This window comes from Blastomyces dermatitidis, assembly GCF_000003525.1.
Source record: "Blastomyces dermatitidis ER-3 genomic scaffold supercont1.12, whole genome shotgun sequence".
NCBI lineage: Eukaryota > Fungi > Ascomycota > Eurotiomycetes > Onygenales > Ajellomycetaceae > Blastomyces > Blastomyces dermatitidis.
In genome coordinates this window covers 1,940,002-2,011,187 of record NW_025544785.1, presented here as the reverse complement: position 1 = coordinate 2,011,187, position 71,186 = coordinate 1,940,002, and the positions used below count along the sequence as shown (strand labels likewise).

General features: G+C 36.6%; 11 protein-coding genes across 13 annotated transcripts; 10 read left to right on the top strand and 1 right to left on the bottom strand.

Annotated features, from left to right (window-relative positions):
• Window positions 1–646: 646 nt before the first annotated feature.
• Window positions 647–2,471, top strand: BDCG_08960 (uncharacterized protein). Its single transcript, XM_045424734.1, has 2 exons — window positions 647–1,074; window positions 1,182–2,471. The coding sequence occupies exons 1-2, from the start codon at window positions 966–968 to the stop codon at window positions 1,640–1,642; spliced, it is 570 nt and encodes a 189-aa protein (XP_045273386.1). The 5' UTR covers window positions 647–965; the 3' UTR covers window positions 1,643–2,471.
• Window positions 2,472–16,412: 13,941 nt separating this feature from the next.
• On the top strand, window positions 16,413–16,622 carry BDCG_08959 (uncharacterized protein; the record flags this gene model as incomplete). The annotated part of the gene is made up of 1 exon (XM_045424733.1): window positions 16,413–16,622. One exon carries the CDS (start codon window positions 16,413–16,415, stop codon window positions 16,620–16,622), a length of 210 nt encoding a protein of 69 aa, XP_045273385.1.
• Window positions 16,623–18,019: 1,397 nt separating this feature from the next.
• Window positions 18,020–26,488, top strand: BDCG_17891 (proteasome activator subunit 4; the record flags this gene model as incomplete). Its single annotated transcript, XM_045426937.1, has 6 exons — window positions 18,020–18,401; window positions 18,505–19,123; window positions 19,192–19,570; window positions 20,360–20,901; window positions 20,960–26,360; window positions 26,426–26,488. The coding sequence occupies 6 exons, from the start codon at window positions 18,020–18,022 to the stop codon at window positions 26,486–26,488; spliced, it is 7,386 nt and encodes a 2,461-aa protein (XP_045282747.1).
• A 486-nt stretch (window positions 26,489–26,974) lies between these two features.
• BDCG_08956 (V-type proton ATPase subunit A) lies at window positions 26,975–30,435 on the top strand. Its single transcript, XM_045424732.1, has 5 exons — window positions 26,975–27,238; window positions 27,310–27,388; window positions 27,452–27,687; window positions 27,753–29,547; window positions 29,624–30,435. The coding sequence occupies exons 1-5, from the start codon at window positions 27,110–27,112 to the stop codon at window positions 29,962–29,964; spliced, it is 2,580 nt and encodes an 859-aa protein (XP_045273384.1). The 5' UTR covers window positions 26,975–27,109; the 3' UTR covers window positions 29,965–30,435.
• A 441-nt stretch (window positions 30,436–30,876) lies between these two features.
• Window positions 30,877–31,411, top strand: BDCG_17890 (uncharacterized protein; the record flags this gene model as incomplete). The annotated part of the gene is made up of 2 exons (XM_045426936.1): window positions 30,877–31,080; window positions 31,136–31,411. 2 exons carry the CDS (start codon window positions 30,877–30,879, stop codon window positions 31,409–31,411), a joined length of 480 nt encoding a protein of 159 aa, XP_045282746.1.
• Window positions 31,412–31,483: 72 nt separating this feature from the next.
• Window positions 31,484–31,765, top strand: BDCG_17889 (uncharacterized protein; the record flags this gene model as incomplete). Its single annotated transcript, XM_045426935.1, has 1 exon — window positions 31,484–31,765. One exon carries the CDS (start codon window positions 31,484–31,486, stop codon window positions 31,763–31,765), a length of 282 nt encoding a protein of 93 aa, XP_045282745.1.
• Window positions 31,766–32,220: 455 nt separating this feature from the next.
• BDCG_08954 (2-deoxy-D-gluconate 3-dehydrogenase) lies at window positions 32,221–33,257 on the top strand (the record flags this gene model as incomplete). Its single annotated transcript, XM_045424731.1, has 4 exons — window positions 32,221–32,343; window positions 32,425–32,873; window positions 32,993–33,164; window positions 33,231–33,257. 4 exons carry the CDS (start codon window positions 32,221–32,223, stop codon window positions 33,255–33,257), a joined length of 771 nt encoding a protein of 256 aa, XP_045273383.1.
• Window positions 33,258–33,967: 710 nt separating this feature from the next.
• On the top strand, window positions 33,968–39,549 carry BDCG_08953 (uncharacterized protein). The gene is made up of 3 exons (XM_045424730.1): window positions 33,968–35,149; window positions 35,268–35,680; window positions 35,804–39,549. Exons 1-3 carry the CDS (start codon window positions 35,142–35,144, stop codon window positions 39,235–39,237), a joined length of 3,855 nt encoding a protein of 1,284 aa, XP_045273382.1. The 5' UTR covers window positions 33,968–35,141; the 3' UTR covers window positions 39,238–39,549.
• Window positions 39,550–39,553: 4 nt separating this feature from the next.
• On the top strand, window positions 39,554–43,481 carry BDCG_08952 (Aha1 family protein). Its single transcript, XM_045424729.1, has 5 exons — window positions 39,554–39,754; window positions 40,008–40,358; window positions 40,434–40,516; window positions 40,610–41,265; window positions 41,491–43,481. The coding sequence occupies exons 2-5, from the start codon at window positions 40,136–40,138 to the stop codon at window positions 41,507–41,509; spliced, it is 981 nt and encodes a 326-aa protein (XP_045273381.1). The 5' UTR covers window positions 39,554–39,754; window positions 40,008–40,135; the 3' UTR covers window positions 41,510–43,481.
• Window positions 41,574–45,036, bottom strand: BDCG_08951 (alpha-amylase A type-3). Of its 3 annotated transcripts, none has more exons than XM_045424726.1 (9): window positions 44,255–45,036; window positions 44,132–44,170; window positions 43,959–44,074; window positions 43,762–43,870; window positions 43,476–43,704; window positions 43,242–43,404; window positions 43,034–43,180; window positions 42,718–42,958; window positions 41,574–42,584 (listed from the first exon to the last, which is right to left on the bottom strand). In XM_045424726.1, exons 1-9 carry the CDS (start codon window positions 44,417–44,419, stop codon window positions 42,303–42,305), a joined length of 1,491 nt encoding a protein of 496 aa, XP_045282742.1. In that variant the 5' UTR covers window positions 44,420–45,036; the 3' UTR covers window positions 41,574–42,302. The 3 variants fall into 3 exon arrangements, with proteins under 3 accessions (XP_045282742.1, XP_045282743.1, XP_045282744.1); XM_045424727.1 differs by having other exon boundaries at window positions 43,260–43,404; XM_045424728.1 differs by having other exon boundaries at window positions 41,574–42,958.
• Window positions 45,037–49,106: 4,070 nt separating this feature from the next.
• BDCG_17888 (uncharacterized protein) lies at window positions 49,107–49,357 on the top strand (the record flags this gene model as incomplete). Its single annotated transcript, XM_045426934.1, has 1 exon — window positions 49,107–49,357. A coding segment is annotated over one exon (249 nt), but the record flags the coding sequence as incomplete, so codon positions are not given.
• Window positions 49,358–71,186: the final 21,829 nt, after the last annotated feature.

The window sequence follows — 71,186 nt, the reverse complement described above, 5'->3', positions numbered from 1 at the left end:
CGCCTTTGTTTCAATTGGCCTTTATTTCATTCTAGCTTTCGTTTTGTTTTCCATTTCGTGCAACCTTCCAAAGTGCGTTTTTCTGAGGTTTAGCTTTGTAGCTTCTTTAGAAACATCCCCGAAGTACTTCTTTAGCGATTAGCTGAGTCGCTTCTATCGCCAACTAATTTCATTTCTAGTAAACTGGGGAATTGAAACGCCAAAGCTTATTCCGGTGAGCAAGGGGGTATGACAGGATTTTAAAAAGGAAGAAGGACATGAAACACAATAGGGAACTGGATAATGGTATGACACGGGGTAACCAAGTTTAGGTATGTATCAAGCAAACAAAATATACACAGTTGATGGTATTTTATAGCAAGCAAAAGAACAGAGCCGGGATATCAGCGGCAAGCCCGATCCCCCGGGAGCGAATGCCATGGAACCCTGGAAATCAAACAATGACAAAAACAGACCAACAGACCAACTGACCATGGCACATGCGATGAACTAAATGCTCACAACTATTCTTCTGACTGGGAGAACCATTCGATCTCCCGCAGCGCTCCGCCAATCCAAGCTGCGTTGTTGCCGGCTACACGGCTACCAAGGTTTTGGCCGGCAAATTGTTGGAACTTGATGTCATAGTCATGGGGTTGGGAAACAACCCAACATAACAGGCAAAGAATGAAAAACAACTCTTTGAGGGCAGGATAAGTTATATCAAAGAACCTGTGGCCTACAAAGAAAAGAGGAAAAGAAGAAGGAAATAACCGGAGAAAAATCACATCAGTTTCTCTAAAGCTGACTTCGGATGTGGTCCCACAAATCCTCAATGGTTGGATAAGGAAGCCAGCTACACCTATTTTTCCATGTAAAATTCATCGGGGCGGGCTCTTCATAAATAGCCACATTACTCGAGGCAACAGGTGCGGGCTGTTGCAAATTTTGTCGATCTGTTGGGAGGGGAGAAAACGCACATCGCGATGCCTACTACACATTACATATACTTCCCCTTAAGTTCCGGCACGCTCTCTGTCAAGGAGCTTGACCAGGCCAAAATGCGGTGTTTATCTGGTGCCTTCATTGCGAAGGGTATGTATACCGTGTACATAGGTTTTCTATACACCAGCGCCACCACCGACAGTTCATGCATATCGAGCACCAGCTACAATTAACTAACTGGGAAATCCCAACGGCAGGCGAACAGAGAGGCCAGAATCAAGAAACGGACTGTATCCTCTGCTTCGAGACCCTCCACCGCGACATGCGATTTCGAGAACTACCCTGCCACCACATCTTCCACAAGCCATGCATCGACGCCTGGTTATCAAAACGCGATGCAAGCTGCCCCTTGTGTCGGCAGACATTCTACCACCTGAAGCGGCCGCAAAGTCTCACTGCACCACCCCCGTATCACCTTTCTCCCTCGCTTGGCTTTACCGTGCCAAGTCCTCTTCGCAGCGAACACTCATTACCATCGTCCCCCCCCCCCTCGTCACCGTCGGAGCAGGAAACGACCCGACAAGCGACTGCGCATTGTAGGGGTCCATGGGAGGTATTCAAGTGGTGGAGGAGACACCGACAACGACGGCGGAGGGTGGAGTATTTGAGGGATGGGATTCGGACACCAACGCAACAACAACCAGGCGCCCTTGCTTAATAGTAAGGGTAATATCATAAAAAAAAAGGGCGTTGGATGCTTGTTTTGCTCTTTTCTTAGGGAGGGTCCCTAAGGCTAATTAAACAACGACCGGTAAAATGTCCTATGAGGGATCTCCTTTTGGATTGGCTTGAAGCACTTAGTGTGGTTCATTTCGGGCGAGGGCTGCGAATCTCTGAAGGGATTTTTTTCCCTCCTGTTTAATTTTAATTTTTTATTTCGACAACCGTTCCGTCAAAATCCAGGGACGACACAGGTGCGTGAGGTAGCGGGTGCTGGGCGCCTTTTATAAAGGGTGGTGGAAACTAAACTGAGGAACCAAACTGACTCATTGGGTGATAAAGTTTTGGCGCTAAATATCTTCCACGGCCGGCTATTTATAGCCCTCCATGTCAAAAAATAGGTCACTTTGCGTCGTTCATTAATTCGTGCGCTTCTTCATGAGAGGCCTTAATCTACGGTGTGTAACATCATCGCTCGCCTAAGTTAAGTGGGGACATCTGGCCGTGACTGTATGTAATTCCATTTTATGAGATTGCGCTCTTCAGAGGAACAGTGGAAAACAGCATGTGGGCCATTCTCCTCGCCAGGATCGCCACCTCATACTCCATCCTTAAGAAAAGAGTTGGGTGGAAGACGGAAAAGACGCGCAAACTCGCTTTATTATTTAAAATGTTGTACAAATGGCATGATTCACGCATGAGCGGTAGGCCTAGCAATCTAGATCATTATTTGTACTAAGTAGCTTTGGGTGGAAGACGGAATCCAAAAATTTACCCACTAGCACATGTATAAGGGCATAGGGCATGGTCAGGTGACCCACACAAGCCTCGCCACCCCATATCCACCCGCTCATCTCTAGCTTAGATAGCTTCTTCTTCTATTATTATTATTATTATTATTCTTCCATTATACTCATATGCAAGCGGAGCTTATGATGAGTCCTTGCGTGATGTTAAATACAGGTCAAGTGTTGGTTATACAGGAGGAAATACAGGTGTTGAGACCACGCCAAGATAACAAGAACATAGGAAAATACAAAGGAATGACAATTAGATACATGTGATAATAACTTCCCAGCCCAGGAACATAGAGCAATTCATTGGAGCGATTTGTACACCTCTGTATTTATTAGAAACCTGAGGTGCTTGAGTTCCGGATTTAATGTATCCCCTGCGGGTTTCGAAACCCACGCGCCTTGGTTTCCCACGCCAAGGTGCTAACTACCGGGTGGCCGCATTAACCATTCAGCCAAGCTTCTTCTTCTTCTTCTTCTTTAAGATTCAGTTTCAATATGATTTAGTATACTGCTGCTATTCACTCTGATAAAGTTAGTCTTTATTCTGTAATATTACTGAATCTTCTCATCTTACTATTAGTTACAGATCTGCAGTATTTTTTTTTCTATATTTTTATACATAGTATTCTGCAGTTAGAAAAATAACACTCAGTTAAATTATATAAATTCAAGCTCTTACAGATTAAGTCAATGAATTAATCACTCAGAATTATTAAATAACTAATATTAATACACAACTCACTCAATGTTTAAAAACTCTGAAAGTTACTTATATGAAAGATACTAGACTAGTCACTGAGACTATAAATTTCATATTTAATTTTATTTGATTACTTCTGTTGCTCTTCAGTGTTATCAGAATGAGAGTAAGTAAGAATGTAAGATGAATATAAGAAATTATCTGATAACTAAATAGCAGCATTTCTGACAGTGCTTTCGTGGCTGATAGAATGTGATGAGCAGATTCTCAATTGATAAATGATCAAAGCGTGCGTCACTCAACTCAAGAGAAGATTCTTCTTTTAAAGTCATGAAATGAAAAAGAGCTGCTGTGACAGAATGACAAAAGTGTTAAGAGTTCCGCGGTTGATCGGCCCTTCTATCAGCAGTGCACTGATGATGATTGAGCTCTTTTATCTCAGTAGTCTACAGATTATAAGCCTGGTGAGTGTGAGCCCTGCTGTGATCAACATATATAAGTTCAATTTCAGAATGAACTTAAAAATTTCTAATAAATACTCTGAATATTTTAACAGTATTAAAAGATATTCTAGAAGTGTGCTCTAAAAGTTCTATAAGCTCTAGAACTAACTGAGTTCATTATTAAAAAGAAGTCATTGTGAGAAGATTACTAAAGAGAGTTACTGAGAGAAAGTATTATACTCTGTAATAGCTAATCTGAGAAAAGATGTTAAGAGTTCTGCAGTTAATCAGCTTTTCTATTAGCAGTGTACTGATAATAATTAAGCTCTTTTATCTCAGTAGTCTACAGATTATAAGACTGTTAAGTGTGAACTCTGTTATAATTAATATATATAAGTTCAATTTCAGAATAAACTTAAAAATTTCTAATAAATACTCTGAACATTTTAACAGTATTAAGAGATATTCTAGAAGTGTGTTTTAGAAGTCTTATAAGCTCTAGAACTAAGTAATTCAGTTCATTATTAAAAAGAAGTTATTATAAGAAGATTACTGAAGAAAGTTACTGAGAGAAAGTACTATACTCTGTAGTAACTGATCTGAGAAGAGATGTTAAGAGTCTCACAGTTAATCAGCTCTTCTACTAGTAGTATACTGATAATAATTAAGCTCTTTTATCTCAGTAGTCTACAGATTATAAGACTGTTAAGTATGAGTCTCACTGTAATTAACATGTATAAGTTCAATCTTAGAATAAACTTAAAAATTTTTAATAAATACTCTGAATATTTTAACAGTGTTAAGAGATATCTTAGAAGTGTACTTTAAAAGTCTCTTTAAGCTCTAGAACTGAGTAATTCAGTTTATTATTAAAAAGAAGTTATTATGAGAAGATTACTGAAGAGAGTTACTGAGAGAAAGTACTATACTCTGTAATAGCTAATCTAAGAGAAGATGTTAAGAGTTCTGTAATTAATTAACTCTTCTATCAGCAGTGTACTGATAATGATTGAGCTCTTTTATCTCAGTAGTCTATAAATTATGAGACTGTTAATGTGGCGGGCTGCGCCTGATCAATTATATAGACTATTCCGTTACACTCCACAGATTCTACATACGCTCCGATCCTCGGTCATTCTCAATTGCCACCCCGATCAATTATATAGACTATTTCATTACACTTCACAGATTTCACATACACTCAGATTCTCAGCCATTCTTGATTGCAGATTCTCGGCCATTCTCAATTGCAGATTCTCGGCCATTCTCGATTGCCGATCCTCGGCTGCTATGAATGTGTATATGTTCTTCCGCCCCGAAGCTCCACCGCGTACACCACCACATACACATATAAATATCCACCTTGATCACTGATTCTCGCACTTTCTCTTTCTTTCCTTCTTCAGTGTTTTTATCTTTGTTATATAAGACCTATCTATTATACCGATCTATTCGGCGTAGGCTTCTTACATGATAAAAACACTGAAGAAGGAAAGAAAGAGAAAGTATGAGAATCAGCAATTGAGGTGAATATTTATATGTGTATGTGATGGTGTACGCGGTGGAGCTTCAGAGTGGAAGAACATATACACATTTATAGCAGCTGAGGATCAGTAATCAAGAATGACTGAGAATCTGTAATTGAGAATGACTGAGAATTGATAATTGAGAATGACTGAGAATCTGCAATTGAGAATGACTGAGAATCTGAGTGTACATGAAATCTGTGAAATGTAACAGAATAGTCTATATAATTGATTGAGATAATGATTGAGAATGACTAAGAATTGAAGTGTATATAGAATCTGTGAAGTGTAATAGAATAGTTTATATAATTAATCAGATGCAGCTTATCATATTAGTCTCTTCTTTTTAGAAGCAGTTCTCATTGATTAAAAGCTGCTGTTTCAGATAATACAGAACTCAGAGTTCAGATCAGTTAAGAAGAGATTAGATTAATAATAGTACAGTGATTTAGTGTATAGTTTTTAATAAGAGAATATACTGAAGATTATAATATCTTATAACTGAAGATTTTATCATTATATAGTAACTTCTCTTTAAATTATTATTATTCAATCTCTTCAAGCTTCTGTTTATAAATTTAAATAGAAGTTAATCTTTTCTCTGTTTTATCTGAGTATTCTTATAGTTATCTTCTGAATCTTTCTCTAATATAATATGACTGATGTGAATAGATACTGATTCATTCTTTAATCTTTCTTTTAAGTATGAAGATACATAGATTGATCAGCAGTTAAAAGTAATATATTCTGATTAGTTACAATTAATGTATACTTTATATTAATGTTAATCAGTGACTTCTTCAGAAGTGATTTCAGAGACTCAGAAGCCTGTTTAAACAGTGAAAACTCTTGCTTATACATAGACATTGTCTTGAAACAGAATATCAAGATATTTCATAATATTATCAGATATTTATAACACTGATTTGCATGCTTTTATTCATGAATAAAACTTCTATTTCACACAATCTTTCAATTATTCATTAATATATCAATCTTGATTAGTTAATGAACTGATGAAATCTTCATCTATACTCAGTTTTATAAGTATTTTCATTCTTCATGATGAGTAGAGAGTGAGATCAGAAGTATTAAAATATACAGAAGTATCTAAGCATTCTTTCAGTGCTTTTGTATTCAATTCTGTAGATGTTAAGATTGTATAAGTTTCTTGTTATAATAATCATTGAATCTCTTTATATTAATATTGTTGAGTTGTATACATATCTTCTATCTATTACTGTTGTAATTCTAACATTGCTCAGAGTCACTGTGACACTGCATCTATACTTATATTTAAGAGTTTCATATTCTCATTAGATATGATTATATTAATTGTTGAATGTATAATCATATTCTTATATATCTAAGTGTCAGAACTCTCAGATCTTTTACTGATATTCTCTTATAAGATCTTACTCTCTTTATAAGATCTTATTATAAGATCAGAGTAACTGATGAGTAAGCTTCTATCTGAGAACTATCTGAGAACTCAGTGTTCACTTAACTGTGTGACTGTTTCTCTTTCTTATATGTTATTACACATTCAGATATCTCTTGATAAATAATCATTTCTAATGAGAAGATGATGCTGAATAATTGTTTTCTCTTACTTTGATAATGAGTGTTTTTATCTTTGTTATATAAGATCTATCAATATTATACTGATCTATTCAGTGTAGATCTCTTATACTATAAAAACGCTCATTGTCTTCTTATTAGAAAACAATTATTCAGCATTATCTTCTCATTAGAAATGATTATTTATCAAGAGATATCTGAATGTGTAATAACATGTAAGAAAGAGAAACAGTTACACAGTTAAGCAGACACTGAGTTCTCAGATAGTTCTTAAATAGAAGCTTACTTATCAGTTACTCTAGTCTTATAACAAGATCTTATGAAGAGAGTAAGATCTTATAAGAGAATATCAGTGAAAGATCTGAGAGTTCTGACACTCAGATGTATGAGAATATAATTATACATCTGATAATCAATATAATCATGTCTAATGAGAATATGAAACTCTTGAACATGAGTATAGACACAGTGTCATAGTGGCTCTGAGCAATGTTGAAATTATAACAGTAATAGATAGCAGATATGCATGCAACTCAATAACACTAATATGAAGAGATTCAATAATTATTATAATAAGAAACTCATGCAATTTCAACATCTATAGAATTAAATATAAAAGCACTGAAAGAATGCTTAGATACTTCTATATATTTCAATACTTCTGATCTCACTCTCTACTTATTATAAAGAATGAAAATGCTTATAAAACTGAGTATAGATGAAGATTTCATCAGTTTATTAATCAATCAAAATTGATATATCAATGAATAATTGAAAGATTATATAAAACAGAAGTTTTATTCATGAATGAAAGCATGTGAATTAGTATTATAAATATCTGATAATATCATGAAATATCTTGATATTCTGTTCTGAGATAATGTCTATATATAAGTAAGAGTTTCTGCTGTTTGAACAGGCTTCTGAGTTTCTGAGATCACTCTCAAAGAAGTCACTGATTGATATCAATGTAAAGTATATATTAATTGTAACTGATCAGAATATATTACTTTCAACATGTCAATTAATCTATATATCTTCACACTTAAGAGAAAGATCAAAGAATGAATCAGTGTCTATCTATATCAGTCATATTATATTAGAGAAAGATTCAGAAGATAACTATAAGAATACTCAGATGAAATAGAGAAAAGATTAGCTTCTATTCAAATTTATAAACAGAAGCTTTGAAGAAATTGAATAATAATAATTTAAAGAGAAGTTACTATACAATGATAAAATCTTCAGTTATAAGATATTATAATCTTTAGTGTATTATCTTATTAAAAACTATACACTGAACTGTTATACTGTTACTAATCTGATCTCTTCTCAACTGATCTGAACTCTGAGTTCTATATTATCTGAAACAGCAGCTCTTGACTGATGAGAACTGCTTCTGAAAAGAGAGAACTAATATGATAGACTACATCTGATCAATTATATAAACTATTTCATTACACTTCACAGATTCTATATATACTCTGATTCTCAGTCATTCTCAATTATCACTCTGATTAATTATATAGACTATTCTGTTACACTTCACAGATTTCATATACACTCAGATTCTCAGTCATTCTCAATTGCAGATTCTTGATTATTCTCAATTACTGATTCTTAGTTATTCTTGATTGCAGATTCTCAGTCATTCTCAATTGCTGATTCTCAGCTGCTATGAACATGTATATGTTCTTTCACCCCGAAGCTTCACTGTGTACGCCACTACATACACATATAAATATTCATCTTAATTACTGATTCTCGCACTTTCTCTTTCTTTTCTTCTTCAGTGTTTTTATCTTTGTTATATAAGACCTATCTATTATACTGATCTATTCAGCGTAGGTCTCTTACAGTTAAGTATGAGTTCTACTATAATTAATATGCATGAGTTCAATTTCAGAATGAACTTAAAAATTTCTAATAAATACTCTGAATATTTTAACAGTGTTAAGAGATATTCTAGAAGTGTGTTCTAGAAGTTCTGTAAACTCTAGAACTGAGTGATTCAGTTCATTATTAAAAAGAAGTCATTATAAGAAGACTACTGAAGAGAGTTACTAAGAGAAAGTACTGTACTCTGTAATAGCTAGACTGACTGTGTAACTGTGTCTGAAATCAGAATCAGATTTTTTAATAGTTTCATTATCAATTCAACTGATCTCATTACACAGTTTTAGCATTAGATAGTAATCTTATACTGTTTCAGTGAAACTTACTATCTACTCTTATCACATTTTTCAAATGAGATCATGATTTTCACTTCTCAATTTAAATTATTTTTATTGCTTTAAATGACTTTAAATCTTATTTAAGTATTATCAAAAAGCATTACTTTTTAAAAAATTAAAAATAGTCTAAAAAAACCTTAAAATATCTAAAAATAGTAACTTTATGTCAAGAATGAAACTAAATGAGATCAAATAGAACCACTTTCTTATTTTTTTCAAGTCATGATTTCATTTTAAGATCTGATATATAGTCACTTTACATGTTTTTTTAATAGCCAGTCTCAGCGGGATTGTAAGAAATCCCGCTCCTCGCGGATTCTTTACCTCTATTTCTATCTCTCGCGTAACCAATAGGGCTAGCGGCTCTTGGCTACACACAACTATATAGACTGGAGTTTGCGAATACTATTTACAACTCAGCTTGAATACTATTATATATTTAATCTCTACATTTTATCTTTCTACTGTGAACACTTCTAGTAGTTAACAGTACATATCATATCAAGCTGCAAATACCTGAATAATTGCCTGTGAGTACTTATTCTTACATTTCAAGCTCAGTCAGTCAGCAACTGTCTATTATAACTGAAAGAACTAGAAACTTATATACTTCAATCTCTATGAACTCTACTGCAGACACTCAGAAGCAGCTATCTGAATCATGAATAATTTCTGTGAAAGAAGTCTCAGAGAACTTATCAATCACTTATAAGATATCATTCTCTGCATCTGTGACAGAGAAACTCTCTGAACTCATGAATAAATTAATCTCAGTGAAGAATATTCTTAAGCATCTCTCACAGAATCAAGCTATTTTTCTACAAGAAATGCTTACTGTCTGCAAACACTCTCAAACTGAGTTTCTAGACATGATCTTCAGAGATATCTGTAAACTGAAAAGAAACTTTCTCAAGCTGTGATCACTTAAGATCATCTATTAAATCACAATCTATAAAAGCTTTTACAAGTTTGTATTTAAAATTGACTTATAAGTCTGACTATGTGATATGAAAGATGAAGAAGCTGTCATCTATATAATAATAGATCTCTATTACACTGAAGTCAAGAACTGACTGAATTATCTAGAAAATGATTATAAGAGATTCTGATAATCTGTTCTCAAGACCTATCTAGAGAATAAGTTAAGAGACTTCACAAGCTAAATAGAGAATATCTGAGCTGTGATTATCAATATTAGAAAAAGAGATAAGAAATTTGATGAAGACTACTTACAGTGCTTTATAAAATTATGATATAAATTAAGATCTGTGAAAACAGGGCTCTGAAATAAGACCTGAATAATGATATTTATAAAGAAGTTGAATAAAGACATGTAAAATAAGCTCATTGAGTAAGACTCTAAGTTCTTGACTCTGAAGAAACTAATGACTCTTATTCATCACTTACAGATCACTGTGAGAGTCACAGATCTGTAAAGAGTGAACTATTAACTAGCTCTGCAAGAATCAGAACAACAGAGAACAGATTTATTAGAAAAAGATAATAAGATATAGAGAGATTTGCATCTGACTACTGAGCAGAGAGAAAGAGCTTTATAAGCTTCTGTGAACAGAGTGTATAACAGAGAGATTAAGAAAAAGAGACTCTGCTTTATCTATTCTAAATCAGAACATCTCTATACAAACTATCTGAACAAATTAAAATAGAAATTTAAAGAGTCACAGACAGAGTCAGTAACAGCCTTCTTAAGAGTCTTAAAGCTGACATCTGAATCTGTTGCTTTCTCAATGAAAATACTTGCTTATAAAGAGAGACTGTGCTGCAGTGCTGCTGTTCTACAAGTATAAAAAGTATTAATAAACTCAGAATCTCAGATCACTGTGATGTCTCTGAAGCTTATAAAGTGAATGAGCTGAAAGATGAAGACTGAGAATCTGCTCTTATAATAAGCAGAGTATGAGAACTCAGATCTGAGAGCTGAGAGACTTACAAAAATTATCTTTGAATTGTAAGATCTCTCTGAAATCTGAAGAAGATTTGTAGAAACTGTGATTATTACAGATATCACAGATGACATGTATTTAAGACTTGTATAACTTTAAAGACACAATTCACACATAGCTGTCTGCAAGTCAGGTTTATACTTTTAATCAGTGTTGACAGACTCACTCACAGAGATAGAAACAGTTAATGCTGCAGAGTTAATTAGAGGAGATAAGCTCATCTATATAATAACTTTATAAGTGTCTGAGAATCTCATGATCATGAAAACTGAGCTTCAGATATCAGAGAAATACTGAGATCTTACAGAGATATTCAGCTCAGTTAAGACAGCTGAGCTTTCTTCTCACTGTAAGAAGAATCTGATAATAGATTTGATAGAAGAGTAGAAACTCTTCTGAGAATCAATCTATAAGCTCTTTTATTATAAGACAGAGATCTTATAGATCTATGTGAAGAAGAATCTGAAGAATAACTTCATTCAATCTTTACAGACCTTTGTAAGAGTCTCTGTGATATTTGTAAAGAAGAAGAATGAAGATCTCAGATTATATATAGACTACTGTAATCTGAACTTTAAGATAATAAAAAACTGCTATTCTCTATCTCTGATTGAGAATGTGATTAACTGTCTTATGAGAGCTATCATATTCATATAACTGAATATGATTAATATATATACACAGCTGTGAATATAATCTGAAGATGAATGAAAGACTGTCTTTAGAACTACACTGAAATTATTTGAATATCTAGTGATGTCTTTTGATCTGACTAATATCTCTGCAGTATTTCAGTCTTTTATCAATAAAACACTTCATGTATATCTGAATGTCTTTATAGTAATATATCTAAATAATGTGATGATGTACTTTATGAAGAAGAAAGAACACACTGAGCATGTGTGAAGTATATTGAAGATCTTAGATGAGACAGAACTGTATATTAAGCTCACAAAGTACAACTTCAGTGCTTATCAGATTAATTTTCTAGAATATGTAATCACTGTAGATAATATTTAGATGAAATCTTCATAAGTTAAGACTATTCTATTATGACTGAAGTTAACTAGTATTCATGAGATTCAGATCTTTCTAAGCTTTGTGAATTTCTATAGACAGTTTATCTTTGTATTTATAAGAATCTTCTTAGTTCTTACAGACATGCTGAAGAATGAAAATAAGAAGAAGTTATTCTGTAAACAGAGAATGAAAAGATTGTTAAGAAGAGAGAACTATGAGAACTTTCTTATCTTAGAAGCTTACAGAGTCTTTATAAGATTGAAACAGATATTTACAGATATAGTGATGCTGTTTCACTTTGATCTCTTACTCTTAATCAGATTGAAGACAGATATCTTCTTCTTTATAATTTCAGAAATAGTCTTATAACTACAGTCAAATGAGAACTGAGTTTCAGTGATCTTTTTCTTATGAAAGATGCAACCTGCAGAGATTAACTATGACATTTATAATCAGAAGTTTCTCATAATAGTGAAATTCTTTCATCACTGATATTACTACTTTGAGAGTCTTGTAATAGTAATTACTGTTAGAACTGATTATAACAGCTTATAACAGTTTACTTCAATCAAGAAACTCTTGCAGCAGTAGATTCACTGAGCTCAGAGACTGAGTGAGTTCTGATTCAAGATAGAATATATTAAGAAAACTAAGAACTTAGTGAACAGATTCTCTTACAGATCAGACTATATTAAGAAGACTAGAATAACAGACACAGAGAGATTAGAGAAGACAGAAAAGCTTCACAGAATGCTTAGACTGAGTGTTATAAAGAGATTGACTGAAGAGTCTCTCAATTCTCTGTAAGAGAAGAGAGAAAAGAGAGAGAAGAAGCCTGTACAACTACTCTCTATAATACTGAGAGTTAACACTCTGAGAATCTCTGCAAGAATTCTTGAAGAGAGTATCTATAATCTGAAGAGTTTGTGAGCTTTGAGAAGTGCTGCAGAAGATCTGATATAAGAAGAAATAGAGTATAAGTCTTTATAAGATCTTCTATTCAGATTGTCTGAACTGTAACTGAAGAATGAATATACTCAGTATATTCAGAAACTGCTTACAGCAGGAATCAATTCTACAGAAATAAAGAATTAAAGAGACTTAAATAGTCTCTTATAAAAAGAGAACTGAATTTATATACCTGTGAATAAGTTTCTATATATAGAACTTATTAAAAGATATTATAACTCTTCTCTAGCAGATCATTTTACAGATACTAAAACTCATAAGTTACTTATAAGAAAATACTTCTGATCAAAGATACAAGAACTTGTGAAGAAGATAGTAAATTCTTATACTATTTATCAGAATTTATAAGTAGTGCAGTTCAGATTATATAAAAAACTTACTTCTCTACTCATTCTATAGAAATCTTGAGAACAGTTAGAAATGAATATTCTTATAAGCCTCTCTGAAAGTAAGAATATATATAATGCCTGCTTTGACAGTGTGCTGATAATAGTGAATCACTTCATTAAGATGACACACTTTATACTCACTTATAAGAACTTGAAGTTAAAGAATTTAACTCATATCTTCATCTGTGATGTGATCTGATTATATGAATTATCTGTGAATATTGTCTTAGATAGAGAATTAATCTTCATAGAAGAGTTCTAGTCTGATCTGATGACTATACTGAAGATCTTATAAGATCTAAGCACAGCTTTTTATCAATAGACAGATGATCAGACAGAATATCTGATAAGTATATTAAAACAGTATCTGCAGTGCTTTGTCAATTACAATCAGAATGACTGAGTGCATTAATTATTACTTACAGAGTTTATATACAATAACTCAAAGTATGTCAGTATAGATAAAACTCTCTTTGAGATACTTACTGAGACTTATTCACAGATGATCTTGATGAATCTGTAAGAGTATACTATAAAGTGTGATAATGTCTGTGAACAGGCTGAGAGAATTCAGAAGATTCAGAAGAAAGTCTGTAAATTCTTGAGAAAGACTTAAGAGTATTAGAAGAGATACTATAACTTCAAGTATATTATGAAGAGTTTTAAAGAAGATAATAGAGTCTGACTAAGTCTAGAAAATATTATTATACAGAGATCTAGTAAGAAACTGAATCTCTTATAGATAGAGTTTTATAAGATTATGAAAAAAGTTAGTTTATAGTTCTACAGATTAAAACTGTCATCTGAGTTATAGATATATAATATTTTTCATATCTCTTTACTCTGTAAATATAAGGAATTTTTAGAAGAGAATTCTGTGACTTATCACTCTGTTTATAAAGTACTAGAGAGTGAAAGAGAATATCAGATCAAAGAGATTATTAACTCAGAGAAGTGAGATCATGAGCTCTGATTTAAAATTCAGTGATAAGAGTATTCTGATAAGATAAATAAGTTTACTTAAGAATTATCTGAACAGATAAGATATCTGCAGAAGCTGAGATATGACTTTCATACTGTAAATTCTGATAAGTCAGAATAATACAGTCTTTACTAAGAATCTGATTATAATAAAGATATTAATACTATTATTTATAAACTCTAGTCTATAAGATAATGAGTTTCTACTGAGATGAACAGTCTACAGTGTATATAAGAAAAGAAGAAAATATATTCTTATTAAAGCTAAAAAATAAGAAAATAAACAGAACTGTGAATATAATTTAGAGATTAATAAAGAAAAAATAAAGAAAACTCACACTTATATTATTAATACTTATAACACTTAATTCTTTCATAACTATCAATTTCTCTCTTTAAAGAAGCAGAGAGTATCATATCTATGATACAGATAATTATTACATTTGATACAAAGACTGTTAGAAATGCACAGACTTCAGAGAAGCTAAATATCAGAATACACACAGTTGCAGCAGAGTCTTGAAGACTGATCATCTATATATATAATCAGATATCTCTTATAAAGCTATATTTACTCTCTCAGTTATGCTGAAGTATTCAGCTTAGAAATAATAAGAATGCAGAGAGAGAGCTTATCTATTCAGATTAACTTCTATTATGAATTCATAATATTTACATTGTCTTAATTACTTAGATTTTACAGATATCTGAGAACTCATCTCTCATTGATAATGAAATTGTGAAAATGTACTGCAGTGTGAGAATCATTGATAGAGAATCTAGATATATTTACATATATCTGATCAGAGATTATGCAGATAGAGAGAGAGTGATTATAGATCTGCAGAGCTGTAGAAGACACTGATAACACTAAGAGCTTTATAAGAACTATCAGCTAGAATCTGTAAGAAATTATTTATAAGAAGACTTACAGCAAAGAAAAGAACTGCACTACTTAAAGTCAGAGACTGATTTAAAAGAGATAGAGAATTGACTGCTGATCTGAAAATCAGATGCAGTGACAGAGTTAAGAGAGATAAAGATATAATTATAAACAGCAGTGTCTCTGCTTTATCAGCTGATAAAAAGTGATTAAAGAAGTTGCAGAAACACTTACAAGAAGCTCAGTAGTAATCAGATATTATTTATAAAGAGATTAAAATTGAAAAAATTTTTATTCTTAAGAAGTTCTTGAATTAATATATGAATATTATTAGAAACACTCTCTCTCTATTATCTGAATAAAAATACTTCACAGATGAATGAGAATACTTACAGTTTATAAAAATAAGAGTTATTATAGAAAAAGAGAAAAGAAGATAAGATTTTACAGATAGATCTGAGATATTTATACTACTCTAGAGAGATTTACTTACACTATAAGTGATTCTATAAAACAGTCAGATTACTCTAGTAAATAAGAGTAATTATAAATTACAGATCTGAATCTTTCTATATAACTATAAAGAGTAATTACAGATTGTAGATATCTTGATTCTACAATTCTATAGAGTTAGTGAAAGAATGAAAAATTTCTTATAATTCTACAGTGTCAAAGAGCAATGATTTATAAGAATAAATAAAAGATTAACTTATAAATATTTCTCTTTGATAAGGATAATCTTATAGAGAGTAATTCATCTGTGAGATAGATCTGTGTAATAATTATATAAGAATCTTATGAAAATGATTGAGAGTCAACTGAAACTCTTCTATATAAAAGATATGAGATGAATCTGTGTGATAGTCAGAGAAGAATCTGTAAATTATAAAGAATCTCATAGAATAAGAAACTGAGTGACAGACTCTTTTTTCTTCATAGTAATAAGAGATTTTTCCTTACTGAGATTTTTTATAGATATGAAGAGTTTTTAGTGAGTATCACTGCAGTGCTGAGCTGACTATGAAGTCACTCAGTGAAAGACTTTACAGATAAAGTCTTAGAGAGAAAGAGATATGTAAGAAATTCTGCTTCTTACAGATTCTTTATCTCTATTTCTATCTCTCATATAATCAATAGAACTAACAGCCCTTGGCTACACATAACTATATAGACTGGAGTTCACAAATACTATTCATAACTCAGCTTGAATACTATTATATATTTAATCTCTACATTTTATCTTTCTACTGTGAACACTTCTAGTAGTTAACAGTACATATCATGCCAAGCTGCAAACACCTGAATAATCGCCTGCAAGCACTTATTCTTACAGGGATTCATGTCAAGAAATGTATGAGACCAGACCAAATGAGACCAAATGTGAAATTCATGATCCCGGCGGCCAGTCTAGTAATAGCTGGTCTGAGAGAGAATGTTGAGAGTCTCACAGTTGATCAGCCCTTCTACCAGCAGTGTGCTGGTGATGATTGAGCTCTTTTGTCCCAGTAGCCTACAGATTATGAGACTGTTAAGTGTGAGCCCCACTGTGATCAACATGCATGGATTCAATCCCAGAATGAACTTAAAAATTCCTAACAAATACCCTGGACATTTTAACAGTGTCAAGAGACATCCCAGGAGTGTGCCCTAGAAGTCCCTTTAAGTCCTAGGACTGAGTGGTCCAGTCCATTATTAAAAAGGAGCCATTGTGGGGAGGCCACTGAAGGGAGCCACTGAGAGGAAGTACTGTACTCTGTGATAGCTGGTCCGAGGGGGGGTGTTGGGGGTCCCGCGGTTGGTCGGCCCTTCTACCAGCAGTGCGCTGGTGGTGATTGAGCTCTTTTGCCCCAGTAGCCTACAAAAAGAGACTTTGAATATTTCCGATGACAAAGATTGCAAAATACGAAAAAAGAATGGCTGATGAGGCACAATCTGCGATTCTAGATAGCCGGGTTTAACCTATGCGCCGTGCCACGCAGACGGATAGCAATAATATGGTCGAAATTGCCTGCCTACGTTTGGATTCATGATTTCCAATTAATCCGAACCGATAACTACGCGGGCACGGAGGATAGTGCGAATGGAGATATCATTTACATTGCGGGCGTACTTAACAACGCCATAACGCCATTCAATGGATTTCCTAGTTAAATACGGAGTAGTTGACTAGGTAGAAAGGGACTAGTATTGCGGGAGGAAACTTGGTAGTGATAGATTTATTACTTTTGACCAGAGAGGGTTCGGGCTTGGGCAACGTGGAGTACACTATCTCGTGCATTTGAATATCTATGATGTCTATGAGAAGCAAGGAGAATGAATGGATTCAACCCTCGAGCTGGGCTAGAATTGAATGTTTTCGGAGCGCTGGCGGCCGTTGAATGGAGTTACTGGGCTTAAACGCTGAAATGCTGATGCCTAGATAATCGAATGGACGATATTTGTACATGTACATAATAAGAAAGCTTGCTGGTTTACTGAGGCTTAGAGATATGTGATACGCGTTCCTTGAGCCAAGCGATATCGGTTTGATCCTTCTGATGAACACTTTCCGATCCCAAGGCAGCAAACATTTTACATTGGGAATGTTCATGGAATTGGTCAGGAGCGCGTCTGTCATTTGTCTCTGAGTGTATCTAGACAAGAAAAGCATCAAAAGGGTCACTGATAACACTAATGCAACTTGGTAGGGTAAAATGGCCTATTCGTGGCGTTGATGTAAAAACAATCTATACATTGCGAGTTGTAGCGAGATGGTGTAAATAGTTATTTAATAAAACAAGAGCTTAAAGCTTAAAAGTCCGAAAATGAAACCAAACATGAAAACGCACCACCAGAGCAGAGCAATTCCACTTCCAATGCTACCACCATCGTCTTAAATAATATGAACCATGAGGCTAGCAGCCTCCTCCTCCTCCCCTCCTCATTGGCAGTGGATATGTGGTGCATTGCTTAACCATCCATTGCGCAGCTTGTCTGTCCTTTTCGTGCTTTGGAAGCTACTGTTGCTCCTGGCAATTGTCGCCAGCCCAGGACCTGGATACGACTCATCTACTACTCTTCTGCCGTCCATTGCATCTCAGAATGCCTCAGACCTGATCTTGTTAAGCGTAAGAGCAGGAGCTGGCAGCGGGTGGTGGCCATCATCATTGCTGAAGTTCGTGAGATGGGACGCGATTTATTTCGTGAGCATTGCCCAACGCGATTATCTGTTTGAGCAGGAATGGGCGTTTGGATACGGCTACACAAGATTGCTCTCAGGTTTATCTTCTGGTGAGCGTTCTCTTTACGTGATGTTTATTTTATAAAAGTTTTACTTTTCATTTCACGTCACTTTTCTCGGTGTTTTGTGACAGTCAACTAATTGGATTTATAGCCTTCTGGGGAGATCGTGGTTCGCATCCTGATAGTCTCCACATAGCGCTGACTGGTATTGGACTCTCGCATGTCTGTCATTACTTGTCCGTACTCTCACTCTACGGACTATCGAGAAACGTCTTTGGTAGTGGAGATGGGGGTCGTGCTGTGCCTCTCCTAGCCGCAGTGCTCCATACCATCTCATCTGCCGGTGCTTTTCTCTCAGCGCCTTATGGAGAGCCTGTGTTCTCCTTGCTCAATTTTACAGGTTTTTACGCGTATGTTTCTGCGCTACACGATGATTGTCGTGGATACATGCTCGCAAGAGATGTAAAATTTCTTGTGGCAGGAGGGTTGTTTGCTGCCGTCACTACGATCCGTAGCAATGGCATTTTGAGCGGGATGCTATTTGCGTACGATGCGGTGTTGGGATTGGCAAACATTGCTTCAAGTGGAATATCGATATCCCAGATTCACAGGATGTTCTTTGTTATACTTGGTGGAAGCTTGATTCTGCTAGGGGTTGTTGGGCCTCAGTACCGTGCCTTTACAACATACTGCCAAAATGTGGACGTGCGAAGGAGTTGGTGTGATAATACCATCCCAAGCATTTACACGTTTGTCCAGAACCACTACTGGTATGTCTTGGAAGTTATGGAAACAATACAGCTGTGAAATCTGATACTGACTCTACTTGTTTTTGTAGGGGCAGCGGGGGGTTCCTGAGTTACTGGAAAATATCTAACCTGCCTCTTTTCTGTCTCGCAGCTCCCATGCTCGTTCTAACGGGTATTTCGTCTTGGTGGGCGTTCCAGTCACCTGTCGATTTCGACGTGCGATACAAAGAGCCAGGGAAACGTAGCGAAGAGGCTTCACGAGCGGAGCATCGGCGTACATGCCTTTCCAGACTCGCAATTCCCCAGGGGGTGCTCGCAGCCCTCGTTCTGACGAACTCTCACGTCCAGATTATCAACCGTATATCTTCCGGATACCCGTTGTGGTACTGGTATATATGCTATTGTGCCCTGGAATACGGGCATACCTTCCATCAACTTTTCAACCCCCGTTTTCTAGTTCAGGGAATGGTTTTGTATAGTCTTATTCAAGGGGGCTTATTCGCGTCATTTCTTCCGCCGGCATGACATTTGGGATTAGCCCTTCACATCTTTGTCAAAGAGGTACCTAGTTGGTTGGTGGAGGTTGGGAAAAGAGTCGCGTGCTTTGGGGAGGGTGGTCTCCAGCTTTTTGTGTGTTGCGTACGTAGGTTCTGCCTAGCTACGGCGAGGGATATTATTAATCAGGTCAACCATGTCATCTTTCACTATTTTGAAAATGAGCTTCTTGTAAAATCCGGATTGCTCGGCCTTCTTCAAACTTCTTCGCGAAATCCCAGAGCAAATAATTGCAGACTGTTGTTATCTCTGTGCTGTGTGCTTCACCAAACTGTCCGGTCCAACAACGCGGCTGCCCTACCCCGATTAGGTAATCAGTGCTGCCGCAAATAGCAACGCAACATCTCAAACCCAGCTTGGGAATTCCCATCCAGCTCAGGACAATCACAGCTCCCAAGTCGAGTGAGCTTGGGATAGGTCACTGACAAATTGACCAGTCCTGGACCTCACGTTTCCTTTTCACTTTAGTTCAATAAATGATCATTGACCCAGAATCATCGTAAATCCGCGTGCGGCCCGGATTGTTGCTGTTCGGCCATTCCAGAGCAAACTCCCAAACACTCTTTAGGGCCGGAGAAGGGTTGGGGCATCTGAAATTCCCATAGTTACGATATTTGTTATATTTGGTCGGTTTCTGCCCTTCTGAATCTACTGTTTATCTTTGCTTCGTGTTTATTCTAACTTCTTAAATGCCGCACTTAGGTATCTATTGCACCAGAGACTCTTGGTTTCTTAAACCCTTCGACGTCATACCATCCTTCTTCGCCCCTTGCGATTTCGCCCTTTTTCAACGCCAACATGGATTCCAGAGAACGCCTTTCAGATCATTTAGCTGCAGATTTCACCTATAGTGGAAACGAGACATCCCGGGCAACGTCCCCAGGAGGGGAACCTGTTCGAATCAACGGAGTGGTACTTGAGGATCAGGTCAAAGAGGCACGAAATAGACCGAGGACGTATCCGTATTTTAAATATCTACCCTATCAAGTTGAGGATGAGAGTGAGAGACAGTGCAACTTGGAGGAAATCCTCAAGCACCTCTACATCGCAGTTGAATCGGGAGATTTCAATCCCGGGGCTGTACACTGGACACGTGAACTGAAAGGATGGCTTTCTTTGAAGTTTGACCCGACAAGGGAGCAGCGGGTTAAATTGGTAAAATTTTATTACGAACTTTCTCTAGCGCCAGGAATCGACCCAAACGTGGCAGAGAGATTCGCTACCATGTTTATGCTTTTAACCAAGTAAGGAATATCTCTGTTTATGGATACTGCAATACCTTATATGACTAACAAGATACAGGAGAAAGCATTACCTTCGACCAGGCAAGGATCTAATACTTGACTGGAAACCCCTGTACAGAGAAATCAAGGTGTTCGTTCTTCCTTCGCAATCTGGCTTGGTCCACTCCACAAACTTAAAGAGGAATATCAAGACCTTGACGAAACTCTGTGCCTTTGCTCAGCCCTATTTCGACCCCTTGGAGTTGCGGGCGATACTGGAGGAATTTCTCCCTCACTTCAGCGCTTCATTTACTGAAGGGGCATTCGTCGTTGCTGGCTTGATAAACTTGTTCCTGCCAACAGCTCCTGCCCCGGAAGATCGTGAAGATCTTCTCCCGCAAGAGTACCTCCCAACTTACCTCCATCTTTGGTCCTTAATGAACCGATCTAGGACATTTGATGTAACTTTCATAGATCTCATATCGAGGATAGCACGCGATGCACTCCCCGCTAGCCATATTCCGTTCTCTGAGTTCGGAATCTTCACCTCTGAGCAAACATCACTCGTGTTTACCGCAATTTTAAGACTACTGGAAATTCCCGTTGGACAAGCAACCTCAACTTACAGCAGTGCCGTTGACGCTTCATCAGGTCTGGGTATGATGCTTGAACGGGACCATCGAAAACACCCATTTACCCATAATATCGCTCGATGGATAGTGATGTCACTATCGCCTGCATGTCTTGAATCCGAAGACTCTATATTGTCCATGCTTGAGGGTTTGATAGAGGCGGTGGAGACTTTCTTCCACCCCTCGAATGCTGGCGGATGGTCGAAAGCATTGTCACAGCTTGTTTACTACCTCGCGGACTTCTTTGTGATGCGGTGGAACATGGAGCATGACGAAGAAATGGAAGTCACACCAGAGCGCAGATTAAACGATGCCTTGAAACGACGTTTCGTCCTGTGCCTTCGGGAAGTCACTTTTATGGGAATATATTCCAAGCTCGGACTCGCAATGAACTTTGCGCTGTCCACCCTCCAAAGCTTGGCATATTTAGAACCGAACCTGATTTTACCTGGTGCCCTACAAAGAATTTACCCGTCTCTTCAGGGTTTGGTGGAAGTCCATAGGACAACCTCTTCCCTTCGATCTTTACAGGTTCTATCGCGGTTGATGGCGCGAACCAAGGGGTTCCGATGCCATATCACCACACTGCTGGGATTGGTCTTACCAGGAATTGATGCTAACGACCTGGAAAAGTCTTTGCATTCATTAGCTTTCATACAATCTGTTTGCTACAATATCCCTTTTGAAGATCTTACTCGAGATCGTGACGATGTGAACGGAAATATGCTGGCTGTTCAGTGGATAACTGGAGAGCTAGAAAGAATGGAAAATGAAGGAGCGTCTGTTGAGATGAATTATGATACAGAACTTACTAATGAAGAGGAAGAAATGATCTTGCGGTCATCCACTACCCAATTTGGGGAATTCTTGTTATCCTTTCTCGGTAGAGTATTTACTCTTCTCGAAAATCTCCCAGACGCCGCTCGGGTTCGCAGCGGCTCTCCCGAGGAAAATGTCGTGAATACATTACCTGCTACCCTTTTGCCTCTACTTGCATCCCTTTCCCCAGAACTATATGATCAAGCGTTGAACAAGATTGTGAATTTTGTTTCCGGTCATGTTATCCATCAAGCCCGAGATGCGATGGCATTTATATGCAACGCCGTTTGTAAAGTCAACCCTGAAAAAGCTCTGAAAGCTCTTGTTCCACTCTTAATACAATCTATTCGTACCGAGATAGATGAGAATGGTGCAGCCTCCACCAGGACTACTGGCTCAGACATTCTGCCACGTGACCGCGGGTTGGTCTGGAATGTTAGCATGCTGAGCATGTGTATCGTTCACGTCGGCTCTGCCGTTTTGAAATACAGGAAAGAACTCTTTGATATTGCCATCTACATGCAGCAGAAATGCAAGGGTATCCCTACTGTCCACGTGTCGAATTTTATCCATCATTTGCTTCTGAATCTTACAGTAACATATGTTATTGACCATTCTCTGTACGAGCCGGATATCAAGGAAAGGGGAATTCAGGTAGAACAATGGGGACAGAGACAGGATCCAAACCACCTAACCATCAAATGGCATGTCCCACAACGAGAGGAACTTGAATTCGCAGTCGAGCTTTTCAAATCGCAGGCGGAGAACGCTCTAGATCAGCTTACTTCCCTTACATGTGAAACGCCAAATATAAACCGAGATGGAAGTGGCAAAGAATGGTCCGATGAGGTGACGCGAAAGCTGGTTTTACTCAGGCTTATCATTTCTGGAATGTCTATATTGTTTGATAACAAGGCAGCTTCAAAGGATACTAGTGGGCGGAACTGCTCCCTTGCGGATCTCGATGTCAGCATGCCTGATGCGAACGATCAATATTCCAATGAAGAAAGCGCTGAAGACGATTCTGCATTAGACGGCTCCGATGACTCTGCTGTACGACAAACATTCCAATATCCCACGGGATACCTCTTGAAAGAAGACGACTCACTCTATACCGAAATCCATGACATTAGACGACGAGTTGGTGAAGTATTACATAACGTTCACCGGTTTCTGGTAGAAAAACAGGAAGATGATGTTTCGTGCTTCACTCCGTTGTATACCGCCTATCGTTCATGGTTTGTGGATGTGGGGATAGAGAAATCAGCCCATGTTCTCGACCGGGTTACAAAACTTCTCGTGGCGGACTCCCAGCCATACAAAGTGAGCGGCCTTCGTAAAGATTACCCTCGGCCTCTACTTGTTCGTCGTGCGAACGTGTACCATGTGCAAAGGCTTCGGCATAATGCGGCCCCACGACCTCGATCCAAACTCGATGAGACGCTTCTATTTGACCTCGCTGAGTCGAGTATCTCGCTATACACTGATATAAGACGAAGCGCCCAAGGAGCCAGTGAATCTGCCCTCAAAGCAATTTGGGGATCAAGGTTACTTATTATTCCGACATTGATCAAAGCATTACAAAACGCCATCAAGACAAACGATTACCGCCGTTTAAAGGGTGCCATATACTCTATCCTCTACAGCAGCATTGCCAAACCCGTGGGCCGCCATTGGAAGTACGCTCCTGCCCTCATCAAAGCATTTATAGAAGCCAGCGCCGTTGACAAGCCGTCGATTCAAAGGCTTTGTTCCGGAGTTGTCTACCAGATTATGGACTACGGACGTCCACTGGAGCGAATGGCAGTGCTTGACCAAGGCATTATAAAATCTATCGCGCCAAAGAGCGACGTGCAAGCCATAGTCAATAATAAACGGGAAATTATTCAAAAGAAGCGAGCTTTGATAGAGCAGAAGAAGGCCGAGCTTTCAGAAGAGCTGACTGATATGGCACGTGTATCTCATTGGAAAATGGCCAGCAGGGCTGCGGCAATTGTGATTGGCATGGGCTTGAGATTTGATTACGTCGCAAGCGAGAACTTGGTAAATCTCATCATAATGGGATCTATCGACTCTCACCCGAGCCTGAGAGGCTTATACTCCCAAACCCTTGTTGCTCTGTTTACCATGGTAGACGTGAGGGCAGTCTGTAACCATAAGTATGAAGACTACATCATGGGTGTTCAACGTTTCCCTGCCAAAATCCAAGTCCCCACTCAACCATATAAGAGGGGTTGGACCGAAGAATACCTTGCAAGTTTTGCTAAACCCGAGGCGGAATACTATGTCGACCATGATTATCCTGGCTGGCTTGTTTGGGGAAAGACTATGCCAGCCTATAGATCCAATGTCAAGCAGGATATCGAGTACGACGAGCTTGAATGGAATGTTCGCAAACAAATGGGGAAACTATGTACTCGCGAGTGGTTTAGCACGTTCTTCAAATATTTGAAGCAGGAACCAAGGGATGCCTACGCGGATAAATTTCGCATGTCAAGCGCCATGACCCTACTCTATGTGTTCGAGCTCATGTTGAGAGATGAGCTAACAGCCGCGACGTTTGAGGAGATCAAAGAGGAGATCGCCCTTGTTTTTGAAGATGGAAGTGATAAGCATCAGCATCGTGCAACTGCAGAAATACTGGGAGCTCTTATCGGCTCTGTCACAGATACGAGCGTGGACAAACGAACTCTAGTATGGGAATACGCTTTTCCGATTGTTCGCCAAATATTTTCAGATGGTCTTACCCCAGAAAATTCCGGATATTGGACAACCTTTTTGCATATGGTAATGCAATGTAGAGATCCGCGTCGCCTATGGCCTCTCGTGGATTGGTTGACTAGCTTCCGACTAGATATGAACTCAAATGCGGCGTTTAAGGAAAGCTCGAAAATCAACTTACTTCATCAATGCATCCTGGACTTCGGTTGGCACTTCCAATTAGAGAAGTCGATTGTTGCTGATTTCCTTGCCCATCTTGATCATCCTTATAAAGGAGTTCGTGAAGCGATGGGTCATACCCTGGGAGCGATATACCGAACTAGGTATCACGAGTCATATGCTGATATAGACCAGCTGATTCAGGCGCAAAAAGAAGCCTCATCCATTGGCAGCCATCCATACAAGCCCACCAAGGAATTTGCAGACACAGTGGTCGATATATTCAACCGGCTGGAAAAATGGCGCCATGAAAGATCTCCTGGCCAGCAAACTCCATCTTCATATACTTCGGGAAGCAAAACCGTTCTTCTCTGGCTAGATTCCACATTGTCATCACACGAATGCACTCAGCTTCTCCAGTTCTTTCCAGGCACTTTTACGGAAGAACTTTTGCATATGATGGACGTCAAAGAGGATCAGGAATTACAGAGGCTCGCATACCATGTCTTCCGCCACCTTTCGAATGTTCCTCATCCTTCTGGAGATGATTCCGAGTTCGTGGAAGCTTTGACACGTATCGGCCTTACGTCTCCTTCGTGGCATCAACGTCTTCGCGTCATGATTAACATCCAAATCATGTATTTCCGCCGTCTTTTCCTGTTGCCAAAAGCTGACCGTGACAAGCTTTTCGATTGCATTGCCTGCATGCTCGAGGATACTCAACCTGAAGTCCGGTCTGGCGCTTCTGCAACGCTTTCTGGCATGATCCGCTGCTCTCCCGCGCGATTACGCACCGATATGGTACTCAAATTACGCGACCGGTTCACAAAAGCACTTGTCGACAATCCACTCCCGAAGAAACCTCGTCGTATTGGCTCCGGTGTGTCTTCAGGTGTTTCCACTGGCGCGAGCACTCCTAACCCTGAGCATACCCGGCTTGTTCTCACAAGGCATGCGGCAGTCCTTGGATTAGGGGCCCTCATACAAGCTTTCCCCTACGCTAGTCCTCCGCCACAGTGGATGCCGGGGGTTTTAATCACCCTGAGCAACAAAGCCGCAGGTGATCCAGGAATCGTTGGGCAGGGTGTGAAGTCTATCATCAGTGAGTTCAAGAAAACGAGGCAAGACACCTGGCATATCGATGTCAAGGTAAGTTAATCCTGCTCAGCTGACCTTTGAAAGAATTCAATAACTGGCTAACAATTCTTAATCAGGCTTTCGAACCAGACCAAGTCGAAGACCTTGCGGGTGTCCTATGGAAGAGCTATTTTGCCTAAGCTCTATAGTGAGAGTTGCGCATGAATCCCTGTGTAGTAATTCCAGACCTGGTTCCTTTTATTTAATTCAACGTACCGTTGGAAAATACTGGACATTCACTTTACCCTTTTAACACGGTTTGGCGTTTGAGAATTGATATATGATATTACATTATGGTTGGATCGGGAATTAGAGATTCGCTGGGCCTTGATCATTCCGATACTTTCTACGCATATTATTGCTTGTTTTCAAAACCTCCCTTTGGGTATCTATTTGTCTATACTAGATGTATACGCCACCCTCATTAATTTCACCACTAGGTCCTCTCTAGTGATTTAATCTGACAATAATGGTGCTTGGGGAAGAATATTTTACTGTTTTCTACAATGAGCTTAGTCGTCATGCATTTCCTTGGCATGACTCTTGGCCTTCTGGATCCATGGATTACGAGGTGAATCACGTGACATGTAGACATCTTCGGAGTTGCTTGGACCGCTTGGGTTGGTCGCGTCTGCCCTTCATTCTTTTCTTCTCTTTCCTTTCAAGAGATATTGTCCTGCTGCTATTTTTTTTTTTTTTTTACCTTGAGTGCGGTTTTTCTGGATTGGTGAGATAGCCGACCCCAGGCAACTTCTACCATTATGGGGGTTCCTCAAGATACGCTCTTCCGCTCGGCGGACATGAGCCTTACCCAGCTATATATCGCGAACGAAATCGGTCGGGAGGTCGTCAGTGCCTTGGGCGAAATTGGGCAGGTCCAGTTTCGTGATGTGGGTCGATTCCGGATGCTGAGAGTTTCTGAATGCTGACTTGTAGCTGACCTTGGAACTCCTTGCTATAGTTAAACCCTGATACCACTGCATTCCAGCGGACATTTACGAACGAGATCCGGAGACTCGATAACGTCGAGAGGCAACTGCGTACGTCCTATGCTCGGAAGATGCGTGAAACATACCGTGCTGACTTTGGTTGGATTGTTGTAGGATACTTTCACTCCCAGCTCGAAAAGGCAGGAATCCCGATGAGGCCATCCTCCGAGTTTTCTAACACTTTAGCTGCCCCCATGGCCTCTGAAATCGACGAACTGGCTGATCGAAGTGAGAGTCTCGAGCAACGAGTCGCGTCGCTGAACGAGAGCTATGAAACCTTGCGGAAACGGGAAATTGAACTAGTCGAATGGCGATGGGTCTTGAGGGAGGCTGGTGGATTTTTTGATCGGGTTCGTTCCTTTCTTAACTTATTTCATGATATTACTTCCGGTTATGGCGGTTAACCCCGTACTAGGCCCACGGTCACACGGAAGAGATCCGCCAGTCGTTTGAGAACGACGAGGCTCCCCTTCTTCGAGACGCCGAGCAGCAACCCACAAGAGGCCAGAACGGTGATCTTGAAAATCAACAGGCCTTCTCAGTGATGAATATTGGCTTTGTCGCCGGTGTTATTTCGAGAGATCGAATCGCGGCGTTTGAGCGAATTCTGTGGCGCACTCTGCGTGGAAACCTCTACATGAACCAATCGGAAATCCCAGAGGCTATAATAGATCCGTCCAATAACGAAGAAATTCACAAGAACGTCTTTGTGATATTTGCCCACGGAAAAGAAATAATTGCAAAGATCAGGAAAATTTCCGAGTCCCTTGGAGCCAACTTGTACAATGTGGATGAAAACAGCGAACTTCGGCGAGATCAGATTCACGAGGTTAATACTAGACTAGGCGATGTGGGCAGTTTTCTGCGTAATACGAAAAACACATTGGATGCCGAATTAACTCAGATTGCGCGCTCCCTTGCTGCTTGGATGATCATTGTCAAGAAGGAGAAGGCAACCTATCACACACTCAACAAGTTTTCCTACGATCAAGCTAGGAAGACGCTTATTGCTGAAGCTTGGTGCCCTACTAATTCTCTTCCACTTATCAAGACAACGTTGCAGGACGTCAACGATCGTGCCGGGTTGTCTGTGCCCACAATTGTCAACCAGATTCGGACCAATAAGACTCCTCCGACCTATATCAAAACAAACAGATTCACAGAGGGTTTCCAAGTTATCATCAACGCCTACGGGACGGCTAAATATGGAGAGGTCAACCCCGGTCTTCCTACGATCATCACGTTCCCGTTCCTCTTTGCGGTTATGTTTGGTGATTTCGGTCACGGGATGCTCATGACGATGGTTGCTACTGGCATGATTCTTTTCGAAAGAAAATTGCTGAAAACGAAGTTGGATGAGCTCATGGGTATGGCTTTCTATGGTCGATACATCATGCTTATGATGGGTGTCTTCTCGATGTACACTGGTTTGATATACAATGATATCTTCTCCAGGTCCATGGAAATCTTTCCAAGCGCGTGGAAGTGGCCGGAACATTTTAACCAAGGCGACACTGTCACCGCTGACCTCAAAGGCAGTTATAGATATCCTTTTGGCCTTGACTGGGCGTGGCATGGAACCGAGAACGACCTACTTTTCGCCAACAGCTTCAAAATGAAGTTGAGTATCCTCCTGGGTTGGTCGCACATGACATATTCCCTGTGCCTATCCTATATCAACGGCCGCCATTTCAAAAGACCCATAGAAATTTGGGGTAATTTCGTCCCCGGAATGATTTTCTTCCAGTCTATTTTTGGCTATTTGTCTTTCACCATAATATACAAGTGGTGTGTGGACTGGAACGCTCGTGGCCAGCAGCCCCCTGGCTTGTTAAATATGCTCATTTTCATGTTCCTCAAACCCGGCACTGTTGAGGAACAATTATACCCAGGGCAAGCAGCTGTGCAAGTCATTCTTCTTCTTATTGCTGTGATTCAGATTCCGATCCTTCTCTTTTTGAAACCATTTTACCTTCGATGGGAGCATAATCGTGCCCGTGCACTTGGATATAGAGGCCTCGGAGAAACTGCTCGTGTGAGTGCCCTGGATGGTGAGGAGAATGAGGACAGTCGTGTTTCTGGTGACGGGCGGAACAGCCTGGCCAGTGATGCGGACGGTATGGCGATGATTACCCAAGGCATAGGAGAGGAGGAGCAAGAGGAATTTGAGTTTTCTGAGGAGATGATTCACCAAGTCATTCATACTATCGGTAAGTAATATTGTATCTTCGGCATCATCCACCCTAGACATTTTCATCGGGTCGTTAACGTTGCTCTTCCTTTTAGAGTTCTGTCTCAACTGCGTTTCACATACCGCATCGTACCTCCGACTATGGGCCCTCTCCCTCGCCCATCAACAGCTTTCTGTAGTCTTGTGGACTATGACGATTGGTGGCGCTTTCGCACAGAACTCTAACGTCATGAGAGTGATCATGATCATTGTCACCTTTTACATGTGGTTCACTTTGACTTTTGCGATTCTTTGCGTTATGGAGGGCACTAGCGCTATGCTACATTCCCTTAGGTTGCACTGGGTCGAGGCCATGAGCAAACATTTCATTGGTGATGGAATACCGTTCCTAGCATTTAGCTTCAAGACCCTCCTAGAAGAGGAGCCGGTAGATTAGGCAGGGTTTATCTCTCCGTACTGTTTATGTGCAGCTGGCTGTAATAATTTTCTTACATCTTTGGCTTCATCCACACTTCGTACATATTTCTCTTTAGCTCTGTCTTGTACCATACCCAACGTGACATTTTAGATAAAGTCTTGATCTCCAGCTGGTTTTGTTGACTTGGCTTGCTTTGTGGCTGCAAGTTGCTCCACGGGGCTGATTCTAAGGTCAACATTGTCGCCCACTAATCTCCATCAAAGAAACAACCAGACAGAATCAGAAAACAAGGTAAGGCGGCAACCATTTATTCTTCAGTCGCACTTGAGGCACATGCCATAACCTCAAAATGCAAGAGGTTTATTTCGTCTCACAGATTATATAGATATCCTTCTTCTAAGTATACATATGATTAAAAACCTAGCTATCAAACCAGCACGCTCGCTTGTGAAAATGCTAACTGGAGATAGATGTGACATGAGTCTGCTGAATTACCATTAATCAGCTCATTCAAGTTAAATGAAGGTACATTCATCTTCCCTCAATCAACTGCTAAAGGGTTAATAAGGTTCTAACAGCTTTACTACTGATCAAATAACCTAAAGACCTTATTCACGTTCTAACCAATATAAACAGAGTGTTTGGTCGTAGGTTAAGTAACAACAGGAGGATGTAAAATGTCACAGCAAAAACACTTACATATTCCACAGTATGCCACAATGACCACCCTGCACAGTTGTACTATTGGTGGAGCTGGCATAATTTTTCAATTGTAATGTACGAGGAGAATACAACATAGCCAATTAAAGTTTTAAGTGACTGACTGACCTGACCGGCCTGCGCTTAACCCAGCAGCTTCGTAGAAACCCCCGCTTGAAACCCTCAAAAGCAGCAAACTCTGAGGGGTCATCTTCGTCCACCTCTCCTCCAATGTTGCGTGATCTGGTCTCCTCGAAAGACGGCGAAATTTCGGTCTACACATTTACAAATAGGTCGCTGCCTGGCGTGCTGGGCGACCCAGATATTCAGCTCCGCGTCTCAGGCCGCCCGGAATCTTCTGCTACAAGTCATGACCGGATGCTTGCGGCGTACGTTACTCCGTCTACCCTCCGATGCATCAATCGACGAGGCGAGGTGATGTGGCATTACCAGTTTGCAAATGGGCCTGAAGGATACATGCGTTACATAGCAGAAGCGGAATTCTCTTTTGACGGGAGGGTGCTATGGCTCTATAAACCGGACTGCGGAATTTTGGGGGGGGGGGAATCATACCGACAAGCTTCTTGCTATCAATGCGTCTATAGGCTCCGTCATCTCTCAGGTGGATTTGGGAAGCACGGGACATGGGGCGCGATTTGTTGCCCATCCAAATAACCCATTTGTGCTTCTGGATGTTGGAGAGGTTCAAGATGGATCACCGCTATACATGTTCTATTTGGACGAGGCTGAATCTATCCAACTATAATGTCATTGGTGCGAAGGCCACCGCTTACTTGACCTCTCTCTTGATGGGGCACGATGTGTGAGCGTTGATGAGATGCACAACCGTGCTGTTCTCCATTCCCTCCGCGATGGACAAACTCTGGGCGCAATTGGGGTAGACGAATTCGACCAGGACGCTTGCTATATCGAGACGAATCTAGGTGGCTACTTGGATGCTAACTTGGCAATAATCAACGTTAGAGGCGAGAGCGAGGGTTCTGGTGAATCGAGTGTAGATGAGGAATGGAACCAGCTCGTTCTAGTCGACTTACATAGCATGAAAGCGATTAGGCCAATTGGGCCCCGAACTCTGGATGCTGAGGACTGGACGTATTGAGGAAATTCCTGGAACTGGCACGAAATCAGAGGCCTAACTCTAATCAATCCGACCAGCTCCTGGGTTGTTACCCCCGTAAGAAATAAATACAAACATTTTTAATTAATTTTTCGATACAACATCCCTTGTATGTAAATAACAAGGCTCTTGCAAGATGAGGATGCGTCCTTTTTAATAAATTCTTTACAGTGGACCGGTATATATCTGGCTAGTCATGGTTGTTAGTTGCCACATGTAACTATACTTCGTATTCCAACCCCACATTTTGATAGTGTCCGGACATAAATAAGTCCTCACGCAAGTTGCGACAAATAAATAACTAGCGTCTGCAGATGAGTTGTTGTGCGACCAAAAGCCGTTTAAAACAATACCCTGGCGTTCACCCAATATTGGGACGGATATATGACTTGAGGGTCACGCTTTACGCATAGTTCTCAGATAGGATTTCTAAAAGAATGGCGGCCTCCCTTTTCGATCTTACAGGGAAGACAGCACTGGTGACAGGCGCCACAAGAGGGATTGGCCAGGCTATGGCGATTGCCCTGGCGGAGGCGGGAGCAGACGTTATCCTAATTAGGGTACGCAAGAGACGTCGCTGGCATGAGATTACTTCGATTTAAAAACTGAAATGACAATTTTGACAAGCAAACCACCCACAGGGCTCTTCTCCAGACACGACCACAAGAGCAGCCATCGAGAAAACAGGCCGGAAATGCCACAGCTACCAGTGCAACCTGGCCGATAAAGCCGCTGTAGCTCGTCTCATTCCAGCAGTTACCGCCGAGCACAAAGCTATCAATATCCTTGTCAACGCGGCGGGGATTCAGCGCCGGTGCGAAGCCGAAAACTTCCCGCAGGAGGCATATGAAGAGGTCATGCAGGTTAATCTCAATGCGCCGTTTACACTCTGTAGGGATATGGGCAAATATTGGATCGAAAATAACATGCGCGGTTGCAAGATTATTAATGTGGCCAGCGTGTGCACGTTCTTTGGGGGCGTGAAAGTACTAGCGTACTCGATGAGCAAAGGGGGCATAGGACAGTTGACGAAGGCGTTGAGTAATGAGTGGGCTTCGAAGGGGATTAATGTAAATGCAATCGCGCCAGGGTAAGATATATTTGGCCATTCGTTTCCCTACTTGAATGCGTTGATTTTATGTACTGTTTTATGCCTCCTTCTATCGCTCCTTCACTGATGAAGATCTCGACTTTTGTGTATCCTGATAGCTACATTGCAACAGACATGAATCGGGACACAGTAACTGGCGACCCAGCGTATCTAAAGAGCATCACAGACAGGATTCCTGCAGGGCACTGGGGGAAACCAGAAGATCTGAAGGGCCCTGTTGTCTTTCTGGCTAGTGAAGCTAGTTCCTATGTCAGCGGAGAGATTTTGACGGTATGTTTCTTTTTGATAAGGGGGGATATCACCCTCTGACTATGGATTCTACTAACTGGGAGTTAGGTTGATGGCGGTTTCTGTGGGCGTTGAGACAATTTCATGCCTGGACAAGCGTGCCGCATGCAGCCACTAGTTATAGAACTTGGAATTATTAGATTAGTTATATCTCATGTCAGCTTAGCAGGACTTAAAGCCCAACCTTGAACCCTGAAGCTTTCTTTCACTTCTTCTTGCTGCATTATCGAATCGCTGAAACGCGACGATTGTGCCGAAGACGGCAGCCTTCATCCACGATGTTCGAAGTACGGAGTAAACCAGTTCTCTTCTCATATTGGCTTGAACCCACATACCAACCAAGGGCAGAGTAACGTAGATGACTTAAAGGCAAAGCCATTTGCAGCTTAGAGTCCACTACCAACGATATGTGATATAAACGGCAATCTCATTTCGCCCTCGACTACGGAGTAGCAAAGTACCAGTACCCTCCATGATCCTTGAAATGCCAGGAATACAGTGAGAGAATCTCTGCAATGTTTTTAGCAGACTTACAGACGTACGATTCCCCCAGATAGATTTTTATCAGATCGGAGACGTTTTCTCATATAGTTTTTCAATTATTTTGGCCTTTCCCCGAGTCTTCCTCGCACATTTGATACTACCCCGCGCATTGTGACTCGTAAGTCTGCAGATACCGAGGCCGAGGTTTCCTGGCATCCCGGCCAAGGGCGCGTAGCTATAAATAGAATCCCGCAAAGTTCTTCCATCTTGTTCATTATTGATTGCTAAAACAAAGGGTTTCCAAAATTACGCTCCGGCTAGCCCCCCCCAGCATTAATAATTGTATTGGAGTTGGGGAAGCGGTGGAAATCATGGAAATCATGGAAATCATAATATTATATAATAATACCTGCGCCGTACCGTACAGAGTACAGGCTGCCGTGCTATACCATAACTACCAATACCCTCTCGCTCAAGCCGCTTGCAGCTCGTGGCCAGAGCACCAACCGACCACATCCCTTGACGTCTGCCAACAAGTGAACCGCTCCCTCCACCTCCGTGCTGGGAATACTCGTAGTTACCAGTTGGTCTGTTGATCCTGGGTTGAGCATGGGCGACCCTGTATTTTGCATGTCTGCCAGCACTGAGCAGTGTAGTGTTGTGTTGCATATTGAAAAAGCTGCTATTTCGGGATTGGGGCCAACCTTTGTGCATCGAGCCTAGCAAACCGGCCAACCACAACGGATGCTGCCTGTTCTGTCAACTTGAACTGGCAAATCAACATATTCCATAAGCGCCCGGTTTTGCGTGGCTGGGAATGTGTGCAATGGCGTCCTGCAACCCAGGCAAGGATCCGCCTCCAACCATTTGATCACCCCCTTGCTAAGGGCCAAATCATCAAGTTAGCACACTGGGCACAGAAAGCCCAACCGCCACGCTAAGAGGCTGAGATCGCCCAGCCATTTCTCTGTTCAAGCAATTTTCGAAACAGGTCATACCCTTCCCAGGGCCTCCAGAAGAGGAAACCTCAGAGTGGACAATCCTAGCCCTCTCTTTGGCTTCTTGGCCTCTCGGCAGCCCAAAACGGTCTGGGATTTCTAAATTCAAGATCCAGAGACTGGGAACTGGCCACTCAAAGGCAGCCTTCCAGCTCAATCTCCCCTAGCGTGGACTTTGGCTGCAGAGAATAAAAATAACTCACGCGGTGGTGACGGCTGGACGTGACTTTTTCCCAAGTGGATTTGGTGATTTCCGCTTGTCTGAATGGCCTTCCCGTGAGATTATCCTCCCTGAACACCAATGAACGATCTGGCTACGCTTGTCGACACTGCTTCTCGTGCTTGAAATTTTCTAGTTTTGTGACGGTTGCTTGGTATCGTCTTATTAATATTAACTATTATTAACTTTCTATGCCTGGGCTGATGCTTTGGGTGGCTGCTAACCTGGCCAGGGCCGCCTCCGGCTGTACTCGTGGATATGAATAGGTGAGCATGTCCTCTTCTCATTCCTTTTGTACTGTCTCAGATACATATCTCTGGTGCTCTTGTCTCCCTCGGTGCTGGTGTAAGGGGCGTAGACTGATCGTGGGTTCTCTACTACCAGCTGGTCAGACTCTAGGACGGGAGGGTCAGACCCGCAGCGGAATCCTCCTCGACTAATTGTCCCTCCTTCCGCTCCGCCCCTCTCTGGCGCGCAGGTCTTTCCCCGCCGTCGGGAGAATGTTGCACAGCCACCTTCTCTTACTACATCCTTGAGCGGTGTCCAGTTCCAGGGCGCTGGGTTTCCTGCCAGTCCAAGTTACGCACCGACTCCGAGCTCAATGAACTCCTTTTCTAGTCCATTTTCTCCAATGAGGTCGTCGTTCACTCCCTCATCGGGTGAAATGAGTGCGATTACCACCCCAATGTCATCAAGGCATGTCTCTTACAACGCAGCCTATAACCCCCAGGAATGGGGTCCTATCACAGCAAATAGCTCCCCAGCTGCGGGGGTGAGCGCGTTTGCTCCCCAGAATGGTATTATCGCTCTTATTCTCATCTCTAATTCCCTATTCCTTGTCCGCTGGGTGCGATGGATTAGTTTTTGAGATGATGAGTGATATCGCTAGAAGCGGGAGACTAATAAATATTCCGATGTAGATGCCACGTCCATACCTCCCCCTCCGTACTCCCCGAGACACCCAAAGCCGGAAGAGACACGCGCTGATGTTTCCCCTAGACTAACCGTGGGCGCGGGTGTTTCTCCACTGGCAACTGCAGCTCAGTACAATTCGCCAGCCCCCGCGAGAATTCAGGAGCCAGCTTCCGGATATCGCTACCCTGGATCTCGACCCAGGCCTGTATCGATGATTCATAGTTCTGATGTCATGCTTAGTGATAACCTACAACCAAGTGTCCCGAATGCGGGTGCCCACCCTTCACATTATATAGGACAGAGTGGCCAGGGCAATCCCCCGTTCAATACGGGTGGTGGCATTTCTAGCTTGGGATCTTCATCTTCGGGATTGCCGCATGACAATGGCTCTGGGAATGAAGCTATACGCCCTCCAGCATCGATAAGAGCAGCTTCTACGGGAGATATAGGGCAAAATCGAAATGGTAATGCGGCACAAGCATGGCTTAATCGACAGCGCGGTCGTTGGGAGCCAGGGATGCCACTCCCGCCTCCACCCCCTGGACCACCACCTAATGGTACTTGGAACCAATCAAGAGAATCGTCACGAGGTCATTCCCAAGATGGCTCAAACCGGTCAAGTCGACATAGATCACCACCGGTATTGGGAACCGGCCTTGGAGAAGTACCACCTACACCAGCTGGATGGGTTGATGAGAACGTTGTTGCCGGCGGGCGGTCCGAAAGTTCTAGAGAGCGCGTTAGTTCGATGTCTCAAAATACAAATGATTATGTGCCGGTGGATGAATTGGCTCGCTTGACTCAATACAACCGCGGACCGCAATCAGCCATACATCATAGAAACGAAGCTCCGGGAACGAGGGCCGTTAGCTCAAAGGGCATTAGAGAGCGTAGAATTGAGGCCAGAAAAGAGCATGCTTCTACCATAGAAAATGCTGGCCCTCGTAACACAAGTCACGACCTATCGGACTCTACTTGGCCTCGTGACCTGGTCCTTGGGAACCCGGGGGGTCGTGGACTTATGCGTCGTCGCACCGTAACGAAGAATGCACCCCGGACCCCACGAACTGCCCAGTCAGATGGCCAACTTACTGCATCCACAGTGAAGTCTCCGTTCCCCCTCTTAACATCAGCCAGTTCTGCTCAGTCAACTCCAAGGCAACAACCGACACCATCACTTGAAACCCTCCTCACCCAACCCAGCAACTATGCACAAACCCCTCCCTTTTCTCCTGGCGGTGACGTTCAATCGCCAACTTTGCATGCATCAGTCACCACTCCAAATATGCCACCGAGGGCGCTGCCAACACCACCACTTCAAGCCATACAGGAACGGAGTAGTTCTACGGTAACAAGCAGCTCTGCTGAGCAGGGACACACTCCGCTGGGTCAAAGTAGGCCTTCATCCCGCCTATCACGGTCTAGTAGGCTGATGGAATATGCAAATGACGAATTCATGCGTGATGCTATCCAGCGGCATCGTGATTTTATAGAAAAAGAAGCTTCCGCATCCACCGCGGTTGAAGCCTTGGAACTCTTTGCTAATTTCATCGTATCTGAGTCTAAAATACGACAAGAACGCCATGCAAGTACTTGTGAAGCCGGTTTATTTGATGTACAAAGGGTTAGAGATAGGCTTTTCCAACCAGATTCTAGCCCTCGCAACGGCGTCCATACAAAGGATTCCCCATCGGCTGGTATCAGTACTCGGGTAGCCCCGCCAGTTCGCTTTTCACCTGTGCTTCCACAAACGCGTGTGGAATCAGGATGGTGGAGTAATTACAAGCCATCCCTATCTCCGATAGGCAGCATTAGTGTAAGAGAGGATGAAATTAGTTCTAGAGGGAGAGCTCCAAGCCGCTGGTGGGAGTCACAAACTGGGTCTGAAAGTGGAGGCTCCGGGAAAAAGATCCGACGGTCTAAACAGGAATCAAAGTACATGGGTGTGCCTCGGGAAGTGCGTGAAGCAATGCAACAGGAACATTTTTCTACTGGGCTAATCGACGGCAATCAATCCCACGCTCACCCTCCTGCCTTTGGCTTTGCCGCTACGTATGCGCCAAACGAATATCCTCCCGAGAAAGTGGGCTTAGAACGGCATCCTTCTGTACCTCGAGCGCCAGCGATCGCGTCTCATATTGATCGCCAGTTACCGGCGTTGGATATCTCGAGATTCATTACCCTTCCACCGCCGTACCCTAGGCACTACCCTGCAGTTAATAACAAACATCCTGATCTCCTGTATTACCGGAGTACAGTGCGGTCTGTCAGTGACCTCACGGAAGTCCAGGAAACAAAACAGGCGCACCAGATAAAACTACAAAAACTTCAGCATGAACATCAAATAAAAATGAAGGAATCTCGACGCGCATTTAGGTCAGACATGAATACCCGCATAGAGCAAGGGACGCTATCTTATGCAGAAGCCGCAGAGGCTGAGGCAGTCCATCTTGTCAAAGAGCAGAAATGCGAAAAGGAGTTAGTTAAAGCCGAATTCGACTCTTACGAAGAGGTAGTGTTCCAGCCTTTACAGCGCATACTCACAGACCGGATCGACATCACGACCACCTGTATTGACAGCCTCCGAAGCAAGCTGTTCGATTCCACCCAAAATGGGACCCCCAATCAAACGCAGGAAGAAGGCGATGAACGACCAGAGCTGCTGGAGAAGCTGACACAGCTCAAGTGGCTGTTTGAGGCACTTGAACAGCTACATCGGGAGGTTTATAACCTCGAGAGTGAACGCAACGAGCGATATCGAGCAATCGTCACCTTGCCATATAAACAGACCAAAAACGAAGAGAAACTTCAGGAGACAGCCTCTTTTTTCTCGCAGGATGCGCAAAACCGGAAACTGACGTTCGCCACGGAAACACTACGGCGCTTTGAAAGTTTCATGGAAGTCATTGAACAAAATGTTGGCAGAGGTGTGGAAACCCAGCTTTCAGCCTTCTGGGACATTGCACCGTCCCTGGTGACGGTCCTCCAAAAAATCCCCGAGGACCTTCGATCGTTTTCTATCCAGATACCTTCGAAAGAGTACGCAGAGAACCCCAGCTATTACCAGTTCCCTCTACAATATCTCTACTCCCTTCTCTCTCACGCTGAAAAATCGACATATCAAATCATCGAGTCGCAAACCAACCTACTTTGCCTATTACATGAAGTAAAAACTAGCCTCATGACGGCGAATTGCAACGTTATGGAAGTCCAACGTATAATATCGGGCGAGCCGTTGGAGAGTGTACAGCGGGAAATGACGGAATCGAGCGAGGAAGAAGAGAAGAGGTTGACGGCTGATCTGAAGGATAAGGTGACAATGGTCGAGGAGCAATGGGCTGAGGCTCTTGGAAAGGAGATGAGTCATGTGAAGACGCGTGTGCAGCAGGATCTTGTGAACCAGGGCGGATGGGATGATACAATGTTTGAACAATCTTAAAAAGGATCGATTTGCTATCTATCTATACTTTGTTTTGAGACCCTTGTTTGATTTGCGATTGTTTTGCTCTTTTGAAGGTTCAGGGTGAACATGTTTTCCTCTGTAGTACGATTGGCTTTTCTAATCCGTTTTGATCGCAAAGATACCCAACCCTCGTTTTATGTTCGATGCTTTCATGAATTATGTTTTCTTCAATGTATATATATATACCTTGCGCCCTATATATACTTCACCCCTACTTTTCCCCACCCTCATTCGGATAGATGCCAAGAAATACATCACGTGCCAAGTATTATATAATCTAGCTTCCCCAAATTTTCGGTTCTTTCCTGTCTTTCTAGAGCTTTCCAAAAGTTGCAGGTGAGAAATTCCCGACCACACATAAAAACCTCCAACACACCAACTCCTCTTCAGTACAACCCTCTCTGTTCACGCTTCAGTTTCATGTTCACTGTTGTTTGTTGTATTGATCTACTCCCCGGCCGAGTTCAACCGATCAACTGATTCCATCTCAACTGTGAGTATTCCGGCTCCGATTTTCTCTAATATTACCAACCGTTCCTTTCATGATGAGACTTCATAGCTGGCACCAGTCCTAGAAAGACTTGTACTCTGTTTGCTGCGGACTAGCTTTTGCAATGGCTTGTATAGCCTTGTTTCTGATATTTTAATTTCTCCCGCAATTTTTGTTCTTTTGTGTGGTTTATTTTTGTGGAGTTGGATTGAATTTTTTTTTCTTTTGCTAAACTAACATTCCTTCTTTCCACCAGAATCCTACAGCTAAAAAGAGCCATTCCCAACCGACATCTATTGCACTCCGCTCCTCAGATCAGAATAGCCCATTAGTAGAGACATAAAAAACAAATTTCGACTTGCTGCCGAAAATTAATAGAATAAAATGGTGCTCCACAATCCTAACAACTGGCACTGGGTGAACAAGGATGCTTCTGCTTGGACCAAGGAATATCTGGAAAAGACTCTTACTACCATCTCTGCAGAGGAAAATGGAGTGACTGCTCAGATAAAGAAGGTCGTTAGCCTCGATGGCGACGTAGACGTCAGCCAGCGGAAGGGCAAGGTTATCACATTATTTGATGTTAAATTACAATTAGAATATGAAGGTTAGAATGCCTCTTTCGCCAACAGCATTGCTCTCTATGCGGCTGGAACCTGAGCTGAGATAAGGCTGTTCTTAGGTAAGACAAGTGACGACGAAGAAGTCAGCGGTTCAATCAATGTCCCCGAGGTTGCGCACGATACCGAGGAAGACGAGTATGTCGTACGTTCCCTAGTTAGACCCTTGATGCTTTTTCATTTCTAGCTGTAGCGTGAAGATCTCGTTTATAACACGATGTGAAATTTTTTGGAATAGTTTGAAATTGGCATCTACTCCGAATCTGCGTCGAAGCAGCCGGTGAAAGACCTTGTCCGCTCGAAACTCGTCCCTGAAATCCGCAAGGAGTTGGCAAAATTAGCCCCTGCTCTGATTGCTGAGCATGGAAAGGATATTCAACATGCCCCCGGCTCCAAACCTTCCAGCGGCTTTGCGACACCAAATCATGTCCCCCAGAGCAGCACCCAAACTCCAAGAACTTCCACTCCTACCACCACAACCACACGCACCTCCAGTGTTAATACTGTCAGCGTCACCGCCGTAGACGAATTCCGCACTACCGCAGAAGAGCTCTACACGACCTTCACAGACCCCCAGCGCATCGCCGCTTTCACTCGTGCTGCCCCTCAACTCTTCGACGGCGCAAAGGTTGGCGGTAAATTCTCGATTTTCGACGGCAATGTAGACGGCGAATATGTTAAGCTGGAGTCTCCGATCTTAATTGTGCAGAAATGGCGCCTTGCGCAGTGGCCTGAGGGACACTACAGCACGCAAGAGATTAATTTTGATCAGAATGATGTCGACCGGGTCACCAACATGCGCGTGAAGTGGGATGGCGTTCCTGTCGGACAGGAGGACGTCGTCAAGCGGAACTGGGAGGGATACTATGTTCGGAGCATTAAGCAGACATTTGGGTGCGTTCGAATTCCCTTTCCGTTTCCCCCTTTTCTTTTCTTTTCTTTTTGTTAAGATTATTTATTCACGTTTTCTCCTCTCCCCCACTCTCATACATATTTCACCCGCCAACACCTTGAGTGTCTTCCGTGCTCGACCCTCGTTCTCACCTTCGAAATCTCAGCATTCGTGGACAAATTTACTGACTCCTCCCTTCTCCCTCTCCCTCCTGCTACTCGGTGTAGGTTTGGCACGATACTATAATATATTCCAAACCGCTTAAATGTCAAAAAAGAAAAGAAAAATAAATAAAAATTAAGACGTTCTCGTTTTTTTCAGATAATTCCTTTGAAATCCAACAACACTAGCTACGAAATAGGTATGAAATGAAAAATATAAAAAAATTTGACTGACTCAATGAAGCCAGTAAAATATCAAATCAAGTACATATTATCGAACAAACGAGCAAATGCGACTACTTTTCTTAGGATCACCCCACACACAGTCAACGGCTAAATGAAGACAGGAAGGATGCTTCAAATCGATCTGCGGTGCCGAAAGATGATCCAGGGTCGTTTTCCACTCTTGCCTACTATTTCTTGCTATTTGTATCCATTGCTGAAAGCATTGGGGAGGCGTCTAGACATCCCGAGGAAATATGTTCGAGAGACGTGAGCAGATCAAATTCCATCTAGATAGACCTTGCTAGCAATTCAATAATTGAGGTAAATTTGCATTGTGATTGGTGAATAGAGTTCTCGCACTTCCAGAAGCCCTTCTCACAACCCCAGTCAAGGTAGAGAAGAGTAAAATGTCGTTGAGTTCGCTCCAGTTGCATACTACCTTTCTTCTTTCTTCTGTGAAGTGTGGCTCAGTTGATTAAGTGTACGCAGCACGCAAAGTTATTTATGGGATCGATTATTACTTCCTCGTTTACACGCATTTCAGCCCTTAAGACCGGACTGGAATCCGAGAAGCTTTCTTCCAGATATACACTACCCCCTCTTAAAGCCCATTCCCACGTAAAGTTTCCTTCCTTTCAACTTCCATTAATCTCTCACCCGCATATCCCGCTCTCAACAAGCCTCTCACTCGGATACAGGATCCTCGGCTCTCCCGCAGCCATAGATACTGGTACCTGCCCATTAGAACCCACCACGGCAGTCGTGCACGTGTAAATATCCGTAACACGCATACCGGCCGGATACCCCGTCCCACCCAGCTGCAGCGTGTATGAAGCACCGCCAGAGCCAAGGTTAGAGAGTACGGTGATAATTTGTTTGCCGTCGAAGCCTTTGCGCATCGCGATGGTGCTTTTGTCTTGGTAGATGGGATAGTTCTGTATTTGTTATATCATAGAAGGTCATTTGAGACTACTGCTTAGGGGAACATGTGTGGGGGCGGTTGGACGAAGGGAGCAAGCAGGGCGGGTGGTCGTATGGCAATGAGTAAGGATGTCAATTGGCACTTACTTTATACGTAAGATAATTGGGATCGTCTGCGATGGCCTTCTTCCGAATTTTATTGGCTTTGGCGGTGAGCTGGTAGAGAGGGCTTTCGGTGTTATAGCCCGACAGCCAGGTTGCTTCGCGGTTGTCTGGGTCCTTCCTCCCCGCGTAGTGCTGCTCTTGGCCAGCGTAGACTATGGGAATCCCGTCGGCAAGAATGGTGAAGACCAGGGCATTTTTGGCAAGAGACATGTCTTTGGTATAACTTTGATAGTAAACCGATGTTAGAGATGTTGAGGGCCGAGGAGGCGTGCCCTGGGCAGGTTTGGGCGTCACATACCTTGCGAATCTTGGGGTATCATGGTTCTCAGCGAACGTTCCTAGCAGAGTGGAGTCTGCGCAGCTGTCTTTCATTGTGTTGATCATGTTGTATAGATTTGCGATATTGCCGCCAGGAGACTTGAAGACTTCGAGGAGAGCGTAATAACTGCGAATATTTTAGCCAACCCGCCATATTTCTTTGGTAGTAGAAATATCCGTGATCGTACATTGGAAAGTTCACCAACCCATCCAGATAATTCTGATAGTGGCAGGTGTACCCTGAGTCACCACTATATACTTCTCCCATGGAATATACACCTGCTGCATCATTGAACTTCCGCCAGAACGGCTTCGGTACATGCTTGACTGTATCAATTCGAAGGCCGTCAACTGCGACAATTGTTAGTTCCCAGAGTAGGGTGTTGAACTGCGGAAATGATTTAAATAGCGCTGTCACTCACTAGAATAATTGGAAACAAGAGCGGATATCCAGTTGTTGAAGATGTTTTGCACCTCTGGATTCCCAGTATCAAGATCCGGAAGCGACACTGTATTATCCCCAAGCCAACAGTTTTCGACATTAGCTTGATCGTCGTAGTTAGTGATAGGGCAATAAGCATGGAAATAGCCTTTGCTATTGAACGGAACGAATCGACTATAGTCCATACTACTACTTGGACCAGCATAACCCTAAAGAAGCTGTGAGACCAGGGTAGACAATTGCTCGAGTTGCGCTTTCTTGCGTACCATATGGTTTGGAACTACGTCGACCATGAGATACATGCCGCGATCATGTAATGCCGCACTTAATGCCCTGAGATCGTCTGCAGATCCATAATGAGGTTCCACATTGTAGCTAAAGGAAAAGAGCAATGTAAGCAGCACATACAACCATGTTTCAAATACAAGCCACTTCCCAGGGAAATGTAGACATTGCGACTTACATATCTTGTTGCCAATATCCGTGGAAGGCTTCCCCATATCCAGATTTCTCGGGAAACTGCTTTGTCACAGGGGTAATCCAGATAGCAGAAAACCCCATGTTCTGGATGTAATCAAGCTTTCAAACGTATCAGACTAGGTGGCTATCAGAAACAACAGCTGCTCCTGGGTGTACCTTATTGATAATTCCATGCCAGGTCCCACCGCAGTATCTCTACGTTAATGTCAGCTTGGACAACCCGTTATTTGGGAGGAAGAATGGACTGTGCCCTTGGAAGTAAGAAAATTGGTAGCTTACTCGATCTTCGGTGTTGCATGGAGCAGTTGTAGAGCTATCAGTTCTTGCAAACCGGTCCGTGAGAAGGAAGTATATCGATTGCGAACGCCATTCTGCCGGAGTTGCAGCAGTAACTGCTTCTGACAGAGCGAGAATGGCCCCTAAACCACTGGTGGAGAATTTCATGATGACAGATAATAGTGCGTTTCCTTTGTATACTCAAACAGTCATCCAGGAATTTGACCACTTTTATATCTCGAACATGACGATTCCTCCTTTGTTTCGTCTCAACAACTTTAGGCATCCTAAATTTCAAATGTGGACGACGCTAAGATCGACAATTCCCGGACTCGTAGTATTTATGTCGGCATCCCGCAAGAGAGCGGACTTAGCTCCGGATGAGGCATTCTGTTAACTAGAATAATCGGAATGCTTGCAGAGAATTTCCACCCCGGATATCCTGTAATCCGGGGTTCCTGCGGGGTAACTGGGGTATCGTATGGCCAAATATATGGCTATTGCCAATGCATGCTGCCTGACAGGAGCTGGGATATGTTCATGCTAGGAAGCACATTTGTTCATGTGTCACTGGCAAAATTCATCATTGAGAGAGCTGTGAATATCAATCAAAGAGTGAAGCTGGTTCCATGTCTCCTGAAAACATTGTGACAGTGCAGGAAATTAACAGGAGTTCATATATATTCAATAAGAGTTATATACTTGAGTGGGGAGAGGCATCTAGGTGAATGTGATTAGAGTTGAACTGTAAGAATAAGTGCTCGCAGGCGATTATTCGGGTTTTTGCAGCTTGGCATGATATGTACTGTTAACTACTAGAAGTATTCACAGTAGAAAGATAAAATGTAACCATGCCATACTTACTCACTCTCTCCAGTGAGTGTGTCACAGTGTATAGAAAATCACATTATACAGAAAATATTTTCAATATCTTTATTCTTCATCTTTAAATAATCATTATTAATTATAATCATGTCTAAATCTTCTAATTACACTGAGAAGCAGTTACAAAGAGCTGTTAATATATATAAAAGTAATTCAAAATTAAAAATCACATCTCTGTCATAAGAATTCAAAGTCTTATATATTATCTTATATAAGAGAATTAACAGAAAGAAATCAAGAACTATAAGAATTTCACTGAATTAAGTATTAAATGACAGTTAGAAAGAGATAATTAAGATATAAATTTATCAGTTAAATATTAATTTTTATCTATTTATTATCAAGTATATCAAAACTGCTATGAATTATATATTAAGATAGTATTATATAGATTCAGAGACTGTATCTCTCACAGTAAGTAAGATATAAGTATATTAATTTATTAAATATCTATCAGATTATAAATAAATTAAGTAAAAGTTTATAAATTTAAAATAAGTATCTTATAAGAATATAAGCTTTATTATTAACTAATTTAATTAATATAAAGCTATCTTTAATTAATATTATTTTTTTCACTGTGATATCTATAACTTTAATGAAATTAAATTTTAAAAAGAAGAAGAATATAAATAGTGAGTTATAACTATCTTTAGAGATATAAATTTGATTATATAGTTATTATACTTCTTCAGATTAATAACAGTGATAAAGTGTATTAGTACAGATAATATAGTATTGAATTCATTAATTATAATAAAATTAAAGATTTATTTTATAAGAGGTCTATACTGAATAGATTAGTATTATATTAATAGATCTTATATAACAAAGAGAAAAATATTAGAGAAGTAAAAGAAAGAGAAAGTATGAGAATCAGTGATTAAAATAAATATTTATATATATGTGTGATAGTGTACACAGTGAGGCTTCAGAGTGAAAGAATCTATACACATTTATAGCAGCTGAGAATTAATGATTGAGAATAAAGTGAAGAATCTGTATGTGTTTATAACAGCTGAGAATCACAGTATATACATGTAATGTCGCGGAACCGAAGCGGTGACTAGTTAGTAATGTTATGTAAAGATAGTTGTTTGAAAAGCTGTATAAGTAAGCTTAACTATCTTACTTAAATAGTAAGCTTGTAGACTACAGAGTTATTATGAAAATATCACAGATATAATACTTAGTATACTAAGAAGATTGTATGAGATATATAGTAACTCTTGTATATATTTTAGTAAGAGAAAAATGAATCACTGATCTCTTTAATAAGAAGTCAGTATCTAGTTATTCTATATAGATAATAAGCAGATACTCTTCTCTTATTTCATAAGTGAGAATAGCTGAAGTGATATCTCAGTGATATCTTATTATTAAGAAAGAGTAATCTGCTGATCTTATATAGAAGTAAGATTCTTATATTTATTAATCAGATTTTTCTATAATATATCTGAATAATATTATAGAGTGATTGAAAACTAGTGCAGATAGAATGAAATTATCTGTATAAAAGTAATAAGTTATATGAAACTGTAATAAGATCTTGATATAGCTGAGAGTATAATAATACTCTCTTCTTTAAGAATATAGTCTCTATTAGACTGACCGTGTGACCGTGTCTGAGACCAGAATCAAACTTTACAGTTATTACATTGTCTAAAAGTATTACTTCTGATCATAGTTTGTATTCATTACATTGATTTCAAATTACATTATTTTAAATATTAAAGGTCTCAGATTCACTTTTCAAATAAAAATCTAGTTCTGAATAAAGAATATATTTAAATTCTTAGTCACATTTTCATTCTGATCTCATTATTGAGAATGGTATTAAATAAGACTATGAAATCACTTCTCACTTATATAATATCATAATATAGTACTCATTTGTTGAAAATTCAACAGAGAGTGTTATTAAATATCATTACTTTTCTGAATATAGATTATAATTCATATAATTTTAATTATGAAAAAAATATAAAATATAAAAAAAAAACAAAAAACAAAAAACAAAATAAAAACAAGAAAAAATCAGAATGAATAAAAAAAAAAAAAAAAAAAAGAGAAAGAAAAAAAAAAAAAAAAGAGAAAGAAAAAAAAAAGAAAAGAAAAAGAAAAAAATAAAAAATAAAAATAAAAAAAATCAAGATCACAGAGTCACAGTATTCTTAAAATACTTACTTCTCAGAGTCTTTATAATATTCATTATTAACTGTGTATTTTTTACAGTGAGAGTAACACAGTTACAATGAGCTATTATCTTAACATTATCTAACAAATAATCAGTATATATCTGTATAAATGTGAATATTTAGAAAATATATACTTAAAAAGTGTGATCAGGATGAACTCTGCTGTCACTTAAATGATATTAAGAACAGAATGCTGAAATCAATGATTTCTCTCATTAATTTCATGAATAAGACAGGTGAAGATAATCTTAAGAAATATAAGATTCTCTGACTTCTGATAAAAATGAATCTCACAGAGAGACTCTATTTTCATAATATCAGAGACTGAGTATTATTAAAAAGCATTACTTTTATATAATGTATATACACTTACTATAACAATTCACTCTCTGTATATATAACTGAGAGTTGCAGCTTTCTCACACTGCACAGCTCTTTCTGAGATACTGGCACTGATTTATAATTCACACAGTCTCTCAGTTCAGTATACACTGTGTGTATACAGCTCTGTGTGCTGAAGCTGTGTTAATTATTATGACCTGGCATGATACTCACTTTTCACAGGCCATGTTTCATTTGAGAGAGAGAGAAGAAAGATACAACTATGACTTTATTAAGAGAGAATGAATAATTAGTAATATTAAATATAATTTAATTCTTCTGTATTTAAAATTTAATTAGTCTATACTCTTCAATTTGAGAATTTCTAGAAGTGTTTTAATAGTTTTCATATCAGCTTGAATTTAGTGATGAATTGAAGAAGAAGAGAAAAGAGAGAAGAAAGAAATGAGAATAACTTATCTTTATAATATGAAAATAGAGAATTACTGTACTCATTCTCTCTAGTAATAAAGATCTGTTTTCTGCATGTATCTCTGATATAGATTATATGATAACTGTATATAAAGAATATTAACACTGTATGCATTGAATGAAGATAATATTACTATGTAACACTGTAGCTGTTTCTGTATATCTCTGAAAGCTGTTAATATTTTCTTTATCTCTTTATATTTGATAAGTCAGTAATATATTTCAATACACTCTCTCTTTCATCATCATTATCATCATTATTATTATTATCATCATTATTATTATTATCATCATTATCATTATCAATATCATTACTATCATTATTATTATTATCATTATCATCATCATTATCATTATCACTATTATTATATTATTTCTAGTCATCTCTTCTGCCTTCATCTCTCTTTAACACTCACTGAAATTAATTATGTCATCTCTCTCTAAATATTCTGTGGTTCTGCAGATCATCAAGGCGTGTGAGTACTGTCACAGATTGAAGAGAGAGAAGAAGAAGATGTTTAAGTAAGAGAAGACTGATTACAAGGCATGTTATAATACCTTGAAGAGACTTTATAAGAGAGCAGAATAATAACAATTTTAAGTAACACTTCTGATAGATTTAGACTGAACTAAGTATAGAAATAATACAGATAACACTATCTATAAGAGATTGAAGAAGAAGATAGTGAAGAGTCTTATACAGTAGTAGTAAGACTAGAAGAAGTTCTGAGAATGATTTAAGTTTAAGATGAAGAGAGAAAGAGAGAAGAAGAGTATTACTGTAAATAAGCAGTAGCAGAAGAAGATTGAAAGAGTGTTAAAGTAGAAGATAAAAAAGTTAAAACTGATAAGTTTTTTATTTATTGAAAGATAATGATTTTTAATAATACTTCTGTTCTCTAATTGATTAGCAGAAGCTGACAGAGAAGAAGAGAATTAAGATCTTATTCAGGTCTTGAATGCACTTCATGATTCAGAATATTGAGAAGACAGCTCTACTCTCTGAGCATGTCAATCTGCTTACTGCTGAGATGGAACCTGAGACAGCAGATCAGAAAATGCAGGATTTTGAGATACAGATTGACCTGGCTGAGAGGAAGCAGCAGAAACCCTTCTCTGAGAAGACAGTGAAGAGAGATTTTGAGATGATTATTATCTCAGATGAGAAGAAGGAGAAGAAGAAGAAGAAGAAGAAGAAGAAGAATGAGAAGTGAATTATAAAGAATGATAAGAAGAATAAGAAAGAGAAGAAGTAGATTTTTTTCTTTTTATATTAGTTAGTTATAAGTTTAAGTTTTTAATTATTAATAATTAAAATTAATTTTAAGTTTTCAAAAATTATTGTACAAGTTGTAATCAAGTCAGGAATGATATATATATATATATATATTTAACTATCATGATTCACAAATTACTATAATATATAAGTATTAACATTTTTTCAATATTGATATTCACAATATTAATATATTTTTAATAATATTATCTGATAATATAATTTGATAACACTCTCTTTCATAATATTAATATATTTCAAGAAATATAACAGAGATTAATCAAGATTGTTTATTTACTTTTATATATTAATGATATTCAATCTGAGTTAGTACTAAAATTATAACTAAGCTAAGAAATAAGATTATTTTCTCTTATATTAATTCTTCTTACACACATCAGTGATCAGTTATTGAAAATAAATTATTATCTTTCTTAAATTATTATCATATCTTCTGAATTCACTTCTTTCACTTCTTTTACTTCTATTGAAGATTCACAAACTCTTCAAGAAATCACTGTGAATTACAAAGTCTATATTATTTACAATTCAACACAGAATGCTCTCTTTCAATTATAATAAATAATCACTTCATTCTTCACATCTGATTCCAGGTCATGAAATTTATGAAAAACTCAATACAAACACTGAGATAATCTATGAAATAATTATCAACAGATTGCATTGCAGATTACTGAAGAGTCATCTCTCTGCTATAATTACTACAACTTTATTCAGAAACATTTATCATAAACTGATCATAACTCTGAAGAAATTTTCTGATATCTGAAGTTATCAGAATGCAGATAATAAAAGAAAAATAATCAGAAAATTACTACTGAGCTGATAAGTTACTCTACTAGATAATGATTTTTGATAATACTAACTTTCTAATTTGAAGAAAATTATATGAAAATAATCATGTATCAGTACTCTGATTTCATAACTCTTATCTGATAACTTCTGTGAATAATTACTTTGTATATATATATCTCTGAATCTTTCTCTTCAATCAATTGAAAACTCTGAATTTCAAACACTTCTTCAAATGCTTAATTCAAATCTTCATATTTCATATCAATTCTGTCTTCAGTTCAACCTTGAGATATACTACAAAGTCAATATACAATATCTAGAATGAGAGTTAAAGAATCATTGAAGAGTGTCTCTTACAGTGAATGCATAAACTAGTACAAACAATCTTGTATTTATGAGAGTTATATATTATTACACTAATGAGAACTGAACTTATTAAGAGACATTAATTGAATTTGAATCATTAATCAGTAGTCATACTGAGAATTATATAGCAGAGATATTAATAACTGTGATTAAAAATAACTATTGAAATATTAGTCTCAGTCTTCTTATAATTACAACTGACAATGCTGTGAATAACTACACTATAATAAAGAGCTTAAAGCAAAAATTGACTTTGCATTTCTGAAATGATAAACAAGGTCATATTCTCTGCATTGCTCATGTGATTCAACTTGTGATATAAACACTGATAAAGAATCTTAACATTGAGATGAAGAATAATGAGATGACTGATTCTTGAGATGAGAATGAGATGAAAGTAGTTACTTAAGTAACTTTTGTATCTACTTTATAAAAGATAATGTTTTTTAACAACACTTTTTAATATTACTTTTTGATAATGCTTTTTGATAACACTACTGTTAATTTTGAATAGATTGACTAATAATTTAAATATCACAGATTCAAAACATTGCTAATATAATTTATATCTTCTCTAAATAATAATAACAATTTCATAATATTCAATAAATAAACAAATCAGTCACATCACTGAATATGATACAGAATATTAGAATACAGTGAAGTTCAATATATAAGATAACTGTTTAAACTCTTTGATTGTATCAGATAATTGATTATTGAGTGCAACACTCTGATCAGAAAAAGATTCAGATATTGAAACTTTCTGATATGAAGTGAACTCAGTTGAAATATGTGATTGATTTACTGTTTCAGTTTTATAAGATAATAAAGACAGTCTCAATCACTTATACATCAATGCTGCAGTCAGTCTGATGAGTGTATAACAGTTTATTTACTCATCTGAAGAAGCAGTTGAATCACTTAAAAAGAAATTCAGTCTGAGATGATGCTATAGTGTAGACTATTATTACTGTAAGAAATAAACTGGCATATTACTACAGTAAAACTGAACAATCTTTTACAGAGTACTATGCTGTAGCAGCTCTATTAGATCTCTCTCATTGAGTTAATATCTACACTTCTCAAGATTGAATAGAGAAGAAATAAGACTTATATATCAAATTAGTTCAAGACTACTACAATATTAACTATCAGAGATTTGAATGAGCAGATGTTCAAGATATGAAGACAGTGAAATACAATTTCCTAGTAAGTAACAATCTTTAGTAATGCTTCATATCTCATAGAACTATAATACTAACTTTGAAACAGAACTTACATACATTGATTACAACTGAAAATCAGGCAAAACTACATACTTGTAAAACTGAATTTGACTGCTATCTTCAAGATGATCTGACAAATTTACATACTAAATCAATTCTAGAGTTATGAAAAATTGTTGAGAGTATATATTCAACTGTTGCACTGATGATATGTGATATTCTGACAATTTCATTAACAGAGATGAGAATGAAGTGAAAGTTCAACTCAAGTTGAGATATTTATCACTATTATCAGAGACAATTATAAGAAGAAACAATCAAGAAACTCATGATTGTAAAACATGAAATTATCAGACAGTTTAATACCTCTGATCACAGTATATCAGAGAAGTGTAGTTTTCATGAGAAAGTGAAGAATAAACTTACACAAGAATGTATTTAGTTGTTTCATAAGTGTTATCAATAATTATTACCAAATTCTGATTATATAAGCAATCACTGAATGAACTGAATGAGACTGATTTTGATCTTCAGTCTCAGTCTCATTCTGATTTTAGAAGAATGATCATCTTTCACAGTTTATTCTGAGAAATTACTCTTATTTCACTGTTCTTGAATTAAATCTGGTCATTTTTCACATCATTTCTCTCAGAAATAATCCATTTTCAGATTTTTTTGAGGCTTGATCCTGGTGGGACTCACATCAAGAAATGTATGAGACCAGATCAAATGAAACCAAATGTGAAATTCATGGTCTCACCGGCTAGTCTAGTCTCTATACTCTTAAGATTACTGAATTAGAAGTTATCTTTATTATATAGCAATAATTATTAATTAATTAACAGTACATATACTGCATGTAATATAAAGAAATAGATGAGTTTTTCTGCTGACTGTGTAAATCTTTCTTTTTTCATCTTCATTTAAATTAAACATGTGACAAGTGAGTTTCTTATATATTAATTTAAAATGTGAAAAATGTAGTTAATAAGTGACTTACAGATCTCTCAATATATTTCATTCTATGTATAGAATTCTCTGTAAAAGTGATGTATTTTTAGAAACAAAGTTAATAGTAGTGATAAAATTTTTTGAAAAGATCTCTCTCTCTGTGAAACATTTTTCTTTTCTCTCTCTCAATTATAACAGTGAGTGTATGAGAGTATCATTCTTGAAGAATAATAAAGAGCTTATTCTGACATTTTCTAGTGAATAAATGTCTTTATAATGTGACTGCAGTCTTCATGACTGTCAAGAAAGTCTGATTGAAGATGAAGATAATAGTATTAACAGACTGCAGAAGCACTACTCTCATTATCATATCTTCTTCTTCTTCTTCTTCTTCTGCTTCTCTTGTAACTGTGATGATAGTCACTGTATCTTGCAGTGAGATGTCATCTCTTCTGTTAGTCAGTTTATTCATATTCAGTTCTTTCTCTACTCTCTTCATCACTGTTGTGATGCTATTCTTCTCTTCAGTTAATACAGTGATGTATGACTTCATGTAATTATTCAGAGAGAAACTCAGAGAGAGCTTGATTTCAGAGACAGTGACTTGAGAAGCTTAATTCATAGTTTCTCTCTCACAGCATATCTGAGTCCTGCTTGAAATACTGTTAAGTTGAGTCTGCAGAGTTCTGTGATTTCTTCATCTTCTCTCTGTGAGAAGACTTCAGTGCAGTCTCTGACTGATATCACTACTTATCTACACTGTATTAAGCAGCTGAAGAAGAAGGGGATTTTATGCATCTATTTCTTCTCTTACTTCTATTATTTCTGTTATATCTGTAATAATGACTTCTGTCTCTCTGTAAGTATTATCTTATAGAAAGATATCATGTCAGCTCTGATAAGAAGTCTGAATACTTAAGTAGTACAGAGTGAGAGTCTCAGAGCTTCAAGTGTTAATAAATTCTATTAAGACTGAGAAGATCTCTTTTACTCATCTGTAAAAGAAGATGAAAGCATGAATCTTTAAGATAAAAAAACATCTTAGAATGACTGATCTTAAGAAGAGATTAACTGATGCTGCTGTTAAAAGTGCTGTAGAGATCAATTACTGATTAAAGAGAATCTCACTTCAATTAAAGCAGATAACTGAGATGCTTTATAAGTTGATAAGTTAATATTTTTATATATTTCTCATGCTCTTCTATAATGCTGCAGTGCTAACTTCTTAGCAGATAAAGATATCAGTATCAGAGACTTTAACAGTGAAGAATAAGTTTAGTAAGAATGTAATTATTAATGAGTAGACTCTGATCTCTCTTTTTACTTTTTCAGTAGACTGCAGTCTTATTAGAATAGTAGCAGTCTGTGAATTAATAATATTAATCTTTTTATTAATTTTAAATATCTCTTTTCTTTTAACTGCTTTAGAAATTTTACACTTGTGTAGTCTCATTAAACTTCTAAAAACTCTTTAAGAGAAAATAGAAGAAGAGTACTACGGAGCTTATAAGATATCAGCTCATCACTGTGAGATTATCTCTAAAAAACTCTTTGAGAAAAATAAGAAGTCTTAAGTGATATTTCTTACTCAATATCTCTGACATGTAATGAGATAATCTCTACTAGCTATCTCATAGCTTGTAATCTCTTTCTCAGCATTTTTCAAATACTCAAGTGATTTTCATGAATTCTCTGATAATAAATAATCTTCTCATTTCACAAGATATTGAAGCTTACTGTAATATATTCACTTATTCAATATTTTCTTTACAAGATATTCAGTATTATTCTCTATTTCAATGTCATTTGACTGAGATAGCTTCACTCTGAGACATTGCTTATAGAACTTTAAATAGAAAATATAAAAAACAGAATGAATTGATTTCAATTCTGTGAGTAATTTTAACTCATATATCTGCTTATTTATCACTCTTATTACTGAGAAGAGTTCTAGTCACTACTTACTGAGCTTCTTACACAGTCTCATTATCTTGATATTCTTTGCTAAAAGTAGTACTTAATTCTCTATTAAGAACTTCATTGAAAGATGTTTTCAATTATAGTATTCTATCTGCTACTTCTGAGTATAGTGAATACTTTTTACTGTCTTCTTATAAATTTTATTCAAAAGTTTCAATCTTGCTTTTACTTCTGACACTGAGAGATACTCTATTCTCTGTATCTATTTAATATTCTGACTGTCTATTCTTCTCTTTGAAATGTTATCTGCAATATCACTGAATAATGAAGAATTATATTTATAATAAGTATAGAAAGAAGATATCTTTAAGATTACATTCTTTATATTATTATATATAAATTTAATGATCAGAAGATGTTTGAGTCAATCATTCTAATAATATAAATAGAATATTTAAAGATGCTATTCTAGTGTCTGATTCTGATATTCAGTCTGATCATCTGTCTGTGAATGAAATACAGTACTGAGAAGACATCTTATTATAAAATAATAGTAAAAAGCTGATTCATACTTACTAATGAAGAGAGATTCTCAATCTGTTATTAACAATTTTGAAGCACTGTAATTATAAATAATAATATTTAAAAACAGATCAGTCAATTCAGAGGCTTTAATCTTTTTATAAGTAGAAATATATCTGATCATCTTTATAAAGTGATTAATAATGATTAAAATTAAGTCATATTCTTTGACTCTTATTGACTTCAGTAGATTAACTAGGAAATTTATTAATAGATTCTATTATAAGCTCTTTGAAACAGGCAGTGATGTCAACTTGCTGTATTACTTATATCATAGAATCTTTATTCTTTGATAGATATTATAAGTCTTAATATACTCTTTAACATCTGCTCAGAGCTTGTCTTAAATATATTTATATTTTAGAAGCTTCTCAGTCTTCTCTAATCTGAAGTGCCCTGCATGAGAATTATTATAATAAATTCTCAATAACTTCTAGTACACTGCTCTACTATAAGAGATGAAGACTGAACTATTCAGCAGTAGAAGTTCATATTCTTCTAGTTATCAGTGACTTGATTTCTTAGCAGTATCATCCTGCTTAGAGTCTGTCTCTTTCAAGTTTAAATTAGATTCTTTCTTCTTCAACTTCTGAATTCAAGCTGCAGTAAAGATATTCCTCTTCTATAACTTATTAATGAATTTCAAAAGTAGTCAGATTGAAAGATTATAGACTGTTTCATTCTTTGTCAATTCAATAATAGTAAGATATAATATAAGAAGCTTATAATCTTCAGTGTCAGTTCTCTGCAAGAATTCGGATTTTCTTTCATCTTCTATACTGAGTTATGCAGCTGTCTTATCAGCACTGTTTCTAAGCTTTAGAGAATTTTAACTCTCTGCAGTCAGCTTCTTCTGCAGTGATAGTAGAGATTCTTTTATATAATTCTTCTTTATATTAATAATATTATAATCAGACTGTCTAGACAGTATATCAGCAGGATTAAGTTAATCTGAATAGTATTGAATATAGAAATTATACTCTGAAAGCAGCTTTGCTTATCTGACTTAATGTTCTATCAAGCTCTTTGTTATCAAGAAGTAATACAGATTTGTATAATCAGTGAGAATTTGTACTAAGTACTTACTACTCTAAAGATAATATTATCAGATCTTAAAGAATTTGACAATTACTAACATCTTCTAATTATGAGAATTATATCTTCTCTGTATAAGTGATAACTTCTTGAAGAAGAAGATCACTAATCTTTATTCACAGTATCTTATAAACTCTATAAAAAAGTCTTCTCTTATAGACAATTTATTATCTGTTTTCTCAGAGATAATTATTCTCTGATTCTTTTAACATTGAAAGATCTCTAATATTAACTGTGAAAAGATTTCACAGATCTCATTTCTGAATACATCAGTCTTACACTGACTAAGTAAGTTAAGATTAAAGTGATTCAGTATTGTAACATCTGTAAAAGCTTGTTTCAATTCTGTAAATACCTGCATAATATCTTAAGTGAGAATAAATGATTCTATTTTTCTGTCTTTCACACTTCTCTTTAACAGATCTGTAAGGAAGACAGTAATCTGTAAATATGTATAGATGAATTATCTGTAGAAATTTATAAATTCTAGAAACATCTGTATCTCACAGTATATCTGTAACACTGATCAGTTCTTAATAATGAAGACTCAGCTTCTGTTCATTGAAATACTATTCATTTTAATAATATAATCTAAGAAATCAATCTTCTGTATATAGAATGAGTATTTTTCAGTGTTTACATAGAGTTAATACTGTCTCAAGTGACTTAATACTTTTTAAATATAAGTATCATATTCTTTCTCTGATTTCAAGAAGATTAGAATGTTGTTCAGATATACTATATAGAAGATGTTGATAAGACTCTGCAGTATCTTATTTATATAGATCTGAAAGATGACTGAAGCATTACAAAGATTAAAAAATAAAACAAGATATTCAAAATTACTGTACTTAGTATGAAAAGCTGGTTTTCAAACATTGTCTTTATTAACTCTGATTCTATGATAGATATTCTGTATATTAATCTTTGAGAACATCTTTGCTTCAGATAATTAATCAATTATCTCATTAATTAATAATAATAAATAGTGATTCTTAACTGTCATCTTATTGAGATCTCTGTAGTCTATGCATAGACATAGTCTATCATTTTTCTTAAGTATAAAGAGTATAGACATCTCTGTCAGACTCTTTGATAAGTGTATTTAGTTCTTTGATTGCACTTCTTCAAGATATTTGTACAGAATATTCAATTTCTTTACAGATAAGTTGTAAAGAGATCTGTACAGTGCTGTTATACTGTCTTCAAGATAAATCTTATATTATATCTTAATATTAGAAAACTTCACTGCTTTTCTTTCTGAAAAGACATCTCTATAATCTATAAAGAGATATCATATACATCTATCTTTAATCATAGATACTACTGCTAATCTTATAGTAAAATGATAACTTCTTCATCTATTCTCAAGTCTCAATCACCTGTTACACAGTATATCAACTCTATCTTTTTCTCAAGATTCTTCTGATGAAACTCTTCAGATTTCTCTATCACTGTCTCTTTATTAGTGAGACAGTACTGTCACATCTGAGTGACTCAGTTAATAAGAGAATTGTTTTCTCTCAATCACAGAAGATCTAGAATAATGTTCTTATCTATAATATTAACTGTGTGAAGAAGCAGACTGCTCTTTTTGAAGATTTCTTCTGAGTCTGTAATCACACACTTCACTTGAATTATGTTAAAATAATGATATTTTATTTCATCAGTAATTTTTATATAATCTGATAAGTCTATCTTCTTTCAACTCTTTATCAAAGAAAAGAAATAGAATATGAAGTTGATATCTACTCTGAAGTCAAGTAGGCATCTCACTAATATCTTCTTATTTAAGATATACATTGTGATTATAATATAAACTTAAAGATATGAGAATTATCAATTCTTCATTTCTTTCTCTTCTTTATCTTCTACAGATATGTTTGTCAGAAGAGAAGTTAACTTTAAAAAGATATCTTCTCAGTTTCTTCTCTTCTTCAGCTTCTTATAATCACTGATATAGTGATCATCAGCTCTGCAGTTAAAACAGAGATTTTTATCAAATCTTTTTCAATATTTCTTCACAGTAAGTGAAGAATCAGAATACTTAGAATTCTTCTTTACTTTCTCTACACTGAAGCTGTCACAGTGCTGTTTAGATTTCATTATTAATTACTTAGAAGAGATCTTATTAATCTTTTTCTTAAAGAATTAATTATTCAAATAGATCTGAGAAGTCAGATTGATAAGCTCAGTATAATTAATTAATAAACTCTGATATTATAATATTATTATTCACATCTTATAAGTCAGCTTTATGAGATAAAGCTGTGTTTTTAATTAATTCAAATTATCAGTTAATTTCTCTTAATATTCTTCAAATCTTGTGTTGAAATTAAAAGAATTCTTATTATCTTATTAATATAATAAGTTGAATCACTGTATTACTATAAAGCTATGATTGTAATGATCTTTGATTTAATTCAGTAGAAAGTTCTTGAATTCTTCTTAAATTATAGCAGTATTAATACACTCAAGCTCTCTTTTCTTGATAACTCAAGTAGTTATAGAGATGTCTTCAAGAAGATTAATAACATATATTACTTATATCTTATAAGTATTATACTGGCTTAGATTAAGACAGAATTTTCATTTAAGAATACAGATAAAGCTGTGAAATTCAGACAAGATGTTTCTCTTATATCTTGAAAAATCTCTAATCTTAATCTCTCTATCTCTATAATAGATGTAGGTGTGTAGAGGCTGCAGCAGTGATAGAGCAGTTAAAGAGCTTATATTAAAATATACAGTGAGTTCAAAAATCTCAGATTTCTGCTAAGATAGAGATATACACACTCTAGAGAATGATGTGATATTTTCTTCAGAGAGTGAGATCAGATCAGTCTTAGTATAGATATATGAGATTATATCAGTCTGTTAGAGCTTGACTGATTCAAATGTATAATCAGATTAAGTGATTTGAATTGTAATATAATAGAACTGAAGCAGTAACTAGTCAGCAGTATTATATAGAGATAGTTGTTTAAGAAGCTGTATAAATAAACTTGACTATCTTGCTTGAATAGTGAGCTCATAGACTACAGAGTTATTGTGAGAATATTATAGATATAATACTTAGTATACTAAGAAGATTGTGTGAGACATGCAGTAACTCTTATATATATTTCAGTAAAAGAAAAACAAATCACTGATCTCTTTGATGAGAAGTCAGTATCTAGTTATTTTATATAGACAATGAGCAGATACTCTTCTCTCATTTCATAAGTGAGAATAGCTGAAGTGATACCTCAGTGACATCTCATTGTCAAGGAAGAGTAATCTGCTGACCTCATATAGAAGTGAGATTCTCATATTCATCAATCAGATCTTTCTATAATATATCCGAATGATGTCATAGAGTGGTTGGAAACCGGATCAGACAGGATGGAATCATCCGCATGGAAGCGATGAGCCGTGTGAAACTGCAACAGAGCCTTGACGCGGCCGGGAGCGTGACAATACATTTGAGAATGAAGTAGTTGAAATCTGTGAAGTGTAATAGAATAGTCTATATAATTGATCAGGTGCAGCCTGCTACATTAGTTTCTCTCTTTCAGAAGCAGTTTTCATTGATTAAGAACTGCTGTTTCAGATAACATAGAACTCAGAGTTCAGATTAGTTGATTATAGTTAACTTATTTCATAAGATATTATCAGCTGCAGCTGCAGAGTCTCTCATTGAGAATATTCTCAATCTCTCACTCAAGCTCATTATCTTCTTCTATGATGTCTGACAGCTATCAGTTGAAAGTCAGTTGAGAAGAGAATAAGTCAGTGACAGTATAACAGAGTAAGCTTGTATGAAAGACAATATAAATCTCTAATAATATGTTAAAATAGTAGTTATAACTATCTAGAACTTCTATCACTTTATACTTAATATGATAATAATTCAGTATATAAGATGAACATGTGATCTGTATATTCTTAAGATTTAATCATATCAAGTATTCTATTTTATATTGTTCAGCAGAGTCTTAGTGACCATTGATTTGATTCTCTTAATCTTGTTTCACAGTTGTTATGAAGATCTCTACTCAGTCATGAATATCTCAGAGCTTTATTACTATATCATCAGTGATCTAAATCAGACTGCAGAGATTCAGTGTGAACTGTATAATCTTTAGAAGATTCAACATCTTCATGTGATAACTGTGTATAAAGAAGAACAGGCTTATATCTGTTGAAACAGTATCTGATTTATTAATAGCAATCTCTGCATGTAGAAACAGATCATGTCAATTATCTTATAAGTGATTGCAGAACTTATGAAGATAATTCTTTACAGTCTGAATTATCTATTCTGATACATTATCAGTCTCAGAGTAGTAGACAGTTAACAGATGATATATAATCTTAAGAACTTGACAGATTCTTATTCAGAGAATGCTCACAAATTAACAGTCTTAATCTGATACTATAGATCTCAGTAATTCATGCATTTAATAGAACAGGCTCTGTAGAAAAGCTTCAGTGAGTTGTTCAGTATTCATCTTATTACAAGATTTCAATATTACATCTTTTCTTAATCAATTCATGATAATCAGAATTTCTATAACTCTTACTCTCAGAAAGACTAACAGTAAAGTCAATTATTACATCTTATCAGATTCTATCAGAGATATTGAGTGATTTCAGCAGATCTTTTCTACAGTTTTTTCACAAGATAATGAAAGAATAATAGTTACAGTTTCAGACAAAGCATCTGATACTGTTTAATATCTCAGATCACTAGAACTCTCAGAAGATCATTCTATACAGTTATTTATAATCTGAATAATCAGTTATACACAAATCATGCATCTCTTGCATTATTCAGATGCATAAGAGTTAAGAGTGAGAGACTCAGTATTATTCACAGAATTGTAGAGTGTTATTATCATTGATTGAACATTCTGAGATATCAGTTGTTATATATAGTTCTGAGGAAAATCAGAGTGCTTCTGAATATACTGCTTCAGTGAGTGCTTAGAGAAGTTCATCAGTTTAAGCTATTATATATTACAATTTATTCAGTGTAGATCTGAAGAATGTTCTGACTGATAAAGTGCATATAGTGTCATAAGTGATCTCATTGTGATCAACTAATATCTTCAGATTCAAGAGTCAGTGTTCTTGATTCATTCAGCATGTATCTGTCATATTGAATAATATATCTTATTCTCATTGTAAGAGAGCATCTGTTATCAAGTTCTGACTGTCAGAGAAGTATTGTACTGTAAAATGAAAGCAGCTTAGAAACTTCAATCATTGCATCTATTATTCAGTGAGTTTATAGATTATTATAAAGTATTTGAAATTCTTATAATCTATGATTATCTCAAATTCAGAGATACTTTGAAGTTCAGAGTCTTATTCTTCTAGACAGTGTATAATTGTGAGAAGTTTCTTATCATAGATCTCATAATTGTATTTAGTGAGACTCAGTTTCTTAGACATGAAGATATATAATTGTAGAATATCTTTATTACTATATTATCATATCACTTCTTCTGTTATATAGTCAGAGAAATCAGCTTCAACAACTGTCTTATAATCAGACTTAAATATTATTAGTAGAGAGATATTGATGAACATCTTCTTTATCTGTATAAACACAGCTTCAGTATCTGCTAATCACTGAAATACTGAGTTCTTCTTAATAAGTTCTGTAAGTGATCTTATGATATCTGAGAAGTGTTATATAAATCACTGATAGAAGTTAGTAAATTCAATGAAGCTTTGTATATCTTTCACAGTACACAGAGCTTCTCATTCAAGAATGATGAAGACTTTCTCAGAATTCATTCAACTCTTCTTGTCAGCTTCTATAATAAAACTCAGATATTTAATACTCTTGACTTTAAAATCATACTTGTCAATATCTATCAGTAGTTCTGCTTCTTATAGTTGTTATAATATCTTCTATACATATTCTTGATATTCTTTCCTGAACTCATCAGTGAAGATGAGGATGTCATTGAGATATATAAATGTGAATTTATCAAGAAAATCTCATAGTGCTCAGTTGATATACTTCTGAAATATACTGAAAGTGTTAACTAGTCTGAAGAGAGTAACTATTCATTTAAAGAGATCATATTATGTTCAGAATGCTGTAAGTCACTCATCTTCTTCAGTGATATGAATCATATGAAATGCAGTGATGATATCTAGTTTTATAAACTATTAAGCTTATTCAATGTGAGCTACAGTTTCATTGATAAGAGATAGCAGATAGCAGTCTTTCTTTATTATTCTATTTAGTTCTTGATAGTTCACACAGAATCAGAGTTCTTCATCTGATTTCTTTGTAAAGAGAATAGAGACTGCAGTGAAAGAATTACTAATATGTATGAATTCTTTATTCAATAGATTATTAAGTGTCTTTTAAAGAAGAAGAAGTTCATCTCAGAATATGTTATAAAGAGAGCTCTATACTAGTTCAGAATTCTTATCATTCTTCTTCTCTAACTTGATACTGTGATTCACTTCAGAATCTCATAAGAGATGTATAGTTATAATATTATCTTATTGAAAGATATCTAGATATTCATGATATTATTAAGAGAGCTTTATATAAGAATCTATTATTATAACACAGGATAACTTTTCTAGAGTCTTTTTAATATTAGTCAGACTGATGAAATAGATTATCACATAATTCTGCTATCAGTGACTTCTTTTTCAGAGTATTTTATACACATTAGCAGAGATCTGTGTCAGATTCATGATCTTATAAATATCATCTTTGTGAATTCTATCATTGTTAGAGAATATCAAGCTTCTGTTTTAAGTATTCAATAAGATGCTCTGTTCAGATAGTCAGATAAGTTCCAATATAAGATTATAATCAAGATTATTAACTTCATATACATAGACATCTTCATATTGATATTCTCTCATATCTATGATCAGCTTCATCATGTAACAGGTACAAATGTCTTTTGAACTATTAAATTCTGTGAGAAGTCAGGATTTTGATAAGAGAATATACTGAAGATTATAATATCTTATAACTAAAGATTTTATCATTGCATAGTGACATAGATCACTGTCTATCATAGCTTTCATATTATACATATTATTAATCACAGTTAGACTGACCGTGTGACCGTGTCTGGGACCAGGACCAGATTTTTTGATAGTCTCATTACCAATTCGACTGATCCCATTACACGGTTTTAACATTAGATAGTAGTCCCATACTGTCCCAGTGGGACTTACTGTCTACTCTTGTCACATTTTTCAAATGAGACCATGATTTCCACTTCTCAATTTAAATTATTTTTATAGCTTTAAATGACTTTAAATCTCATTTGAGCATTACCAAAAAGCGTTACTTTTTAAAAAATTAAAAATAGTCTAAAAAAAACCTTAAAATGTCTAAAAATAGTAACTTTATGCCAAGAATGAGACTAAATGGGATCAAATGAGACCACTTTCTCATTTTTTTCAAGTCATGGTTCCATTTTAAGATCTGATATATAGTCACTTTACATGTTTTTTTGATAGCCAGTCCCAGCGGGATTCACGCCAAGAAATGTATGGGACCAGATCAAATGGGACCAAACATGAAATTCATAGTCCCGGCGGCCAGTCTAATCACAGTAGATACAAGCATCACATTCATTGTTATTTTCTCTTCAAATTATTATCATCTGATCTCTTCAAGCTTCTGTTTACAAATTTGAATAGAAGCTAATCTTTTCCCTGTGTTATCAGAGCATTCTTATAGTTATCTTCTGAATCTTTCTTCACTACAATGTGATTGATGCAGACAGGCACTGATTTATTCTTTAAATAAGAAGACACTGATCTTTCTCTTAATTGAGAAGATGTCAGTCTTTCTCTTGAGTGTGAAGACACATAGGTTGATCAGCAGTTGAAAGTAATATGTTTTAATTGATTACAGTTGATGCATACTTCATATTGATGTTGATTAATAACTTTCTCAGAAGTGATCTCAGAGACTCAGAAGCCTGTTTAAATGATAGAAACTCTTGCTTATATATAGATATTTGAATTTATTCAGTTTATAACATCTGCATTATTACTGTTCTTCAGCATGAATATATAAGTGACTGAAGTGTAATGTCTTCTGTCACTGTTCTGTATACTCTTGAGCTTGATAAGATGATTATTCAATGTCTGAAGCTGTGTGCAGAAATCTGGATAAGTCTGGTCTTCATCTACACTTATAAGAGTCTGTAAGAGTTTGAAAGTTAATGTTTTCTTAAGTATGTTAATCTTCATTCAATTCTCTCAAGATTGATCACCTGGTTCTAGAATCTTGATATTGAAGTCAGAGATGAATGTTATAAGAGAAGTGTTTCTCTGTCAGATACTCTGTAATCAATCTAATACTTTCTGTTACATAGCAGTATCTTAAAACAGAATATTAAGGTGTTTGATGATGTTGTCAGGTGTTTGTAACACTGATTTACATACTTTTATTCATGAATAAAACTTCTGTTTTATATAATTCTTCAATTATTCATTGATATATTAATCTTAATTAATTAATGAATTGATGACATCTTCATCTACACTCAGTTTCATGAGCATTTTTATTCTTCATGATAAGTAGAGAGTGAGATTGAAAGTATTGAAATATATGAGAGTATCTAAGTATTCTTTCAGCACTTTTATATTTGATTCTGTAGATGTTGAAATTGCATAAGTTTCTTATTATGATAATTATTAAATCTCTTCATATTAATATTATTGAGTTGCATGCATATCAGCTATTTATTATTATTATAATTTCAATATTACTCAGAGTTACTGTGATATTACTTCTATACTCATACTTGAGAGTTCTTTCATATTATCATTAGACATGATTATATCATTTATTGAATATGTAATATCTGTGAAATCTGAAGAAGTGTAATTATATAAATATCTTATATATCTGAATGTCAGAACTCTCAGGTCTTTTACTGATATTCTCTTTGTAAGATCTTATTGCAGAATCAGAGTGACTGATGAGTAAGCTTCTATTTAAGAACTCAGTGTCTGTTTAACTGTTTCTCTTTCTTATATGTTATTACATGTTTAGATATCTCTTGATGAATAATCATTTCTAATGAGAAGATAATGCATGAATAATTGTTTCTAATAAGAAGATAATGAACATTTTTTTAACATAAAAGGTCTACACTGAATAGATCAGTATTATATTGATAGGTCTTATATAACAAAGAGAAAAATGTTAGAGAAGAAAAAGAAAGAGAAAGTGTGAGAATCAGTGATTAAAGTGAATATTTATACATGTATATGATGATATACACAGTGAGGCTTCAGAGTGGAAGAATCTATACATGTTTATAGCAGCTGAGAATTGATGATCAAGAATGAAGTGAAGAATCTGTACGCGTTCGTGACAGCTGAGGATTGAAGTGTACGCATTCGAGAATGAAGTGGTTGAAATCTGTGAAGTGTAACAGAATAGTCTATATGATTGATCGGGCGCAGCCCGCTACATATTTAGAGAATTGATATATATACTTTAACTTATCTGATAACTATGCTATCACTGCATCTGAGTCTGACTTTATAAATGATAAGATTGAATTTAAATGAATCAAGCAGTTTAATAAGATGATAAAAAAGTATTAAATAAGCAGTTATTAACTGCTATTAATAAATAATTATAATTCTTATTTTATAGAAGAATTCATTTAGTACTATAATCTTTATAAGATCATTCTATTCAGATTCTTATCTTATATAAGTTATATTCTATAATCTCTTTATAATGTATCTTTTCAGCAGTATATGTATTATTATATAAAGATAGTTAATAAGACTGCTTACTATGAATATAAGTAGTATAATAATAGATAATTTCTTACTAATCTGAAGAGTGTTTAACTGTAAGTATTTAAATTTAATACTATAAGAGCTAACTTTATTAACTGTGAAATATATTCAGTTAATTATAATATAATTCTCAATTGATTGAGACCTCTTATTATTAATAATACTCTGAATCTCAATATATATAATAATAATAATAATATATGTAATCACTTTATCTTATTAAATGTTGAAAAAGTGAATCATGAGAAGTTATCTCTCTGGAGAGAAAAGCTTGAATCTCTTATAGACTTACAAATAAGTAAAGTATCAAAAGAGAAAGAATATGAACAGTATTTGAAGAGAATTTCTACAATCAATATAAAAGACTCTATTCTGATTTATTCAGATGGTTCAAAAAATGAGAACCTGAATAGATTAGGCGCAGGCATTGCTTATACTGAAGATAATATCAATTTTATCTCAGATTTCTGGAATCTAGGCTGTGAATCTGAAGTCTTTGATGCTGAACTATTTGTAAAAGTGAAAGCTTTCAAACTCATAGAAATAAAATCTTATAAAAGAGGAAATAGTTTGAAAGAGACATGATTATTCTCTGATAGTCAAGCTGCTTTAAAAAGACTTAGAAATAGTCAGATTCATAATGATCAAATGAATCTTGAACTGATCTTAAACTCTGTTTTGAAAATTCAAAAGAGAAGAATATAAAAACTGATAATTTATCTACACTGAGTTTCTACTCATATAAATATTCATGACAATGAATTGACTGATTCTACTGTAAAAAAGAGTTCAGAATTAAGCAGATCTATTCAAAAAATAGTGTTTTAATCTTTTATAAGAAGAAAGATAAAAGAGTCTTATTGAAATAAGTAAAATGAAAGCTGGTAGAAATAAAAGAACAGTATACATTATTTAAGATTTACAATAAAACTCAAGTAAAAATCTTGTTAAATTAAATATAAAAAGAAAATATTCCCATCTATGATTCAGCTGAAACTAGAATATGATTATTTCAAATCTTATATACAAAGATTCAATGATAGATTTAATTCAATAAATACTTATTCTGTAATGTAAATAAAAATTCTGAGTATATTATACTACACTGTGCATTATACAATAGTCTCAGAGTCAGATTGAAAGAGAAGTATAATCTAAATTAATTAAATATAAGATTCTTATTCTCAACTGAGACAGGAATTAAATACTTAATAGACTTTCTATCAGAAACTCAAGCAGCTGTATGAAAATGACTAAATTCAGAAATATCTGAATATGAAGAGAGGAAAATTGATTAGATATGATCTGTTAAAACAGCTATATACTATCTTTTAATAATATTATTTTATTATAGTCTCACTTTACTTTACTTTTTCTTTTCTGTTCTTTTCTATCTACATATTTAATATATCTATCTTTAAGACTTTGTTCTCTTTTTCTTTATCATGATATTTTCAAATGATTTCAAAGTATCAGAAGAAGTTAAAATACTGTAATTTGTAAAGAGTTTTTATATTCTGAGCTGAAATTTTCTGATTTTACATATCTGAAATTGATAAATGTGGCGGGCTGCGCTCAATCATTATATAGACTATTTCTTTACACTTCATAGATTCCGCTGAAAGCTCCGATTCTCAGTCATTCTTGATTGTCAATTCTCAGCTGAAAAACTCACAGAATTTCTATTCTTCCGCTCTGAAGCTTCACTGTGTACACATTACATATGCATATAACTATTTACTCTGATCACTGATTCTCACACTTTCTCCTTCTTTTTCTTCTTTAATGTTTTTCTCTTTGTTATATAAGACCTATAAATATTATACTGATCTATTCAGTGTAGGTCTCTTACACTAGAAAAATGTTCATCATCTTCTTATTAGAAACAATTATTCACATATTATCTTCTTATTAGAAATGATTACTTACTGAGATATCTGAACATGTAACAACATGTAAGAAATAGAGAAACAGTCAAACAGTTAAGCAGACACTGAGTTCTTAGATAGAAGCTTGCTCATCAGTCACTTTGACCCTGTAACAAGATCTTATAAAGAGAATATCAGTAAAAGACCTGAGAGTTCTAACATCTCAGACATATGAGATATTCATATAATTACACTTTCACATCTAACAATTAATATAACCATGTCTAACAATAGTATGAGAGAACTCTTAAACATGAGCATAGATGCAGTATCACAGTGACTTTAAGCAATGTTAAAACTACAATAATAATAAATAGCTGATATGCATGTAACTTAATAACATCAATATAAAGAGATTCAACAATTATTTTAACAAGGAACTCATGCAATTTTAACACCTACAGAATCAAATACAAAAGCACTGAAAGAATGCTTAAATACTCTTATATATTTCAATACTTCTGATCTCACTCTCTACTCATTATGAAGAATGAAAATGCTCATGAAACTGAGTGTAGATGAAGATGTTATCAGTTTATTAACTAATCAAGATTGATATATTAATGAATAATTGAAGAATCATGTGAAACAGAAGTTTTATTCATGAATAAAAGCATGTGAATCAGTGTTATGAATATCTGATAATATCATCAAATATCTTGATATTCTGTTCCAAGACACTGTTATATAACAGAAAGCATTAGATTGATTACAGAGTGTTTAACAGAGAAACACTTCTCTCATAACATTCATTTCTGACTTCAACATCAACATTCTAGAAGTAGGTAATCAATCTTGAGAGAATCAAATGAAGATTAGCATGCTTAAGAAGATATTAACTTTCAAACTCTTACAGACTCTTGTGAGTGTAGACAAAGATCAGACTTATGAAGATTTCTGTATATAACTTCAGACATTGAATAATTATCTTATCAAGCTCAAGAGTATACAGAACAGTAACAGAAGATGTTATACTTATACATCTAGACTGGCCGCTGAGATCATGAATTTCACGTTTGATCTCATTTGATCTGGTCCCATACATTTCTTGACGTGAATCCCGCTGGGACTGACTATCAAAAAAACATGTAAAGTGACTATATATCAGATCTTAAAATGGAACCATGACTTGAAAAAAATGAGAAAGTGATCTCATTTGATTCCATTTAGTCTCATTCTTGATATAAAGTTACTATTTTTAGACATTTTAAGGTTTTTTTTAGACTATTTTTAATTTTTTAAAAAGTAACACTTTTTGATAACACTCAAATGAGATTTAAAGTCATTTAAAGCAATAAAAATAATTTAAATTGAGAAGTGAAAATCATGATCTTATTTGAAAAATATGACAAGAGTAGACAGTAAGTCTCACTGAGACAGTATGAGACTACTATCTAATGTTAAAACTGTGTAATGGAATCAGTCGAATTGATAATGAGACTATCAAAAAATCTGATCCTGGTCTCAGACACGGTCACACGGTCAGTCTAAATAATATTGAGTCTCTCACTCTGAACTCTTATACATCTGAATAATATAAGAGATGCATGATTCATATATAATCAGTCACTCAGATCATAAATAATTATACTGAATAATCTCTCAAGAGTTCTACCGACCTGAGATATTAAACAGTATCAGATATTTCATTTAAAACTGTAATTATTATTCTTTCATCATCTTATAAAAGAACTGTAGAAAAGATCTACTGAAATCACTTGATATCTCTGATAGAATCTGATAAGATGTAGTAATTGACTTCACTATTAATCTTTCTGAGAGTAAGAGATGTAAGAATGTTCTGATTATTATAAACTAATTGAATAAAGATGTAATATTGAAATCTTGTAATAAGATAAATACTGAGCAAGTCACTAAAGCTTTTCTACAGAGCCTGTTCTATTAAATACATGAATTACTGAGATCTATAGTATCAGATCAGAGCTGTTAATTCATGAGTACTCTCTAAACAAGAATCTGTCAAGTTCTCAAGATTATATGTTATTTGTTAACTGTCTATCATCTCAAGACTGATACTACATCAGAACAGATAATTCAGACTGTAAAGAATTATCTTTATAAGTTCTACAATTACTTATAAGATGATTGATATAATCTTCTTCTACACACAGAGATTACTATCAACAGCTGAGATACTGTTTTAATAGATATAAGTCTGTTCTTTCTAACACATGATTATCACATGAAAGTATTGAATCTTTTAGAAACTATGCATTTCACATCAAACTCTCACAGTTCAATTCAGATCATGAATAATATAGTAATAAAGCTTCAAGATATCTGTGACTGAGCAGAGACCTTTATAACAACTGTGAAACAAGATCAAGAGAATTAAATTAATATTCACTGAGATTCTGCTGAGTAATATAAGATAGAAGACTTAATGTAGTTAAATCTCAAGAATATACAGATTATACATTTATCTCATATACTAAATTACTGCTATGTTAAGTATAAAGTGATGAAAGTTCTAGATAGTTATAACTACTGTCTTAACACATTATCAGAAATTTATAATATCTTTCATATAAGCTTGCTTCACTGCACTATCACTGATTCATTCTCTTCTCAACTGATTTCTGACTGACAGCTATTAGGCATCATATTAGAAGATAATAAACTTGAATGAGAGATTGAAGATATTCTTGATAAGAGATCTCATGACCACAGCTGATAATATCTTGTGAAATGAATCAGCTATAATTACTCAATCTGAACTCTGAGTTCTGTACTATCTGACATCACAGCTCTTAACTGATGAGAACTACACATGATTAGAAAAGAGAGAGACTAATATGACAGACTGTGTCTGATTATTATATAGACTATTTCTTTACACTTCATAGATTTCACTGAAAGCTCTGATTCTCAGTCATTCTCAATCACTGATTCTTGACTGAAAAATTCACAGAATTTCTATTCTTTCACTCTGAAGCTTCGCCGCGTACACACTGTATACATGTATAAATATTCACTCTGATCACTGATTCTCACACTTTCTCTTTCTTTTTCTTCTTTAACATTTTCTCTTTATTATATAAGACCTAT

What these genes read in the sequence shown, in the direction of transcription:
- BDCG_08960 (XM_045424734.1), top strand. Translation starts at nt 966, where the DNA reads ATGCCTACTACACATTACATATACTTCCCCTTAAGTTCCGGCACGCTC. An exon ending in TGGTGCCTTCATTGCGAAGG is followed by an intron (nt 1,075 to 1,181) that starts GTATGTATACCG and finishes TCCCAACGGCAG; the next exon opens with GCGAACAGAGAGGCCAGAAT.
- BDCG_08956 (XM_045424732.1), top strand. Translation starts at nt 27,110, where the DNA reads ATGGGGGTTCCTCAAGATACGCTCTTCCGCTCGGCGGACATGAGCCTT. An exon ending in TAACGTCGAGAGGCAACTGC is followed by an intron (nt 27,389 to 27,451) that starts GTACGTCCTATG and finishes GGATTGTTGTAG; the next exon opens with GATACTTTCACTCCCAGCTC. An exon ending in CTGGTGGATTTTTTGATCGG is followed by an intron (nt 27,688 to 27,752) that starts GTTCGTTCCTTT and finishes ACCCCGTACTAG; the next exon opens with GCCCACGGTCACACGGAAGA.
- BDCG_08953 (XM_045424730.1), top strand. An exon ending in CGCGTTTGCTCCCCAGAATG is followed by an intron (nt 35,681 to 35,803) that starts GTATTATCGCTC and finishes ATTCCGATGTAG; the next exon opens with ATGCCACGTCCATACCTCCC.
- BDCG_08952 (XM_045424729.1), top strand. Translation starts at nt 40,136, where the DNA reads ATGGTGCTCCACAATCCTAACAACTGGCACTGGGTGAACAAGGATGCT. An exon ending in ATTACAATTAGAATATGAAG is followed by an intron (nt 40,359 to 40,433) that starts GTTAGAATGCCT and finishes GGCTGTTCTTAG; the next exon opens with GTAAGACAAGTGACGACGAA. An exon ending in CCGAGGAAGACGAGTATGTC is followed by an intron (nt 40,517 to 40,609) that starts GTACGTTCCCTA and finishes TTTTTGGAATAG; the next exon opens with TTTGAAATTGGCATCTACTC.
- BDCG_08951 (XM_045424726.1), bottom strand. Translation starts at nt 44,419, where the DNA reads ATGAAATTCTCCACCAGTGGTTTAGGGGCCATTCTCGCTCTGTCAGAA. An exon ending in CATGCAACACCGAAGATCGA is followed by an intron (nt 44,171 to 44,254) that starts GTAAGCTACCAA and finishes ACATTAACGTAG; the next exon opens with AGATACTGCGGTGGGACCTG. An exon ending in GGGTTGGTGAACTTTCCAAT is followed by an intron (nt 43,181 to 43,241) that starts GTACGATCACGG and finishes AAATATTCGCAG; the next exon opens with TTATTACGCTCTCCTCGAAG.